The following is a 72,089-nucleotide window of genomic DNA, read 5'->3' as shown; positions in this document are numbered from 1 at the left end:
TGGAGTGGCCTCAAATTTGTGCTTCAGAAATAATACCCATGTGAAACGCAAGAAATCATCAACAATAACAAGAATATACTTGCTACCGCCAATGCTCTCTATTGATGATGGACCACACAAGTCGATGTGAAGAAACTCAAGTAGTTCAACAACTTTTGTGTTTATAATTGATGGGTGACTTTGACGACTTTGTTTCCCCATTTCGCATGCAGCGCACAAGTGTTCACGATCAAACTTGAGGAATGGAAGACCCCGAACATGACCTCCGGTGACAAGCTTGTTGATGTCTTTGAAGTTGAGATGAGAGAGCCTTCAGTGCCACAACCAGCTTTCGTCTGAATGAGCTTTGGACAAAATACATATGGCTGGATTCCCTTTGATCGGTCTGAGATTCAGAGGAAACATTTCTCCTTTTCGATCTGATTTGAGAATGACCTTGTTGGATTTCTTCTCTATAATTTCTGAGCCTTCGTCGTCGAATGAAACTTTGAGACCGGTACCTCCAACCAGTTGAGATACACTGATGAGGTTATGCTGCAATCCTTCTACGTATGCCACCTTTGTTATTGTGAAGTCTCCATTGGTTATCATCCCATAACCCTTTATTGTTCCATAGGAGTTATTACCAAACTTGACATTGCCACCATTTTGAAGCGATCGAAACTCCCTTAGCTCTTCCTTCCTTCCTGTCATGTGACGTGAGCAGCCACTGTCAATATACCATTATTCGTCAAACTGCTCGTCACTAATAACCTGCAAAAATTAAGCAGATTTAGGAACCCAAAGTTTCTTGGGTCCATGTGAGCCTTTCACAGGAACAGGAATAGTAAGAGAAACATCAACAAGATATGTTCGTTTTAATAAGGTTGTTTCATCTTTTCTTTTAATGGTAAACACTTTGATTTTATTAAGATTAGATGCAAGCTTTTTGGATTCAGATTCGGGGGTATGGACTTTAGTCTGCCTTCGGTCTTCCTTGGCAGAGGAAATCTTCCTTTTTCTGTTCAAGTTTTTTGATGATCTTGAATTTTGTGTAGGAGCAGATTTGGGTTTAAAAGGAGATTGAGAATGAGAGGAATTAGAGGAAAAGAAATTAGAATGAGATTCTTTCCTGACTTGGGTTTCAAAATGACCCTTTTGTTTGTGGTCATTAGAGGGACCGAACTTGGACCTTCGGTAGCCGCTTGGTGATGAGCCGAAGTTGGATTTTTGGTTGTTGTTGGCTGGTGGTCTGAAACTTGGTCTTTTATTATAAAAGCTTGATGGACTGAAATCAGGTCTTTGCCTGTTATTACTTGGCGGACCGAAACTAGCTTTTCGTTTGCTGTTGCTTTCGGGACCGAACCTATCCTTTCGGTTCTGTTCTTCGTGTGGCCCGAAAGTCTTTCTCTCTAACATAGAATCTTTATCATGGTAAGAGTAGTGAGGATTTTGAGAGCGCCAAAACTGCTTTCGCTCTGAGAGATTTTTCTTGTATCTAAGATTTCTCTACTGCTTTTGATTTTTCACCTGTTTCGGTTGTCTGTGGATATTAGCTTTTTGTTTCAGCTTCTTGGTAACCGGTTCACTCTTCATAGATGAGGTTTCGCTTGTAGAGGTGACTTTTTCTACAAGAATTTCTTTTGTGCCACTTGTACTTGGTGCGCCGAAGTTGGTAGGTTTATTCAGCGGCTCGGGGACATATCTACCTTTGGTCTTCCAGGATGTTCGCTCCGACAGACCAACCGTTTCGTCTTCATTGTCTATGGGTGCTGACCAGAAAAACTCATCACAACCATCTGCATTATCTTTGTTCACTATGGCAGTGAGTTCAGCTGTTTGATGTTCGGTTACTCCTGTGACCTTATACACCTGATTGGGAGTAGTTCTTGTTGGATAAGGTGTCTAAGTCCATAACTTATTTGGTACATACTTGACCCGACTCGACATGGTCCATTTGGGTTGCACTTCACCCGAACTATTTATGGATAATTTTATGAGAGTTATACACATATGTTTATTAATATATTATAAGTTATAATATATTAATATGAAGTCATGTTATTTAATTAGTCTTAGTCTTAAATTAATTATGAATTAATTTAGAGATTAAAAGGAAGACTAATTAGATTGTGGGCAATTGGTTTTATATAGTGTGGGCTAACACTCATTTGTTAATGGGCTAGGCTTGTATGGAAGTCCATGGATGATCCATGGAGCTTTTAACCCATGGATCCTTGGAAAAGGAAAGGTCATGGGTTATTAGGGTTTCACCCTAATCATGTACACTATATAAGCATGCTTATGTTGCATGAAATAGCCACTAGTGTGGTTTTGTGTGTGTGGCCGATTTTCTATGTGTGTATACACTCTCTCAAAGTTTTCCAAGTGTTTGTGGTGATTTTTGATTCCATTTGAGGCATTCACACTATTGGTGCTTGGCTCTCAAACTCCAAACAATCAACCATCATCAAAAGGTATGTATTTCTACTAGTACTTTTATGATTCATAATCCTTATGCTATGCTAGTTAGGAAGAAACCTTGGAAGTTATTATTTGCATGTATTTTAGAAGAAAACATAGATCCAAGGTTTATTAGGGTTGCATGCACACTTAGGAAGTGTTAGATTGCTCAAAACCCAACAGTGGTATCAGAGCCTAGGCTTGTTTTCTTGAATACTTGATGCATATTGCTGAAAATCGAAGTTTATGTCCTGTCTGCACAGCAGACTCGCCGAGTCCATGAAGGGACTCGACGAGTCCAAGACAAAATTCATCCAACTCGGCGAGTTGGTTCATGCACTCGACGAGTTGGACCCCCAGACAACATATCCACGAGTTTTGGTGCTGGAATTGGTCTAGAATCATTACCTTAAACTGTTTTGGACTCATAAAACCTGTTTTTGATGTGGTAATGATGATGGTGGACCAATTTCAAAGTTATAATCAAAATTTCAAGTTTATATGTGTTCATATGATTCTTGAAATTGTTGATGTGGATGTTCATGTTCATACGAGTTTTGTTAGATCATAGGAATTATTTGCAAAATTGTTTGTTAGTTAATTCTTGATCTTAATGTGTTTTAATGGAATTCATAATTTGTCCTCAAGTTATGGAATTCCAAAAGTTTTTTCTTTTAAATATTTTTTTTAAGAAGTCATAAGTTACACATTTGAAGAGTTTTTCTAATAAATGCTTTTATGGACTTCATAACTTGTCCTCAAGTTATGGATTTCCAAAAGACTCTTCACTAAAAGCTTTAAAACACTTAATTAAAACTCATAAGTTATGAATATCCAAAAGTTTATGAATTGTTCAAAACTTGCCCTCAAGTTTTGGAACTTGTAAAGTCTCACACAAACTTTATTTCCATACCCTAGAAGTTTTAAAAGTTAAAATTCTACCCTTATACTATTATAAGATTAATGGTTAATTATTATATATATGTATAAGAACAAGTCGTTTTACCGTTAGTAGGCCTCATTCACGAAGCCGGTCTATAAGGTGGGTATAAGGTTGTTGCCTATAAATTGGCAACTTAAAGGGTGTCCACTCTCACCCACCGCTTGTTTGACTGGTGGAGGGCCGTTAGCCGAACGGGTAGGACAATGACTTTAAATTCTCATTAAAAGTATAATGATTATTATAAAGTAACTAAATGTTTTATTTAATTCCCAATCTTAGTTACTTTAGGAAAAATGTGAATTTGGTGCTAGCCCATGGAATTCACACTTTGTACCTTACCAAGTCGTTGGTGGAGCGTGTGTGGTTAACCGGCACACTAACTTGGACTAGTAAGGATCACGAAGGGTGACTTAATGTTTGTCATAGATCAATGGAGCGTGTGTGGTTAACCGGCACATTGATTGGGTGATAATATTAAGGGTACCAAGTGAATTGGTAGGGTTATTCACACCTTGTTTTGTGATCCTCGGCATCCCAGTCACAAAATTTGAGAGGGCACACTCGAGATTGAAACATGCCATTGAAAAGTTCAATGAATCTCAAAAGATCTAGGAATTTCAAATCCAATTAAAACCTAATAAATTATTTCGTTTTTCATGGTGGAAATTGGTGAATCGTCATTCGCCTACCTTCAAATATTTTATAGCTTGGATTACGTCATCTCTCTTCCAAATTATAAAATATTGTGTTGGGTCCTAGCCTTAATATTTCATAGTGGGTGTTATATTAAGGACTTTGAATCAACTAACTTGATTTTCTCCCATTATAGATGTCTGGTTCAGACAACTATGATCTTCCCAAATCTCTTGAAGATGGTGTCCCTCAACATCATGCTTCACTTCCTCCACCTCCTCCAATTATTCTCCCTCACCCACAAGTTCTTGAAAGGTTTAAAGTCACTCAATCCCTATTGGCAGGCATAGTCTATGTGTGATCACATCTTGGAGATAAAGTCACATATTAACAAGCCAGGAGAGTTGGGTGTCAAAGTCTCGTGAAAGTTGGATGTTCAATCACTTTCTTAGTAACATAGTGAGTCTCTTTGGGACTACTATGAGACAGACTATGACATCACCCTTAATGATCTTATCTATTTGCTTGGTGTTATGGAATCAGTAATGATTTGGAACACCAGTAAAGTAAATTTGATTAAAAGAACAACTTCCCAAGTCTTAAATGGACATTGACAATGGTAGCATTGGATATCTAGAAAAGCATTTCTCTTCCCAATGGAAAGGGATCGGCCATAGTCAACTCGGTTGACCAAATGGTAGAGAGAAAGGCTAAGTCTGAGATAGTCTCATGTGCCATTACCAAAGGGTCTATATGTTTTATTGCCAAAGGGAGGGACACTAATTGCGAAGCTGCCATATTTACCTGAAAGATCTTAAGATTTATCAAGTCGAAAAGTTTGACTCGACTTCAGTTAAAGTCCACTGACTAACTCTATTAAGTTTCTATTTGGAGATTCTTATTACATAATGTGAATGGGTCACATGTTGATGTTTTTAAGAATCAAAGAAAAGATAGGAAGCTTAAAGTAAGTATATGTTGATTCTGATTGCGAAGGTGGGTTTCGATCGCAGGGTTCGGTAATCAGAATTTTGAGTTGTTGCTTAAGAGTTATAATATATTGCTTATGAATAGATAACAAGAAGGTTTTCATGTGGATTGTAAGGATAAGTTTTTCCGCAAAGTTTTAAAATAAAAGAAAAAAAGGGTTTTAATTTTATTTATTTTAAAAATATCCTTACAATGGCATCTGTGGAAAATTGTTGCTTATATGTTTCCAGTAATAGCAATATTGGAAAGTGGATTTGATTCTTTCATTTGTGGTAGTGTCTGAATTTACCGAATGAAGAAAGTTTTCATCACCCAAGTTTCAATTGGACAGAAACTTGGAATCATACAAGTTGTATTGTATGATGAATGAGAATTTGCATCTTTGAAAATTAAGACTAATTCTTTGATCACATGTATATGTGAGTCAATTGAAGTACTAAGGAATTATCACCCAAGTTTCAATTGGACAGAAACTTGGAATCATACAAGTTGTATTGTATGATGAATGAGAATTTGCATCTTTGAAAATTAAGACTAATTCTTTGATCACATGTATATGTGAGTCAATTGAAGTACTAAGGAATTAGGTACACTGGGTGTGCGCTGGTCAAGGTCCACCACAAAGATTGATTTGTCATGATTTACTAAAGATTATTAAATATGATTACACTTATGAGGTTAAGTATAATTTTGTAACATTGGAAAGGTTACAATGTATGGCAGAACAAATGAGAAGAATCAAATTAGGCAGAAAGATAAAAGTTTCTCAAATCTGAAAGGATGGGAGAGTACTTTAGTATCGCATTTCATGATCATCTTAATGATTATGAAACCATATCACAAATTCATACTCTAAGGACGTCTTAGTGCATTGTTATGGCTAAGAAGAGAGGTCATGAATTGTTGGATTGGTTAAAATCAAGAAGATGAGTCATACTTCGTTCCAAAACAATTCTTAGAGTCATACTCCAAGATTGTAACTTTGAGTGACATAAAGGAAGATTTATTAACACTAGTCAAATGTAAGAGTAAAATGTTTTCTACTCTTGTACATTTGAGATTGGTAAGTTGTGATGTCTTAGATGAGACAAAGACCAACTAAGACCAATTGTGTGAAGTGTTAGTCTTGATAAGAATCCGCATTGTCCCTTGAAGATTTGTTTTGTCAAGGAATGGTTCTTGACTGGGGAAACTTATATGTCAAGGGGACAGTGGGAGCCTTAAAGATCCTGAAAGAGTTTCAAGATTTAATCAAGAGTAAAACCTGTAATTTATCACTATCACACGACTTAAGGTTTGCAACCTATCGTGTTGACATAATTCTTATTTCTGTACCTAATTCAAATAAGTTGAATTTGCATGTGAGTTATCAGAGTTCAACTTGGAAGCATTGGTGGGCCTTCTGCTACCAAGGTGACAAGAAACTAAGATTGAACAAGTTTAATCCATGTAAGGCTGAATTTGTCACTAACCTTATCTTGTGATTATGGTTTTTACAAATTCACATGGATAGGAACTCATACACTATAAAATCTAAGTGTCATAAGGTTTCTCTCCGATTCATGAAAATGATGGTGAGGAAACGCTTTCACTAAGTAGATTTTACGTAGATATCAATTGTGTTATTTGCATTTTCAAAAGTCGTTAGTGGAGCGCGTGTGGTTAACAGGCACACTAACATGGACTTATGAGAAATGACAAATGCCTAAGCAATTGAGACTATGATTACGGAAATATGTCAGAGCTAGTGGGAGCATAAGTGTTATGCTGTTAATCATCATGTTAGTGGGAGCATGATTATTACATTTGGTGTTGCAAGTTAGCAATGTTAATTATAGAAAACAAAGTTTCAATTCGTGAAGTTGTAGGGGTTGAAAAGTTGTTTTGCTATAATTAAGGGAGAGGAAATTATACTTCGTGTTTCAATTCTAAAGCTTAGATTGAGATTTTAATCATCTTTAGTCAAGAATATATATATATATATATATATATATATATATATATATATATATATGAATTTTATGCTGGAATGGTTCAACTTGAAGATGTCTGGTTCATTTGGGTTGCACTTATTTGGTACATACTTGACCCGACCCGGCATGGTCCATTTAGGTTGCACTTCACCCGAACTATTTATGGATAATTTTATGAGAGTTATACACATATGTTTATTAATATATTATAAGTTATAATATATTAATATGAAGTCATGTTATTTAATTAGTCTTAGTCTTAAATTAATTATGAATTAATTTAGAGATTAAAAGGAAGACTAATTAGATTGTGGGCTATTGGTTTTATATAGTGTGGGCTAACACTCATTTGTTAATGGGCTAGGCTTGTATGGAAGTCCATGGATGATCCATGGAGCTTTTAACCCATGGATCCTTGGAAAAGGAAAGGTCATGGGTTATTAGGGTTTCACCCTAATCATGTACACTATATAAGCATGCTTATGTTGCATGAAATAGCCACTAGTGTGGTTTTGTGTGTGTGGCCGATTTTCTATGTGTGTATACACTCTCTCAAAGTTTTCCAAGTGTTTGTGGTGATTTGTGATTCCATTTGAGGCATTCACACTATTGGTGCTTGGCTCTCAAACTCCAAACAATTAACCATCATCAAAAGGTATGTATTTCTACCAGTACTTTTATGATTCATAATCCTTATGCTATGCTAGTTAGGAAGAAACCTTGGAAGTTATTATTTGCATGTATTTTAGAAGAAAACATAGATCCAAGGTTTATTAGGGTTGCATGCACACTTAGGAAGTGTTAGATTGCTCAAAACCCAACAATTCTAACCTTCTGAAACACAACAACTTTTTCTTTAAGGTTTAGGGACTTAGTTTTGGACAAACGAGTGAATTCCACATAATTTTCAGAAATTAGGTTTTTGTAGTTTTCGGGTTCGCTCTTGACAAACTCAGAACAATCGACTTCAACTTCTACATAAATTTCACTCATATCATCGTCCTCATTAAGTTCAGATGCGTTTTCAACATCAATTTTGTTTTCTGAACTTAAATTGGTACTCAATGAGTCGAATTTTTGTATGGTTTCGGTCTTGAGTTTCAGCTTATCGTTTTCATCCAATAGATTTTTAAGCATGTCCTTATGGTCTTTGGACTTTATAAAAGATTCTATTTTGTCCATACCATACATATAAGTAGGATTAACATCATCGGAAGATACAACACTTTCACAGTTGTATGCTTCGGCATCGATTTCATCCTCCTTAAACTCAAGGAAGGGAAGAATCATGCGATGTATCTTCTGCCCTATTTCACAATTTAGATGCAGTTGAGTAATGTTAGCATAAAGTCTTTTAGCAATCAAACAAAAAACATTCCTTTGTTTTAACAATTTCAAATTGTCTCTTTGCAAATAAATGTTTTCATCCCTAAACTTAATTAGCTCCGACTCCTTCTGTTCAATCCACATCCTTCGCTCCTCACTCTTGGATGACACCCTGCTTATTTGGTCAGTCAGATTAGAATTTGTGACCCGTGTTTGAGTTAAACAACTATCTAGATTTGAAAGTCTTGAATTCAAGTTATTTAATTCCTTTTCATGTGAGTTTTGTGGAATTTTAAACGAAACAAAAACAGATTGTACCTTCTTGATCAGTTCATCAAGTTCACTGATCTGCACACTGAGAGGTTTTGCTGTAAAGCATAAGTCCTCTCGCTCCTTGGTATCTTCATTTCCACCATCAGTATTGTATCCCTTCATCTGAGATACATCAGTCACCATCAGACATTTTCCACTGCTTTCACCACCTCTTGCGACATAAGCCTTTCCATGAGAAGGGTTTCTCACCTCATCATCTTCTGAGTCGGTCGACCACACCTGTACGCCACCGAACTTGTCATCTTCTACTGAACCCTGCACAATAAGAGCATTCATAGAGGGATTAGTAGCAGCTTTCTTCCTTTTAATCTCCTCCAGCTTTTTCATAAGAATTGCCTCTTCATCTTTCTCCTCATCTTTATCTGTCATTTTCATCAAAACACAATCTTTGGCGTAATGATTCTTTCCTCCACAGTAATAACAGCTGACACCAGAATCAGCTTCCACCTTCGCCTCTTTCTTTGGTTCTTCAGTATTCGGCTCCTCCTTCACCTTTTCAGAACTGTAGCTTCCCTGCTAATTTCGGTTCTTATTGGTAAGGAACTTCTTCTTGATGAACCTTTTGGGATTGGACACCATCATAGCATAATCTTCTGAAGTTAGATCGTAGTCCCCCAGGTTCAGATCTTCGTCTTCTACTGCATTCTTACTTTTGGAAAAAAGGGCCAAAGACCCCAAGTTTGAGACCACACTCTTCTCTTGCAACACTGTCTTTTCCTAGGATTTCAGAATTCCCACTAGTTTTGCCAGTGAATAAGATTTAAACTGTTCATGTGCTTTAACTGTTGATACGACCACCCGCCATTCAGATCTTAGGCCATTTAAAAAGGTAACCTTCTGTTCGATCAGCTTTCTTTCAGTGTCATGTTTGATCATCTTACTGAGAAGATGATTGAACCGATCGAATGTTTGTGTGTCTAACTCCTCTGGCTTTTGCTTGAACTCTCCAAATTCAGACAGAAGTAAGGTCTGAATTGGGTGCTCCATATCTTCATCTGTAGAGTACAGCTCTCGCAGCCGATCCCAGATTTCTTTAGCAGTACTACAAGAACTAACCAATCTAAACGTGTCAGATTGAAGAGCAAATCGAATCAGTCTCAATGCCTTGATGTTGCACTGAAACTTCTCCTTTTCGTCCTGAGCAACATCTTTCACATCCTTTAACAAATCATTATACTCCTTTTGAGTTTTAATAATTCTGAATGTTCCTGAATGAGCAAATGGTCCAGCCACAATAGCTTCCCATATCAAATACCCATTATCTTCAGATCCAATGACGTAGTCTTCAAAGTGATGCGTCCAAACCTCGTAATCTTGAGTGTAGAGAATTGGAATCTTGGTTGTAGATCCTATACTGTTTGAGATGTTGATAGGATTGGATTGAGAATCGTCCATGCTTGATCGTTCAACCTGTTGTAAGATCAAAATTGTAATACTTAATATTAGGGCAAGATGAATAATTACTGAGATACGTCAATTATGGAGTGACGGCTCAATAAATATCAGTAAATGCGGAATTAACCCTAATTACTTCTTTCACAGAAGAGATGTGTATGAATTACACAGTCTCCGGCTCTGATACCAATTGATGAGTTTAAGAAACTATTTGATCATTTAGATCTTATAACAGGTAAATCATAGAAGCGAAAAACAGCAATATAAAACACAAGAATGAATCTGAATATGTCGAATGATTCAATTGATTCAATCCTCAGCAGAGCTCGATCAAGAACATCCGCTGTAGAGGATATTAGGGTTACAAAAGATAAAGATCAAATCCTTGACAAAATAATTTCCAAATCTCTCGTACTAGGATGCGTGCAAGCACCTATAAATACAAAACCCTATAAAATAACTCACGGATGGACAAGCCCATACCGGAGACTAAATGGACTAAATAGCGAGCCCAAGACGCAACACCTTCTGGACCTAACATATATATATATATATATATATATATATATATATATATATATATATATATATATATATATATATATAAAATCACAGTTTAATGGGTGTCCACTCTCACGAAGCCGGTCTATAAGGGGGTATAAGGTTACTGCCTATAAAATCACAGTTTAATGGGTGTCCACTCTCACCCACCGCTTCCTTGACTGGTGGAGGGTCGTTAGCCGAAAGGGTAGGACAAGGACTAGAATTCTCCCATCATTATAAGTATAATGATAAATATACAGTGAATAAACCTTTTATAAATTCTCAATCTTAGTTACTTTAGGAAAATGTGAATTTGGTGCTAACCCATGAAATTACACTTTGAACTTTGCTTAAGTCGTTAGTGGAGCGTGTGTGGTTAACCGGCACATTAACCTGGATTTAAGAAGGTAGGCAAAGGGTAACTTAACTTTATCATAGTATCGGTGGAGCGCGTGTGATTAACCGACTCATCGATTAAGTGGTAAATATTAAGGGTACCAAGTATATTTGCATGGTTATTCACACCTTGTTTTGTGATCCTCGGCATCCCAGTCACAAAACTTGAGAGGGCACAATCGTGATTGAAACATGCCATTGAAAAGTTCAATGAATCTCAAAAGATCTAGGAGTTTCAAATCCAATTAAAACCTAATAGATTATTTCGTTTTTCATGGTGGAAATTGTTGAATCGTCATTCGCCTACATTCAAATATTTTATAGCTTGGATTACGACATCCCTCTTCAAAGTTATAAAATATTGTGTTGGGTCCTAGCCTTAATATTTCATATTGGGTGTTATATTAAGGACTTTAAATCAACTAACTTGAATTTCTCCCAGTATAGTTGTCTGATTTAGACAACTATAATCTTCCCAAATCTCATGGAACAAGCTTTCCTAATGAAGATGATGTCCCGTGGTTGGCTCATGGAAATCATACTTCACTTCCTCCACCTCCTCCAATTATTCTCCCTAACCCACAAGTTCTTGAATAATTCAAGGTCACTCAAGCCCTATTCGCAAGCAAAGTCTATGTGTGCTCACATCTTGGAGATAAAGTCACATATTGACAAGTCGAGAGAGTTGGGTGTCAAAGTCTTGAGAAAGTTGGTTGTTCAATTACTTTATAAGTCACATAGTGAGTTTCCTTTAGGACTACTCTGTAACAGACTATGACATGACCCTTAATGATCTTATGTATTTGCTTGGTGCTGCTGAATCAGAAATGATTTGGAGCACTGGTAACGCAAATTTGATTAAGAAGATCAACTTCCCAGACTTCCATGGACATTGACAATGGTAACATTGAATATCCAAAAAAGCTTTCTCTTCCCAATGGAAATGGGTCGACCATCGTCAACTCGGTTAACCAAATGTTAAAGAGAATGGCTAAGTCTTAGATAGTCCCATGCACCATTACAAAAGAGTCCATATGTTTCTATTGCCAAAAGGAAGGGGCATTGGTTGCAAAGCTGCCCTAAATACCTGAAAGACCTGAGAGAAGGTCAAGTCAAAAAGTTTGACTCTGCTTCAGGTAAATCTTCTATCTAACTCAATTAAGTTCCTATTTGGAGATTCTTAATACATTTTGATGTTGTAGGATCAAGCAAAGGGAAGGAAACTTAAAGAAGAGTATGTTGAATCTGATCGCGAAGATGGATTTCAATCGCATGGTTTGAAGATCGGATTCTTGAACTACTACTTAGGAGTTATGATAGATTGCTAGAAAATATGTAATAGCATAGTTTTCATTTAAGTTGCATTGTAAGGAAAAGGTTTTTCCACATTTTATAAATAATTGTTTTTTTATTTCACTATATCTCCTTGCAATGGCATTTATGAAAAATTGATGTTTGTATGTTTCTAGCAATAATGGAAAAAGGAATTTGATTCTTTCATTTTTGGTAATGTCTAAATTTACCAAATAAGGAAAGATTCTCATCACCAAAATTTTCAATTGGACCAAAAGATGGATCATGCAAGTTGTATAGTATGATGAATGAGAATTTTCATCTTTGGAAAATTAAGACTAATTCGTTGTTCACATGTATATGTGAGTCAAGTGAAGGACAAAGGGATTGAGTACACATTCATGTGCACTGGTCAAGTCCACCACAAAATATTGATACGACTATTCGTCATGATTTACTAAAGTTTAGTAAATATGGTTATACTCACAAGTTTAAGTATAATTCTGAAACATAGGAATAGTTTCAATGTATAGCAGAATGAATGAGAAGGATCAAATTAGGCAGAAAGATAAAAGTTTCTCAAACTGAAAAGATGGGAGAGTACTTTAGTATCATGTTTTGTGATCATCTTAATGATTAAGAAACCATATCACAATTGGTCCTGCAAGAACATCTTAGTACATCCTTATGGCTAAGAAGAGGAGTCATGAATTGTTGAAGTGGTCAAATCAAGAAAGATGAGTTATACTTCATTCCAAAACAAGTCTTAGAGTCATACCCAAGATTGTAATTTGAGTGACACATCTTAAAGAAGGTTTATTAACACTTGTCAAATGTAAGAGTAAAATGTGTCCTACTCTTGTACATTTGAAATTGGTAAGTTGTAATGTTTTGGATAAAACATAGACCAACTTAGGCCAATTGTGTGACGTGTTTGTCTTGATAAGAATCCACACTATCTCTTGAATATTTGGCAAGAGAGTCTTATATGTCAAGAGGACAGTGGGGGTCTTAAAGATCCTGAAAGAATTTCAAGATCTAATCAAGAGTAAAACCTGTACTTTATCACTAGCACACGACTTGAGTTTTATAACCTATCGTGCTGACATATTCCTATTTCTGTGCCCATTCCAGTTAAAGTTGGCTTTGGATATGAGTTCTAAGAGTTCTCAATTGGTTGCCTAACAACTTGGAAGCAATGGCAGGCCCTTGTGCTTCCAGGTGGAAAGAAGTTAAGACTGCACAAGTTCAATCCATATGAGTTTGGATTTGTCACTAACCTTGTCTTGTGATTATGGTTTCGACAAATTCACATGGATAGGAACACATACACTATAAAATCTAAGTGTCATAAGGTTTCTATCTGATTCATGAAAATGATGGTGAGGAAACGCTTTCGCTAAGTAGATTTTAAGTAGATTGCAATTGTGATATTTGCATTCTCAAAGTCGTTAGTGGAGCATGTGTGGTTAACTGACACACTAGTGAGGAATGGCACACGTCTAAACAATTGAGACTATGATTACAACATCCTTTTTCATAGTTTTGAAATTGTTTAGACACACATGTGTGCTATCTAAGGAAAGGTGTATGATTTTGATAAAGTTTTATCAAAGCATATCGTATCAGAAGTCTGAAATTTGGTAAGAAAGTCAAAAAAGTATTGATTTCTAGAAGTCCAGCTGATTTCTGAGTACATGTCAAAGCTATTGGGAGCATAAGTGTTATGCTAATAATCATCATGTTTGTGGGAGCATGATAATTATGATAAGTGTTGCAAGTTAGCAATGTTAATTATAGAAAACAAAAGTTTCAATTGGGAAAAAGTTGTTTTACTATAATTAAGGGAGAGGAAATTATACTTCATTTCAATTCTAAAAGCTTAGATTGAGGTTTTAATCATCTTTAGTCATGGATATATATATGAATTTTATGTTGGAATGGCTCAACGTAAGGAAATTCTATATATGGGTCCATTATTTGTGTTCTGTAATTCGATTACGATTACGGCATCCCTTTTCATAATCTGAATTATGAGCACTTGGCACATAGAAATAGAAATATTATAGCAAAAAGACTGGTCTAGTATCATGTCTTTATGTGAGACATCATGAATCGTGTCCCATATGCTTCAGATATAGGATCGATTGCATGTGCTATAATTTTCATTTGTTCTAAATTTTTCCAAATGCCTAGAGCATTAAGAGGGAAAAAGTACTAGAACTGGATATGAATAATTTGATTAAGTAATTATTGAGGACAATCTAAGGTTTACCAAAGATTGGTTGCTCAGGGACAGTTGGAAGTATAGTTTTAATTTTGGGAAGGACCATATTGACATATTCTGAAAAGAGGCAACTCTTGTTCAGAAGTGATAGTCAAAATGAGAATATGGAAATATTCCCATAGGTGGAAGTTATTCATTAAAGCCGTGTAAGATTAGGTAACTTAATGCAAGAAGGATGTTCAAAGCAATGTACTTTGAATTTGAGACTTCATTTCCATGGAATAATCTCCATTGGAATACTCTATAACGTCTGTTGACAAGTCTTTGTGACTTTGTGCATAATGATTACAAGAGGATCAATGCATATAAGTTTAGAATCTAATAGATTTAGGTAAATGGCAAGAATTTGGAATTCTTGCATTTGCGGTAAGGATTTGGGATTGTGAAATGAGAATCATTGGGATTATGTTCAATCGATCTATTTCACAGAGTAAAGATCATAGGAAAACTTAGTGTGCATACTTGGTGTATGGCATAACTAATGTTTAGACAAACATACTGTGCATACTTGGTGTATGGCATGACTAGTGCTTAGAAAACATAGTGTACATGCTTGGAGCATGTGACAACTATTGTTTTTAATTCAAGTATAAAGTTGATAGTTTGAAACAGTGTGCAAGGAATGATGTGTAATCAATATGGTGATAAATAAAAGATGTTCTATTTATATTCATAAGTTCTGAGACCATATTGGATTCGATTATTCTTGTGTTTCACTTTGCATGTTTTGACTTCAAGAACAACTAGGTCATTCTTCCCGAATGACTAAGTTATTCAAACCATCCACAATTGGTCATATCTTGGAAGTAGATATGAATCAAGACTGTCATGAAGTTGGCTTGTAGATATCTAAGATGTTGGACATAGCAAGAGTTGCTACAACACTCATGAGTGCTCATAAGTTCTGAGTATTGGATTCAACCCACGCTCATTTGAATCACTTCATGGATTTTATCACGAGTGATCATGAGATCATAATATCTTATATTCTTCAAACCTAGAGATATGAGGTGTTGACTATGAGTTGGTCATACATTGATTGTACAAAAACGCATTAGTAACTCGATGTTATAAAACGTGCCTTTGTGTATGATTCAACAAGTAGTAGAACAAGCATATGAGTCGAAGTTTATCCATTCATTTTACCCTTAAAGGGATAAAAGCGATATATGTGGGCCCCTCGATGATTTAGTGATGACACCCGAAGTGCTTGGCCAAGCCTGGACTGATTTGATATGTTCAACTAGTCGGTCATCATAAATTGGAAATCAAGAAACAACAAATGGACAGAGAGAATGATTATAATCCATGTCTCAGTCCATATGATATCTAGATTGGAGGAATATATGATCCCTTATCTAATGGACGCGTCATTGATTTGTTCAGCGTACGAAAACATCTTTTAAGAGCTACGATTGCTAGTCATGTTTTGAAGTCATACGTAATAATAGTTTTAGACTTATCCAAGTGGGAGACTATTGGATTAGTGTCTAAGTCCATAACTATAATTGGTATGTACTTGACCCGATTGGCATGGTCCATTTGGGTTGCATGGCATCGGAACAATTTGGATAGACTTTTGTGAGAAAAGGATAATTATGATTTGTTAATATATTATAAGTTCTAATATATTAATATGAAATCATATTATTTAATTAGTATTGATAAATAATTAATTTGGAATGAATTTTGTGATCAAAAGAAGACTAATTAAATATATGGGGATTGATTGTGTAAATCATTTATTCTTAGTATATGTGGGCGTATGATCCATATTACTCCAGTCAAAGTAAATAACATTCAATCCCCGACAACGGCGCCAATTTGTTAGGCGTGTCAAACCTAACAAATAAAGGGGTACAAAATGAATCCAAAACACTGTTACTTTGCACTAAAAATGCAATACAAGGTAAGCAGGGTCGATCCACAGAGACACCTAACAAATGTTTATACCTTTTTGCGTAAGGTACAAAAATGGTCACACAAATGGGGGATTGGTATGCAATGATTTAAACAAGAGGATAAAGCAATAAGTAAATGATCAATTAAATGAAACAAATTCAGGATTTGTGAGAACTCCAACTCTATGTAAGACAATTTAAAAGAGAAGTGATTCGTACACAACAATTTTTTGCCATACACAACAATTTACGCATTATAATGTTGTATAATACAAAATTTTAAAGCACCAATTGTTGTGTATGGATAAAAATTGTTGTGTACGAATCAGCTCCCAATTTAAAAATGTGATTCCAAGGATGAAATGATACTCAATTCCACCTAAGTTGGTACTTGAAAGTGTTAACAAATTCTAACACTTCCTATTCACCAAGTTGTCAAATTCAAAACAAGCTCTTTGAAAATAACCTAACCTTCTAATTTAAGTCTAAACAAGCTCTTAGATAGAAATCAAAAGGTTGCAATAAGATTTATGTGAATATTCCCAACAACACCCAATACTCATCACAAGCTCGGGAGTGTAAGAGTATGTGAATAAGATTTACACTAAATTCATTCAATGGAAATCAATTTAGTGTTTGTTACTTAGTCCAATACACAAAACAATTACAGATTTTGCAATTAGATAACTTGAATGACCTAACCCTAATTCAAATGGCCAATAAGAATCACAATTAGAATCAAACATTCCATTGAAACAAAATCAAATTCACTAGGTAGGAATTGGAAGCAAACATAAAATCACATGATTTAAATCACAACTAAAAAGTCAAGACATAATGTTGGAGTCTAGGGTTTTAGCCACTCATGACTAGAACAACATCACAAATCTAGAAAATGAAATTAAAGTTCTTAGAAAATGAAATCAAATGTTCCCAGGTGTTAATCAACTCCAAAATCCTCCAGAAAAGCTCCTTCTCTGCTCCAAAAATCAACTCTTGAACTCACAAAATTCACCCCCCTTTTTTCTGGAACCGGCTGGCCTTCTTTTACAAATGATAAAACTGTTTTAAAATTGGCGACATGTTTACACGACCTGTGTAAAATAACACTGACCATTTACACGGCCGTGTAAACTCCAAAAGTAAAATGCTCAAATTTGCCAGGCTTTCGAAGCACACTGTTGTTGAATATACGTTTACACGGCCCGTGTAAACTCAACCCTTTCATTTACACGTCTGTGTAAACTTCTTTAAAGCCAAAATATTCATTTTCTTCAAAACTTCCTCCTCGATGATCCAATTGTCTCGAAACTTAGTCCATATCTCATCTTCATCACCTCAACTAAGATTCTTCCTTCAAAAATCCCTGAAATATCATAAAAGTGTGTGAATGGAATTGCATCATGAAAAATCCTGAAAAAATATGCAAAATGCATGAGTTTAAACTTAAATCCAATGCACTTTTACGGATTAAAAGTATAGAATGAATGCATAAAATGCACCTAACAAATCTCCCCAGACTTGAACCTTTCTTGCCCTCAAGAAAAAACAAGAAAAATTTAAACTGGAGAAAATAAAATAAAATAAAAATAAAATAAAATAAAATCAAAGCTAAAACCTTTTGAAATCTAATATATGAAATTAAAACAAAAATGATAAAGATCCAACCCAATTAACCCTGTTTTCGTACTATAGTTGAGAATGTATCGGTCGTGCCTTGAGTCAACTTAGCTTTAGTCTCAAAATATTATATAACAATAGATATAAGACTTTAGCCACTCCCTAATACAACTCAACAGAATCAAAGATCACATCACTTGTTCCCTTTCAATATCAACATGTCAATTCATGGAACCAATTATAATCTTACTCTCGTAAAATTATATGTGACAAAACATGCTCAATCATCTTTGTTTCACAATATATATGAATGCCCGATTCCAGCTATTTGTTGGTCAACAACAATCTTTTTCTAAAAAATCTTTTCTAAAAATTCCCTAATATTTACCCAGATTGGTTACAAATTTCAAACCACTTACTCCAGTCAATGTAATTACTTTTTGTTGCGTAGAGTTGGAGTTCTTCATGTTGGGCTAAACCCATGGAGTAAGCCATGGATACTCCATGGAGGTTTTAACCCATGGATCATGAAGAATATGGAAAGACATGAGTTACATGGTGTAACTCTAATAGCCACAATATATAAGGATGTCATGGCTCAAGAAATTGGCACTAGTGTGTGTACACATGAGGGCTAGCCGATTTGAGCATAGGAACCTTTTCTCTTAAGTTATTCCAAGATGTTGGTGACGTTGTGTGAACCATTTGAGGTGTCACACTTGAGGCACTAGGCTCTTATGCTCCATGGAATCAAGCTACATGAAAAGTTATGTCTTCTAACTTGTTTATATTACCCAAGTATTAATGATTGTATGCTAGTTAGGGTAATATCTTGGAAAGTTCAAGTTTGCATGTATAATAGAGAAAACATAGATCCAAGGTATTTAAGGTTGTATGTACACCATAGGAGTGTTAGAATGCTCAAAATCCTTCAATAATAACTAGTTATACTCTCTTATAATTATTATTTTCACAAAAAAATAATTATTCCCTAATTAAAATACAAGAATTGATATTGTTTATTAATAATCACATTAATAATAAATATACAAAATGTGTCAACTTGATAAAGGTGTGACCCTATAGGATCATATATTATTAGCAATATTATTTCATAATTATTCTTGGGCATATAGATCCAACAATCTCCTACTTGCACAAGATTTACTGTAGACTGATATAGATAGTAGCTGACATCTAGCAACGAGCTACTACCCCTAACAACATATGAAAGGTGTCATCTCATCAACAACAAATTCCAGGAGCTCTAAGCTGCAATTGTTACTAAAGGTGTGGTATCAATTATTCCTTTGTCTCATACATCATGCCGAACATGAGATATGGATCGCGGTCAATCTCATTAACTGTTCAACTTTAACTAAGGCCTTAGATGTCATGCTACCAACGAATAAAATGGAAAAATCCCATCTTAAATACATACGCCCATCAATGTAGTTCATGTCATACCCAAAGATGGCCCTTATGACTACCTTTTATAAAACAACGTTAAACCATGTCAAAGCACAACAATTCCTACACCTCAAGTCCCAAATATGTATCTCAGGTCAAAGAATACAAAGATCATCTTGACTACATACGCCTATCAATGTAGTTCATGACATACCCAACGATGGCCCTTACGACTGCTTTTTAGGAAATAGCATTAAACCATGTCCAAGCACAAAAATACCTACACTTCAAGTCCCAGATATGTATCTCAGGTCTAATATTACAAAGATATAACCTTGATCAAAACATCACTCTTGACTACGATCCATAAAGTGGTTTTGATGCGGATCAAGTCCAATACTTATTCTCCCAATCAAGTATCTATGAAGTTGGTAGCAGCTCTTTGCCATTCTCATCTCCATCAGAATCCACCAATCCACTCATATTAGTCTTACCTCATAGATGCTCCCACAACTATGAACGATTATGGACATTTAGAATAACCTAGTTATTCAAGGATTTAAACATGCTAATAAAGAACACAACAAATATTTAATGAAAGAATCATATCCAATATATCATTCATTACAATATATGTTGCTTGTACTGTTTCAATATCCAAATACTAAAATTTCAATCAATACATCTACTTATATCGACAAGGCCCTATAGCACCAGCTTGACTTTCATGCTTTAGATAATGATGGAGCTTTGTCAAGTATATTTGTCAAACTTGATTTATGTAAACTTTGCGAATACAATCATTTTCAGTTTTATATATAAAAAACTATTGAGAATGTATTAAATGCTTAAATATGACTTAGATACCAATACTCGTGAATTGGGATTACTCATAGTCATAATGAACTATACATTAAGCATCTTTGTACGTGGGTCTCCAAACCACGAGGTACTTTAACTCTGATGTGTAACAGTAATTAAAATCTATATGGAACCATTATCAATGTAACTATCTCTTCATTCATAATGAGGGCGCGCAGGATTGTGACTGAGAGTCATCTCAATATATATGAAAATTTAGCAAATGTGTAACAACTTTAAACATAGCTTTCTTTCAAATACTTCGCAGATTAGGAATATTTCTTTAGTTCTTGAAAGTACTTTATAATGTTCCTATAAGTCATACAATGACTTGTTCTTGGATTATATTGGTATCATTCGACATGCTCTAAGCATACGACGCATTTGGACTTTATGCATAATCATGACACATATGATTAATCTAATTGCATCAGCATACGGAATACAATCATATTATCCAGTTCAAAAAAGTTTGCACTAGGATTTTTCTCAAAATCATGTCATGTGGTTTTGACAAGATAACTCTCTCAGAGTCCTTTATCTTAAGCTCTTTAAGATCCTTGACAATTAATGCAGTTTTACTTAATCCTTTAAGTTGCCAAGATCTATCTATATGGATCCTTATTCCATGAATTAATATGTTGACTACATATAACATTAGGAATGTTACTGTGGTCTCACTAGCTTTGTAGAAAAACACAAGAGTTATCTTGATTTATAATCAAATCACACTATGTAATTATCTTATAAGAAAGAAGATTCTTACTTTGAGATGTTAGCTTAAATCTGAGAAGATTTTCAATCATGTATGTTTTCTCCCTTGAAAACTCACTTACTCTTTATAGTTAAACTATATCGAGGAAGATTAATCAAGCCCATACTTGATAATCATACATGAATGCATCTCAATGTGTTTTATTAGTTTCTAACCAACTATTGAGCAGATTCAACAACAGCTGAAAACTTGCTAGTTCCAAAATATGATACATTTAGCTTATGGATCTTTAGCTCTTAAAACTCCAAATTGCTCCCACTTAGAAAAAGCACTTTCTAATCACTTGTCTTATGGAATGAAAACTACTGGGATTAGTAGAAAATTCATCCTAAACAATCATTTAGGATATTGTACATAAATGCAGTTAGTAGATGCTAGAGTGGTTAAACTTATTGTCTAACATAAGCTCTATAATTCTATACCTTTTAGATAAGGATAAACCATTTCATCCTCAGTTAAATATAAGTATCTAATTCACTTGTTTGGTTGAAAATATATATTCAATATATATTTGTTGCAGTGAGCATAATTCCAAAAGATTTATAAAGTAAATATGTCACAACTAGCATTTTAGGGCTAGAAATTTATATCCATATACAACTAGCATCCTTTGACTAACTATGTAACACTATGTTCAGTATAAGTTACTTTTAATACAATACGAATTTATACATACAGAACTTTGTTTCAAGTCGAAACCTTCCCGTATAAGCCCAAAAATCTAATCTAATAAGTTATGTGCATTCAACTTTGGGCCTTAACTCAAACCTCTCTTATTGGGCGGGTAACTCCTCAACTTGGTTCTTTTTGGCCGTAAACCTCCTAATGGGCCTTATTAGGCAATGAGGAATGATTTTAAGACCTAATTGGGATAATTCCCTTCATGGATCATTTATTGGGCCGAGAACCCATTTATTTTGGGCTTTTAAAACAGAAAACTCCCTAATGGGCCTAGGTATTCTCGGTTACACTTAAAACCCAAGCCCAAAAACTTTGTTTCCTTCTCCCCTATCTTATTCTCGGTTTCTAATAAAAAAAGAAAGGAGATATAATGAATATGTATGCTTGTGACACCTCATTATTGTATCTCATACAACAAAGAAATTGTATTGCATACTTCCATGCACAAAATTTAAACCTCCATGCAAAAATGACTTTATCTCCTCTCTCCTCTCCTTATCTCGACCAAGTACCCACCACCCTCATTCTCACTTCACTCTTATTTTTCTAAATTTCATTTTATCATATTTCTCTCTCAAGAACCCAAGAAAACTCTCTCTTCTTCCCTAAAAATTGTGAGTGTTAGTGTATGCTTAAGAGTTCCTCACCAAAGATCCTAACTTGGTAATCTTCAAACAAACTTAAGGTGTCCCATTTACATTTTATACTAAGATTACTCCTTAAAACCCACTCTCTTTTCGTGATATGCTTCTAGAAACCATCTTGGGTTCGAAAACCCTCTTCAAGAAGCTATCTAGGGCCGAAACTCACCCCATTCTTCCTCTTCACAACCGAGAAAACTCAAGGTGAGCTTCATACCCCTTTGTTTTCGTGATTTTCCATCTTTAGGGGGGATACAAGTTTGGTTTTGTGTAAAATCTTTGTATTTATGCTTGCATGTGTGTATTTTCATGATATGTTGTGTGATATGTTATGAAACTATGTTAAACACTCATACACTCGAATATATTCCAAGATTTGAAAATCTTAGGAAACAAGCTACTTTAAGTAACCCAATATGATGCTTGGAAAGATTAAACATGGTAAAAATTACTAGAAAACCAAAGAAAGTATACAAAGGGGCCATACTTGACAATAAAGATAAACAAAATGAGTTTTATTGGACATTCATGGTTTTATGGGCCAAAAGTGTCATTTTCATTAAAATGGGCTTTTATTGGACATTCACGGTTTTATGGGCCAAAAGTGTTATTTTTCATTAAAATGGGCTTTTATTAGACATTCATGGTTTTATGGGCCAAAAGTGTCATTTTCATTACAATGGGCTTTTATTGGACATTCACGGTAATTATAGGCCAAAAATGTCATTTTTCATAAAAATGGGTTTTTATTGTTATTCTCGGTATTATTGGGCCAAAAATGTCATTTTTTTCATAAAAATAGGCTTTATTCGACATATACGGTTTTATTGGACCAAAAATGTCGTTTTTAATTAGAAGTGAGATTTTTATGACATTTCATTTACAATGGGCCAAAAACGAACTATTTAACAAACTTGGGCCAAAAATGACTTTTTATATAAAATGGCGAAAAATTGGATCACTTAGTAAAATGGGCCACCTATAACAATTTGGACCAAAAATTGGGCCTTATATGGCCCTTCTACCCTAATTGGGCCTTATATGTCACCTTTGATGTTAATTGGGACTTAGTGTCAGTTTTATATAAATTGGGCCTCCTGCGAACATATCGTTAACAATCGACTATTTTTATAGCAACGATGAAACCAGAGTCTCCTGGAGGGAGAATGGTAATATGTGTATAGATCTATATGGGGTTGACACCCCACACATGAGCTGCTCGCTACAACTAGATAGACCAGTATAGGGTGACAAATGTCTTCTACGAAACCGACGCCTGAAGAACGTCAAGACAGGCACTCTGTCATATTAGTATGGTTATAACGACTCACATAGAGAATAACAAAACTATTATAAGTTTTACGCTAAATATACAAACCACTCAGTTTTGCAAAGTATAAACACCGTGTTGATTATTTGTATTATCCACCCACCCCGGTCTTTGGGTTTAAGACCACATATTTCTCATGACACAAAAAATACAAGATTTTCTGGGAATCAATCTCTATACATTTTACAAACAAGATATAACAAGGATACACATGCTATAATACTAGATTTGAAACAAAACTCACAAACTATTTTTACAGGAAATATCGGATTTTCTGGTGTTTACAAATCAAATACAAAGTTTTCATTTAAACATGCTTATGAACTCACCAACATTTTAAATGTTGACGCTTTTCAAAATAAATTGTATTCTCGGGAACTCACTAGGCAGGTTGGTAGCTTTGGACTTTTGGGATGTTGTTGTAGTTTGTTTTCAACATGCACTTTATTTTTGGGATGTAACTTTATCAACAAACACAATGATGTAAACTATGTATGTTGTTATATTTAATGCATGGTGATGATGATGTCTGTGTTTTATTTATACAAACTTGCTAAGATATTACAAGATGAAGTCATTCGCCCCCGCACATTTCCGCCGTTTCCGGTTCGGGGGTGTAACAAAATAGTTCTTTTAATAAACATCGTGTGATAGACTAAAATGTCTATTTTTATCCTATTCAAAACCTTGTACTATCGACATTCGGCTAGTGGCTAGGTGACCCTATCCCACTAGAGAATTTGAAGGCTACCTCGAATATCAAAAGATAGATTCAAGTGACCAGGTGATCCTGTGCCACAAAAAACATATTAATGACAAGTGAGTGTTTTTGTGGGAATGAGTTGTGAATCAATTCCACAACTCCTAAGATGTTCCAAGAAGACTTGGTTTTATAAAAACTCGTTTTCTTTATCACAATGAAAGGTTAATGATGGTCTCATTAAGTCATATTTCACTCTTCACTATGAAACAATTTGAGAAAATCAAAGGTTTCAACAATAACGAATAAAAGTCGTCAGTGAAATTGATTAAGTATCTATTACCAAATCTATTCATGAATTGAAATGATTACATACATCACTTATGTATTAACTCTTTGTCAAGCCTTTTGTTCTTTAACTACTAATAGATAAAGACACTTGTGAATGATCTTTCCATATAAATAGGATTTACATATATCAGATGAATCAAGCTCATTTGCCTTTAAAAATTCTATCATTTTGAAGTTGGTATATATATTTCTTATTTATATTGTCATGATGATTATCACATAGATAAGTTCCAATCAAATATCATTTGTTCATATAGGTGTTATGATCAGAACTATTAATTCAATAAAAGATTATAGATTTACTTCATAAATGTGACAACCCGAAATTTTCGTTCGGTCAAACCCTAAAGTCAATCACTTAAAGTTATAGGTCAATTTCATTTTTATTTGTTTTTAGCAAATTTGAAGTTCGTTTGATTATTTTAATAATTATTCTTTAAACGAACGGGTGAAAGAAAGTGCCATCTCGAGTCTTGAAATTCCAAAACAGTACCACGTAGTTAAGGAATTCTCGGCCAAACTTTTATGTTTGGGCCGGAAATTATTCCAAAACCGTAAACTCATGCCTTAAGCATGAGTTTACTCCCCAAAGTGCCTCATTTCTTTCTTGCAATCTCAAGAGTAAACTCCAAACACTCTCAACTACCATCCCGTCTTTCACCCGATTTCCCGAAAACGTAAGTACTTCTTGGCTTGATTTGTTGTTAAATCATAACAACTAGTGATTATACATCTTTTAATCCATCAAATTTCCTGTTTTGATTAGATTTCCAAAACACCAAGAACACACACTAGTGTTCTTGGACTTTTAGCTCATTTCAAGCTTCCAACTAGTAAGTATTCCTACCCTAGTGTATTGTAAGGCTTGTTATACATCATTACATCAAGGAAATGTCCCAAGAACACCAAGAACAAGGTGTTCACGGTTTTGGGAAGCTCCCAAAACCGTAAACACCAAGTAAGGTGCTAAAGGGTGCCTTAGGGTGCCTTAGTCCTTCACAATGCCTTAGGGACTTGTCTAGATCCTTCCTTGATGTGTTTATCATAAGAAAAGCACAAAAATCCCCCATATATATGTGTTTACGGTTTGGGGAGCTCCCAAAACCGTAAACACCTCAAAGTGAGTATAAGTGGCCCTTATTTCTTCCTTATGCCTAGAATCTAACCTAGACTATTACCTTGAAGTGCTTAGGACTTGAAACCGTCATAAAACCATGTTCCATAGGAGTTTACGGCAGTAAACTCATGGAGAAATGGTCCATGGGCCGGAAACTCCATTTAGGAGTGTATTGATGCCACAAAACACTTCCTAAGGCTTAAACATGAAGTAGGAATGCTTGGATTGGCTTAGAAGGCTTCAAACAACAAATGGTCAAAAAGAGTGTGAGCTTACGACCATAAACTCAAGGGTTTACGACTGTAAACTCTTTTGGTTATGACCATAAACCCGTAAACTCCCTAATGGAGTTTCCTTGAACCCTACACTCACTAGCTATGCCCTACAACACTTGGTTGCAACCCTTGGGATCTTTAACACTTGAAACAAAGTGTTCCCATGTTCTAGAGTGTCTAAACTTAATTTATTAGAGATAAAGTGACTAATTAGTTATATATATATATATATATATATATATATATATATATATATATATATATATATTGATTATATGATAACTAGGCTCGCTGTGTGTGTACAAGTCTCCACTTGTCACCTAGCATCGTATCCGACACTTCAATCCAATCTACTCACTACAGGTGAGTGCATACCCCCTTGAATTAACCTTTTAAACGTTTCTAAATGTTTTTAAATGCTTTATAGGGAGGGGGAATACAAGTAAAGTTACTATAGTTATTATCTCAATCGCATGTGATTAATAACTATCAACAAGTGAATCTCTTACTTTCAAACTGCTTTACTAAACTGTTTTACTTCAAACTATCTTAAAAATTCTTTTACATATCAAATGCTTTTACAAAACTTCTTTTATACTTTTATATTGTCAATTGCATGTCTAGATATGTATAGTTATATAAGTAATGCTTGAAGGACTTAGGAAGGCTAACCCGCCTTATTTCCTTTTCCCCGTTGGGATGTGGTCTGGTAGGATATCGGGTATCCGTCCGAAGGTCGTTTAACTATTAGTTATGTATCATGTGTACATATATAGTCATAAAGGTTCTTCTAGTCAATTCAATACCCTGGGTAGCAGGGGTATACTCCCATGTTCATACTTACAAGTTATATTACTAGTAAACTACAATAGGCGTAGTTTAGGGTTTTAATAATACTAATACTAGAACAATGAATCATACAAAGAGTCAGTTCATACATGAGTCATAATACATAGTGATGAGAAACAAACATAACACATAATGATGAGAAACAAACCTAATACATAGTAATGAGAAACAAACATAATACATAGTGATGAGAAACAAACATATAGGCTAGACAGAGGAAGAACACACAATACAGCTAGCACATACATTACATATACATTACATTTAGTTATGTAATCCATTAAGCGGGTCATGGCACTACCTGCCATGACCGTTTTTGTATCCAGAATCTCCTTAATTGGGGAGCGTATGAGTTTGCGTATAGATCTATACTGGATTGACTATCCTACACCTTGTTGCTCGCTACAGTGGGACTTGCAAGTCTACGGGTGCCAAATGTCATTTCTTACGGCGTCTTACATCGTCGTTTTACTATTGAGTCGGTAGCATGGTACAGGCCGATCACATTGTACTTTAAATAACAATTGGTTTAAGGTAGTTAGTACAGCAGTAGTTACTTAATACAACACTACATTACTATAATATTTTTCCCATTACATTCACTTCGTGAACATTCACACGATGCACGGTAATGTAAAAACTATATTTTTGGTTAATGATAGTCAGATTTGGGAAAATACACACTCTTACAAGAGACACACATAGTTACTAGATGCCTTGGTAGAAGGCTACTTTTAGTAGGAAACATAGGGTTTCTAGGAGTGTTCAAACAAATACAAACTTTACAAAACTTATACATTACATCTTTATACATTACATCTTACAAACATTTTTACAGATGCTTTCATACAAACATAGACATTTATATACTTATGATCTCACCAGCTTTAAAGCTGATACTCGCTTTCAAAATAACTTGTATTCTCAGGTCACCAGTAGACAGGTACAGGTGCCAGATTTTTGAGAAGATGGAGTTCGTTCAAGACTCGTCTTTTATTTTGATGTACTTTTTGGTGTCTATTTAACATGACAGAACACACTTGTATGAAATTATATTATTAATGCAATGGATGATGTTGTTGCATGTTTACTACTTTGCATTGTTGTGATACTATACATGATGTCCTCCACCCCCGAACGATTCCGCCGTTCAGGTTTTGAGGTGTGACAATAAATAACATTATGAGAAAATTATTCTTTAACACAGAATACATCGTTTCAGAACATGAATATGAACCTCTATTAAACGATAAGTAAATCTAAATGTGAGTGGCACTTTACTTGGAAATTAATATATATATATATATATATATATATATATATATATATATATATATATATATATATATATATACATATATATATATATATATATATATATATATATATATATATATATATATATTAATTTCCAAGTAAAGTGCCACTCACAGAATTACTATTCATTAGCTTCTACTACTCTCAATCCAAAACACACTAAGTCGAGATCAAGATACAAGGTTTACAAAATATAATATAAGTTGTGAAATATGCATTTTCTTGAAAATAGCAAGTTTGATTATGCTAATAAAAAAAATCTCATATTTACATTTTCTCCCCTAAATAAATTTTGATGAAACAGTTTTTACCTTTCATAATTCTAAAGTTAAATTATAGATGTTTTTATGTTATGATTTTCCTTTACTATATTTTTAAATTACATTTTTGGTCCCTTGCATGATTGTTTTTATAGTTTTCATTTTTATTACTATTACATTTTTATTTAAACGATATAAACTTTTATGGTATTTACTGTGGTATCACCTTATAAAATTAATACGTTCAAGATACACTTTTAAACTTTATTTTGTCTGTCTCTTCCAATATAATTGTTTGGTTCGAAATCTTATTTTATATTTCTATGGTCCGTTTTATGCATAACTCATTTGCTAAGTGAAACACAAAAATATAAAAATAAAATTATGGTCAAAACACGCTTGAAGGTTTAAACTAGGTTGAAAGTTGTCTAAAAATTTTTCCCACGAAACCTTATCCATGTTATGTTACGTTTTTCAACTATCAGGTTTTCACAACATCGTGCAGAGGGTTCAAACTCTTGTATATATTAATTACCAAATATGGTTTATGAGGGAGAATTACTATTCATTAACTATTGCTTTTTCAAAAGCCAAAACTACTAAATTTAAATCATATTATAATTGTTAAAAACATTTGATACAAAATGCAAATAAGCTTCTATTTGGAAATATAATTTTTTATTCTTCTTATAACAAACTTTTATATTTACACTTTTTCCCCTGAACTAAATTTGAATTAATTTTTTTCATCCTAATTTTTATGAAGTTATATTATTGGTATTTTGTAAGTTGGGATTCCGGTCCCTTATTATATTTTAAAGTTACATTTTTCGTCCTTACATAATTTGTTTTTATAGGTTTCATTTTGATTAATATTAATTTTTATTAATTATTTTTTTTATTAATTGTTATTTGTAGTATTGTACCAAATATGATATACTTTCAAATTTTATCCATACATAATTATTAAGATATAAACTTTATTTTTATACTTTTGTGGTCCACTTTGTAGAGGGTTACCTTGGGACCTCTAATTTTTTCAACACCTTGTTTATGTTTTTATTTCTTGAAGATGATAAAAGATCAACAAACGTTTGAATTAACTACAGTTGTTCTGTTGCTTGATTTTATATGATCCAGATATGTAGGCTCAAGATCATCACTAAAAAACTGTATAAATTAACATCATTGTGGCAGAAGATAACATTGTAGTTTGCAATTTTGGGCTATGGTTGAAAGTAACTATGTTGAAAGTTGTCTCAAGATAGCATTATAGTCTACAATTTTGGGCTATGGTTGAAAGTATCTATGTTGAAAGTTGTCTCCAAATTTCTCCCACAAACCATATCCATGTCAAGGTGCGTTTTTCAATATATCAAGCTTCTGCAGCATCGCGCGGACGGTCCAAACCCTAGTTTATTCATAAATTACAGCTATTACATGTCCCTATAAGGATAAGTACAAAACATTTATTGTTTAAATAAAATATTATAACAACACTTGTTATATCTTCAACATGAAATACCATTCATTTGTAATCAGTTGATTATTTCTTCCAATCATCAACACATAATATCAATTATTAGTGTCACTTGAAGTATAACATACTCAAGTGAATGATGGAAAAATAAATAGTTCTATCATATAGATATTTGAAGTCTTGTCCAAGTCAGAATTCTTTAGCTTGACGAGATGAGAGGAGCAAATCCTCTTTTAGTGTCCAGTTTCTTCCACAATAGAAACAACACTAATCATTTGGTCCTTTCTTGATTTCTTGGTTTATGTTGTATTTTCCTTAACTGAACTATAAGTCTATATGAGTGCACAATCTCTTAGACTTCCTTTTATTCAATGCTTGAACAGACTTGAAGTTATTTCTAGTGTTCTGGTTGAATATTTGTTTTACTTGATGAGACATCTAGGGGGTGTTTGGGAAAACTTTTTAAGCCTAAAAGATCTTTTTGTAAAAGTTCTTTTTATAAAAGTTCTTTTGAGGAAACAAAAGTCAAAAGTGGGTTTTAAAAAGTGTTTGGGTGGTATTTTTTGACTTTTGAGTGTGATTTAGCTTTAAAAGTCCAAAAGTTACAAAAAGTCACACTTTCTTGACTTTTGAAAACTCACCATTTTCTTCTTTACAAAAAGTTATTTTGAAAAGAACTTTTGCATCATCCAAACATCTTTATATCTTTTTAGAAAAGTTAAAAGACAAAAGTCATTTAAAAAGTTTTTCCAAACACCCTCCTAATATGTTTCATAATTATCCAAGACTTTCTGCAAGTCATGGTTAATTTCTTCAGTATGATGTGAGACACATTATCATCATCACAATAATACTTCCATCAAAGTATCATGATCAAACTAACTGGTTGCAGAGGTTTTTCAGGTATGAGATCTTTCAGTATATATAATTTCTATTTATCTTAAAGGTAACACCTCAAGATATTATACCAGTTATAGAAATTATAACCATCAAATGTTATTATCTCTTGAAACTCAACAAGAGAGAGGTTTTGTAGGGCGTAAAATTATTAACAGTTATCAACAAAATTTAACAAAGTTTCATTTAGTATTTTCAATATTTAGTCTTAGAAAATTAATACCTTATATCGTTTCTTAAAACATTAATTTATTAAAGTCTAGGATCCAAGTAACAAAACAAGTAAATGCTTAGGTGACCTTTATCCCATAAACTTAATCAAACTCGGTAGATAGCGATTACCAATTGCATACGATATGTAACTCCTAGATTATGTGATCCTAAACAAATATTGTTTAGCATGGCATGTTTATCCTATCTATGCATCAAACTCTTATGCTTAAGTGACCTTTATCACATAATAAATTGATCAAATCATCCATTTAAAAAACATATGAGTTATATTTCACAAATGGTTAGGTGACCTTTATCCCATAAGCAAATACAAAAACACCTTGAATATTTTTCACAACTCAAATGAATAAGGTGACCCTAAAATCCATATGAACTGCACAAAAATCCCAAGTAAATTTTAAATGGATTTCATAGATTCGAAGTTTTGTAAATAAGGGTTATATATGTTTTACAATTATAGTTTATAAAAACATGGTCTCATAAATATTGCATGCATCCAATAATTCATGTACTCTTTTGTAAAATTCATATCACTTGTTATGAGGTTCTTTAGGTTCCAAATAAAATTTCATTTTATTTTCCATTAACCGTGATCAATTATAAACTAAAATACGGTATTTTAAAGTTTAGTCGTAGATCGATTTTAAGAACCGGTAACAGTCTTAATAAAACTTTATTTTATGCTTTAACTTGGAGTTTTGGATGAGTTATAAAATCATTATTTTAAATATTCTTTTAACAATCAAAACCTTATGACTTCATGAATTTATAGAATAAACTCATTTCATTTTATAAACTCAATTTTATGCATCTTATGATAAAAGTCATATTTTAATGAACCAAAACTTGGGTGATGATACTTATGTTTTAAATCTCATTTAACATGCATAAAACATAATATCAACATGTTGCGTCAAATAAGGACTAAAGGAAACAACTCAAGAGCTCTTCTAAACACCAAAGTAAAGCACCAAACTTCAAAGGTTTGGAGCTTCTTCATACTCACGGTTTTAGAGAGAAGAAGAAGGGAAGAGTGAAGAACAAAAACTTGCACATTTATCATTCATAAGACATTCTTATATAGTCCATGAAAGGTAAGGCCTAACCATTAAAATAATCTAAAGTAATGGTAGCCTCTAGAATCATGGGAGACAAAAGGTGGAAGATTGACAAGCAACCTCCCACACCATCATCATGTTTCAGCCATGCTTATTTTTATAAGAAAGATTCTTTTATTTTTATAAACTCCAAGTTTATAAAATATAAACTTTGTCTTTAGGTAAAAGACAAAAGAATCCAACTCGTCCAAAATGTTGTGCATGATTTATTGATTCATAACATATGAAATAATAACTAGTAATACTCTCTTATAATTATTATTTTCACAAAAACAATAACTATTCCCAAATTAAAATACATAAAACTCTAAAAGGAGAAGTTAATTAAGTTGACCAATCTTAACTAAATTCATAGTTTGAGAATAGTTCTCAAGAAAGAACAGAAAAGTTGTGCCTAGATAAAGCTCTTCATGAGGTTCATCCAGCAAGTACATCTTTAGCTATACGAAGGAGCAAGTGCCAAATGTACATTGCACATTGACTAATAAAGCGACATGGAATTCCATTAAGTTAGGAGTTGATTATGATTATCATGACCAACTAGCTAACATGTACATATAATTAGTTTACTATATGAACGATCGGGAAAGATCCACCATGGAGTTGCAAGGAACATTGAGGGTTTCTAAGACTAACATGGCCATGCATAGAAACTCCAACTTCAATGCTCCTGTATTTGATATCATGAATTGAAGTGTCAAGAAGCAGAAAGCCAATTGTATTTGGGTAAACGACAGTTAGAGTTGGTATACCTAATGCCAACCCCAACACTAAGGATAAGAGGAAGCCTAACTCTAAGGCATTATCTGATAGTCATTTTGTTTCCAAAGAAAGAAAAGAGTAAGAAATCATAGATGCACATTATATATAAAAGAGCTGAAAAGCTACAAGCCAAATAGTATGTCACAATTATATATATATATATATATATATATATATATATATATATATATATATATATATATATATATATATATGAATTCCTAACATCATTGGAGTATTACTTCTAACCCTTGAGTATTTTACTAAGGATAAGGTACTAACATTTGTAATAATGTGTAGCGACAAAAAGAAAGTATGAGATTGAAATATATAAAAGAGAACTTGATCATAGATACTGAGCACTTCCTACTATCCATAGGATAAAATGCCAACTTGTTCTCCTAAATCTTTAGCCTATATGGTTGATATCGCCATTTATATTCATACATTTTATGTGGTATCTTTGAACTTTTAGATACATATTGGTTTTAATTGATGATATTTTATACTTATTATGTCTAAATATTGTTTTGTAGATTTGAAGATATTCTCAGAATAAACGGAGTTGAATTGATGTGTTAGAAACATGACTGCAAGAACAGATCAACAAAGAGCAAAATAATGACAAATTCTAAAGACCACACTGCGACATAATAACATTAATGACATAGAGTTGATGACATGAATGATATATGTATTGGATATCTACAAAATGGATTACTTGGAGGGTACGCAAAGAATACTAAGAATCACTTAAAATCAAAGGATTAGTAATCTAATCACAAATACTAGTCAATTAAGGAATTGGTAAATAATTTTTTTAACTAATTGCACTTATAGATATATCAAACGTAGTCAAGAGGTGAATGGAATCCAGATGGAAGTACCTTTTATATTTTTCTTACAATCATAATATGCTCTGTTCTGCTTAGTTTAATTATTTGGTGGTTATTAGTTTCTTTTAAATTGATGTTTGAAGTTTTTGAACTTGAAAATCAGAAAACCCCCTTTTTAGTATTATTTTCTAGTTTAATTAGTAGTGAAAAATCCGTATTGAAATCCGTTGCCCAAGTTTTCGACATCTTGGTCTTACCATCACTATCCTGCTATATGAATAGGTACACTTGCCTAATTTTTTAACATGCCTTAGTTATGATTAAGTCCTTTTTATAAATATAAAACTAGTATATAAAATACACATCAATGGTATTATGATTGAAAATGTTTATACAACGTTTCATGAGATGGTTATGACTTATGTAAATAAAAGACGTTCTATATGTTTTCTATTTTAAAAAGCGAGTAATGAAATCTACAAAACTAGTATAGTAACAATAGTTCAATTTCAATTAAAATACATCCAAAAGTTAGGTAAAATGTATTTTTGGAATCATCTTCTTGGAGATATAAATAACAAATGCATTACCAAATATCCAGTTAGATAGGATTTTGGAAATCAATTGACTACAAGTTTAATGATAAATGCAAACATTATTTATCAAGATAGATGAAGAATGCATCACTTGGGATGAAATATCTATTGGAGTTAGTTCACACTAATGGACCGTTCAGATTAACCACAATAAGTTCAATTTCATTACATTTAAAGGGTACGATCATGCTTATTTGAATAAATATAATCCTGGAATCTTTAAAGAGTTTATAGCTTCTATTAATTGAACTTAAGGATCAATTGGGAAAAAGGATGAGATATTTAGATCCAATACGGATAGTGAGCATCTCTATCAAACTTTTAATGATCATATAAGCAATTCTGAAACAGTTTTGCAAACTATCTCTATCTAGAGCATTGTCGTAAATAATGTAGTTGGATAGAGAAACCAAGCATTGTTTAATTTGGTAGATGATGAGTCATACTATGCTTACAAACAATTCATTTTGAAAGATGGTTCCTACCTTCACAACTAGTTGGTAATATTACTATTAATGGTAGTGTCCTTTTCGGTTTTATGAAAGAGAAAATATGTATAACATTGGTCAAAGAATAAAAATAGGGATTTGATTTGTTAATTAATTAAGTCTTTAATTAATTAAATGAAACGTGTAGATCTAGAAGGTCCTAAGTGTAATAACATGATATTGAGATAATTACCAATGATAAGGATAATTACTTACTAACGAAGTAGTTATCCCTTAGGGCTTAAATCTTTCCCATATAAATAGAGACACCTAGAACTGGATTTGAGATTTTATTCAATTGTGAGAAACCTTTAGAAATATGGCGGTGCTCTCATTCTCAAAACCATATAGTTCTTGATAATCATACCGCAAAGATCTTCTCTACATGCAACGAAGATCCGACAGAAATCCTAATCGTTTATGGTTTGTTCTATTATTCGTGGTGGTTCTAGTGTTGATGTTTGTGTCTTTGTAGTGATCACAAAAGAGGGATTCTACTTTGAATCCTCCCATCGGTCAGCTAGCTAAGACAAAGAAATCAAAGGCTACAAAGGTATGATCTCTTAACTCTTCTGTGGTTGTTATTTTGTTGCTTGGATAGGTTTAACATGGATATGCTTTTGGGTTCATGAGCTACTGTTTTATTGTGTATGCTTCCATAGTGTGACTTTGTGGCTAAAGATCCTCATAACCCAACAATGGTATCAAAGCCACTTGTTTACCTCTAATGCACTTTTTTTGTTTTGTTTTTTTTTGTTTAATCGAATTTTCATGTTCAACAATAGATGACATCTTATTACTGGTTTTAGATTGCTTTAAAAGGTTTTAGTTATAAATGGAAATCTATTAGGGTTTTACTATTTTCATGAAGTTCACGGTGTGAAGGATAACTCTACACGACACAAAGGCTTTTGAAACAAGAAACCCTAAATTTTGTAAATTGCGACTGTGTTAGTGGATCGTGGCGCTTAGATCCATCCTATGCAGTGCGAAGTCAATGTTCACAGTTTCCTTTGTTTTTTTATTCAAGTATGATGGTCACTTATACATATGACTCGATATTAAACTCATGCAAATATGTCCATTTATAGGTTTGGGATTCCCTTGATTATTGTTTTATTTATTTAATGATATTTAATCAAAAGTCGATAATTGATGTTTTATTGCTTTCATAATTTCTTGCATGTGAAGTCATTGAGTCAATTGTAAGTCTACTTGCTTTCAATTTTATGAGTATAATTTAATCTAAAAATTACAATCCAAGTGTGAATAATTGTCTGTTTGAATTGTATGGATCCGACACACTACAGCTTGAGTTAACTTATGTGTTTCTTGTTATGGTTCTACTTTTGGTCATTGTGACCTTCATTGTTTTCTAGTTCTGTAATTAGAAATCCTTTTAATTATTAAAGTTTAGTTAGGATTTTATAATTTAGAATAGAAAGATGTAATGTTCTGAAGATCGAAGAACAAGTGAAGGACATTAGAGTTTGGAGTTCCATGAAGTTCGAGATGGCATCAAGCTTTGATGGTTGTTTGACATGCGGATTTGAAGAGTACCTTTTGTCCTTAGTATGACTAGTCTTTGCTTTGATGGATCATAGGGGATCCATATAGAATCAAGGCTGATGGTGTTGTTACTTGCACTTATTGTGTATTTTATTGTATGTTTCTTATTTTAATGGTTATATGAATTTGAAATCATTACTTTTAAAAGTTAAAATATTTTAACCGAAATAAAACAAAAACTTGTTTTAAATAAAATGTAAATCTCATGTTACCTATAAAACCACAAATTTCCTTGTAATCTGCTTATGCAGGTTAGTGCTTGGAGCCAACACATTATTTTGATTATAGAAAGGGCGATGTGATACTTGCGATTCTCAAGCGTTACTTAAGCCGAGGATCATGTGTGTTTTTCATGGTTGAATTACCATTTAGATTCATGATCCTCAACTAATCCAGTCATGAATGATAAATCAGAATGGAAAACATTAACTTGTTTTTGACATAAGTCAATAAATCTCGACATATATAGGAGTTTCATAGAGATTAAAACTGACAAACAATCTGCCTACCTAAATAACTTCATGGTGTGATTTTGGCTAATCCATTTTACATAATAAAGTGAAATATGGGTCTTAGACATTTTTTTTTAAATAATTTGGTAATTTTGTAATTAGTTTAAAATGGATTTAATCAAACTAACCTCTAACTTTGTTTTTATAGATGTCTACTAGTACAAGTGTGATTGTTCCCCCCCTCACCTACCTCATTGTCTAACTTCTCACTACTCCAACTCATCTTTAGGGATAAACTCACTGGCCTAAACTATCTCGATTAGATTCATTCGCTAAGGATTACCCTTAGGTATGAGAAGAAAGATTATGTTTTGGATGAAGACATCCCTTAGGAGCCTTATGTAGATGCTATAACTGAAGAGTTTGATGATTACGATAAAAAATCATAATTACTCGACTAAATTCACATGTCTTATGTTAGCGACCATGGTTCCTAAGCTCCAAAATCTCTTCAGGAACCTTGGGGAATACAAAATGAATGAGCATCTCAAGGAAAATTTCCAAGAGCAAGTTGGACATTAGAGATTTAAAGTTATGAAATCTCTTCTAAGGTGTAAGCTTTACTATAGAGGATCTATTAGTATCTATGTTGTAAAACTGAAGGGGTACATTGATATACTTAAGCATCTAGGGTCTCCATTTCCTCAAGAGTTGGATATTGAATAATGCTTAACTCGTTAACTAGTTCGTATCATTAATTCATCATGAACTTCGATATAAATAACATGTTAAAGTCCTTGATGGAGCTACATGGTATGTTGAAAAATACCAGGGGGAGTATGATCCATCTTCATAGCACCAGCTCTGCCACTCCCATTCTAGCCAATAGGGAAGGTGGTGTCACGAGAAAGAAGACCTTTCGTCCCAAAGGTAAGGGAAAAGGAAAAATCAGAAGGTGCAACCCAAAGCCAAAGAAGATCGATTCTGAAATAGCACCGGTTAGTAAACCTCATGAGGCCATGTTCTTCTACTACCAATAAAAGGGACACTAAAAATGTAGCTACCTAAAATACCTAGAATAAATCAAAAAGAATAAGGCCAATGGCATTGGCACCTTATGTATAATTATGATTCAAACCAATTCAAATTCAACTTTTGATTCTTGGATCCTTGACACAGGATGTGTACTCACATTTGCTCTGATATGCAGGGACTAAAGTGAAGTACGAAGCTAAGGCGAGACGAGCTTGACTTGATCATGGGAAACTAGAGCAAGGTTGTTATTACTATGATTAGGAATTACGAGCTTAGTTTTCTAGTGGTTTTTCAATTAGTTTGATAGATTTTTGATAATCACCTTATAGTGGTTTTTCAATTAGTTTGATAGAGGTTGAGAGTATCTTAGTGATGAATTCTACGACCATCTTAGAAATTTGGAATTGTTTCACAACTGGATCCTCCAAGAACGTCATAACACAATGACATCTTTGAAAGGAGAAATCAAACTATACTTGATATGGTTCGATATACGATGAGTCGTGTTACACTTTTGATTAGTTTCTGGGGTTAATCCTTAGCGAAATCCGCATATGTACTAAATCTTGTACCAACTAAGAAGGTAACTAAAATACATTTTGAAATATAGAAATGGACTCATCCATATCTTCAATGTATCAAAGTATAGGATTGTGAGGCTTTTCGTTTATCATGAAGCGCTCGGCAAATTAGAACCTAGATCTTAAAGGTGTTACTTCATTGGTTATCCCAAAGACTCCTTTGGTTGTTTGTTTTACAAATATTTTGAGAACAAAGTGCATGTTTCTCAAAGGGCAGTCTTCTGAGAAAGGGAGCTAATATCTCAAGGAACTAGGGAGCCAAATTGATCTTGATGAGATTCAAGAGTCAACCAATGAAGAAACTAAAATAGACACTAGCTATCAACCAGAGGTTGACATACTTGTTAAGGAATCTATCATCTCACTATCTCCTCTTCATAGATATAATAGATAACACCGCCAACATGAGTTGTATGGTTTCCATATCACTAAGGAGGATGAAAATCTACATGGTAATGATGAGTGGTGTAGCTATCAGGAAGCGATGGCAAGCCTAGAGGCTATAAAATGGCAACATACAATGAAGAATGAGATTCAATCGATGTATGATAACCAAGTTTGGAATTTGGTTGATCCTACACATATCCTTAAAACTAATGGGTGTAAATGGGTCTTTAAGAAGAAAACCAACATGGATGAGAATATATAAACATTCAAAGCTCACACTTGTTGTGAAAGGTTACACTCAAACTCAAGGAATTAATTATAAGGATTCTTTTTCGCCAGTGGAAATGGTCAACTCTGTTAGGATATTGTTTTTCATAACTACATTTCATGATTATGAAATATGGTAAATAGATGTAAATGCCAAGTATCCAAATAGAGTGTGAAAGCTTGAGAGGTCCATTTATGGACTCAAATAAGAATCTTGTAGATAGAACGTATGTTTCAAAGAAAAGATCAAAGAGTTCGGTTTCTTGAGAAATGAAGATGACCAATACATATATGTTAGAGTTAGTAGGAGTGTTATAGTCTTCGTAGTATTATATGTTGATAAAATACTACTCATAGGAAACAATATCCTAACATTGCAAAGTGTCAAAGATTAGCTTACGAAATCTTTCGCTATGAAGGACAAGGGAGATGCCACATGGCACATACATATTTGGTGTAAAGATATATATGGAGAAGTCTAATCTATTAATTGGATTAAGCCATAGTATATAGTTAAATAAGATCTTGAAGAAATTCAAGATGCAAGATTCTAAGAGAGGCCTCGTGCCTATACAACATGGTATCATTTTGAGTAAGAAACAATGTTGTAACATCTAGTATGTAAGAATTCTTTTCTTAAGTTATTCATTTTAAAAGTTGGAATTTTGTATGGCCACGATGTGGCATTGGGTGGTCCATAACATGACATTGGATGAGGAAGAATGTGTATCTGCGCAACACCACAACGTGACATATAACTGGCCACGACGTGGAGGCTGTTTTGGGCCAAAACCCTAATTTCGGGATTGGGGCCCTATTTAAGGGCATTAACTCCAAGGGTTTCTCATTTTTGTAGCTCCACTCTCTAAGATTGAATTCCCTCTAAATCCTAGACTCCATGTGTATGTTTTGAGTGTGTGAAGCCATTCTTGTGAGGGATAAAGAAAGAAAGAGCTTATTTTGGTGTTTGGTTGCTTGGTTCTAGCATAGATCTTGCATCTTCACATCGTTCCTGACCTTTGGGAGGTATAAAGTCTCTACCTTTTTCATAAAAGCATTCTAGATCTAGGTTTTTGCCCACCTTTCTTCATGTTGGGTTGAGTAGAATGCTTGAAATTCATAAAGTTAGCAACTTTATGGATTATTAAGGTCTCTTAGTGGACATATGTTTAAAATTTAAAGTTTGTTGCTATTTTGGGCTTCATGCATGTGATCTTTGGTGGTATTTTTCCATTTTGACCTAAGTTTGAGTATTAGACATGCATCGGACATGTAAGACTGAAAATCACTGATCTTTGTGAAATATTAGGCCTTAGGAAGGGTTCTAGAGAGTTTGAAGGAAGGGCTTAACAAGTTAAGATCCAAATATGTTATGTTGCTGGAACCCAGTTCTCACGATAAGGAATTTGGAGGCCACGAAGTGGTGACTGGGGAGGGATCCCGACTGTTTAGTCTTTTAGTGCCCACGACGTTGCCTATGGGTGGCCATGACATGGAGTCCTGTTGAGGTTGACTTTGACCTTGACCGTTGACTTTGACCATGTTTGACTATTGGTCAATTTTGGGGCTTTAGGGTGTAGACAAGAGAGGGTACTTCTTTGTTGCTGTTAGGTGTCTCATTGTACCTATCTACCTAGTGTGCGAGTTTTTGGGTGTTAGCTGCTATTTGCAAGGTGAGTCTTCTCACTATACTTGCCTATGTGGTAGTGTATGTTGACTAATCGGGTCTTATCTGTTGATTATTGTTATATGTGAACTGAGTTGCTGATAACTCCTAGACTGTTGTGAGTCCATGGGACTGCTGATAATCTCTACGGTTGCTAATAACCCATGAGGTGTGTTGTTAATCCATAAGGCTTGATGTTAGCCCACTAGGATTACAGATAGTCCCTAGGGTTGTTGTAAACCCATAGTTGATTATATTGTGTGTTGTATATGACATTCGAGATTGTTGATAGTTCCAAGGCTGCTGTTAGAACATATCTCATTATTATGTTGTGTTGTATGTGATATTTTGGGGAGAACTCACTAAGCTATGTGCTTATAATTGTGGACTAAATAGTTTGCATGTACTTATTAGATTGTGAAGGCGGGACTGTACACACACATCGAAAGATTTATAATTTGAGTTTCGGCATTGCCTTCTTTATAACTTTGATTCCTGAATAATGGTTTATGAACAAATGTCTTGACTGAACGTAATTTGTTAAATTAGATGTTTTATTATCTTAAAAATGAAAAATATTACCTAGGATTTTGGGAAGTTACAAATGTCCCAATACTAGTGAAGAACTGGATAGGATGAGTCGATTCATATATGCTTATGTTATAGGATCGATCATACATGTCATGATATGTACTAGGCCTGATGTATTATGTACCTTGAGCATGATGAGTCGTTATCAGGCTAACCCAAGCGAATGTCATTGGATCACAAAGAAGAACATTTTAAAGTATCTTAAGAGGACTAAAGATATATTCTTGATCTATGGTGGTAAAAAAGTGCTAATCATAAAGGTTTATGTAGATGCAAGTTTCCAAAATGATAGAGACAAAATCCTAATATTAGTCGGGATTTGTGTTCTTGATGAATGGAGGAACGATGACTTGAAGAAGTTCTAAACAAGAGACCGTAGCCAATTTGATGATAAAGTTAGAGTATATTGTACTTAATGAAGCTACAAAGGCGGCAACATGGTTGAAGAAGTTCATCATCGATCTAGGAGTTGTTCCCGACATAACTAATCGTGTCGAGATGCAATCACGAGGGTGCAGTCGTTTTGGCTAAATAACCTCGAGGTCACAAGCGCTTAAGACACATACTCATAAATTTCCACTACATCAGGAAGCTCGTAGAAGAGGGAGGCATTATAGTGAGTCATGTATCATCTGAAGAAAACCATTTTGATTCGTTCACCAAACCATTTTCATGGATGGTCATACTAGATTAATAGGCATTAGATTTATTAGTGAGTTGGTTTGATTACTTACTTTATAGTTTGATATTTTAAAACTGATATAGTTTATATATTCTATATGATTTGATGATTATTTGTGGAGACTTAATTATAAGGTATTGTACCATTTACATCAATATATTTTTGTGTTCCATTTTGAGAGTTTTACCCCTCGATGATTTGATGGTGATAATCAAATGTTTGGCCGAGACGAGACCGAGTTGGTAAGATCAGTGGTCTGTCTAATATGATCATTACAAACCTCTATCAAGAAACATAATATTGAACATCGAGATTGACTCATTATCCATGACACTTACAACTATTTAGTAATATTAATATTAATGACAATGTGTTTCTGGGTTACATGCAAGAGCAAATATATATATATATATATATATATATATATATATATATATATATATATATATATATATATAACATTAGTCAAAGAATATTAACAGTTAATTAATTAAGTATTTAGATAATTAAATGAAACTTGTAGATGTAGAAAGGTCTAATATTGAGATAATGATCAAAGATAAGAACTTACCAAGGAAATAATTATCCCTTAGATTTTAAATCCTTCCCTTAAAAATAGAGACACCTACAATCGGATTTGAACTTAGTGTAACCGTTATAAGTCATTATTCTCGGATGAAATGAAGCCTAGTTAGATTCTAGAAGTTCAAAACCTCAGGCATGTTACGTGGACACCCGTCCTCCACTATATGATAATGTTTCCTTTGAAATGCATATCAAAGCAACCCAAAAAGAAATTTAAAAGTAGGGGTGTTCGTGTGGATGAATCGGTTTGATCCGATCCAATCAAGTGAATTCAAATTGATTTCGGTTTTCAAAGCATGGATCCGAATAGTCCAAACTAAATTTAAATCCAATCCGATCCGATCCAATTACAATTCGGTTGGATCGGTTTTAATAATTCGGTTTTCAAAAACCGAAACATTTTAAAACGACAAATAATTATAATATTATTAAACTTTACACAAAAAGCAAAAACAAATTACTTAGTTGTGATTTGAAATTTATAAGCAACTAATAAGAAGATATATATTATAGTTAAATATTTTATAGATAGAAAACTTTTGAGTCAAAATGTATATTAATGTTTTTTTATCGGGTGAAACGTTCCTATTTTGAAAATAAATTACAAAATTAATAAATAATTATAGATATATTATAGATAGATAAATAATAAATGTTTATTCGGTTTTTTTGGACTATTCGTTTCTTATTTTAAAAACCAAAACCAATCCGAAATTCAAACTAATAATTCGGTTTTGTTGAAAACCAATCCAAAAATCCGAATATCCGAACCAAATAGTCCAATCCGAATTGTCCAATTGGATAATTCGGTTTTATCCGAATAGTGAACAGTCCTATTTAAAAGGTAGACATGATGAACCGGATGCAAACCAAATCAAAATGAGAAAACTTTTTGAAGAAATAGAAGATGTGGGTGTTTCAGTGTTCTAACATATTTTATCTAAATATGTATTTATGTTGTTAACTAAAAGCTATTGAAAGTTCTTTGTATGATCTATATTCTATATTAATATATATTTTTTTATTGTTGTTAGTTACATAATAGATTTTTTTTTCTCTAAAAAGGCCGACCAAAAGGGGTATCTTCACTTGGTTTGCTCATTTATACCTCCCAAGCTTTAATGTTACATCCACCATTTTGCTTAAGGGTTACGTAAGAGATCTCTCAAGATTAGTTGATACTTAACAAATATTGTTTTTAAATCGGCAATAACAAGATCCAAAGTGTTCTATAACAAAATTGAAAACCACTGAAAAACCCAGAGATTTCATTTAAAAACAACCACGAGTGTGACAAACTGTTCATTGTTTCGAATTATACATACATTTGATCGTTTTTGTTACATTCAAAAAAACACATATATAATATGTATACCATCCATACACTTTCATTTACGGGATATCATTCTCAAAAGTAAATCGCTACAAACCTCCCGCCCACATGCTTTCATTTCCCATCCTAAAACAAACTAAACCATAGCAAAATCCTGTTCACTATAACTCACACACCATAAAACACATCACCACCAATTCAACTCCATCCGCCACCCACTCAAGGCTTCCATGGTGCTGGTGGTGGTGGTGGAGTTGGAAACATTGGCGGCACCGCGGAAAAGATAGTGTTTTTATCGATCTTCTTTGTTGTCCGGTCACCGGAAAGTGCCACTAAAGCAGCAACTAAACCGGCATTTCCGGCGATGGTTGGCTCTGTGTAATTGTAATTTGACCGGACGTCGTGAAAACCGTCATGCCTATCGGGCCCCGCAACCATAGCACCGATAATGGTGTTTGGATTAGCTTTTTTGGATTTTTCCCACTTAATTCCTCCGGTACAGCTGTACTTGACTCTGTTCTTGGGGATTGATGCACCTCTGTGGTGGACTTGCTTCGGGTAGTGGGTCCCGTAACCCACAAGATAACTCATTTTTCTTGGGTTGTCCCCGAGGATATAGTTGATCTATGAGATTAACACGAAAGTATGTTAATAGGTTATAGAAGTGACATTAATAATAAAAGAATGTTAACTCATTTTTCTTGGGTACCTGTTTCTCTGCGAACTTGCGTAGTACATCAGTGGAATAGAAATTTGGGCCACAATACCAGCCAGGGGTATCTGCAGCATCAAGATAGTCACTGAAGAGGGTAGCTAAGAAGGCTGCATTCACCACATACTGAAGTGGCTGAGGTCTCCCATGGTTCAATTGGATTAATCCACCTGAAATGGAAGATGATCATCATTGCTCATATAAAATATCTATTCACTTAATATTATAGACAAAAAGGGGAAATCGTTGGTTTACCTTTTGTTCTGTTGAAACTTGAAAAGTAGGGTAGGTAAGAACACATGACTATGCTTGTTTGGTTGTGAAACGTTTGCAATGTTTCTTCGTATGGGTAACCGGGGCTTAGAAATAATCTCAATCGTGTCAATAGCACCTAAAATTTGTAACAATTTGCATCATCAATAAGCAATTAACCAATTTTGATAACGATTAAGTTATAGTAAACTAGTGTTCCTTAAGCTCTTGTATGTTACTTAATGACAAAACAGAAAAGGATGTATTGCTTTTGACATACATTGGACTGGAAACTATTACAAATTTCAAAATTTCCTCCACCCAAACAAAATGGGACAAACAAATTTCAAAATTTCCCCCACCCAAACAAGATGGGATGGGACTCGCCCTTGATATCTCGTGCGTACAAATGGCTTGAATGTTATTTTCTTATTATTATAATTGAAAATAACCCTAATAAGTTTGTCAAGTCCAGTCATGTCATGTCGTATCTTATCATGTGTTGCACGACAAACACTGAAGTGAACCTGATAATACTGGGCAAACTTTCTAAGGCTATTTTCAGCGATGAGGATGAAAAAGGTATTCACGTCTTTTGTAAACAAGAGAGATCGAGAGTGAGTCCGTCGCCCACCTTGTTTGGATGGGGAAAAAATTGAAGCTTTTGTATCTGTTAGCTAAACACAGTGCAACCTGTTTTGTTGAATTATCAAACGATAGATTATTATAGTTTGAGAACTTACTTGAGCTCCGGTAAGCTTGTTGTCCCAGCTAAAAACACCATAATCGGGCCCACCCCAAAAAGCACCAGCATGCTTAGCAAGTTTGGGGTGACTAGCAAGGTAAAGATATGATTGATTCCCAGTAGCATAATACATCCAAGTTCCACCCCAAACAAACTCATCCCAATACATACTCGAATTATAAAAAGTTGCAGCATCAGCTCCACCTGCACTATAACTCCCACGTTGATCTCTCGCAAACTTCCAAAGCGTCGCAGCACCATGAACAAGTTTCTTCGAGTACGCTTTGTTGTCCTTGAACACAATCGACGCAGAAGCCAGAGCCGCCGCCATCTCCGCCGCTAGGTCAGAGCAACTCGAGCACTCCGTCACCGGTCGCTCGTAGTCGATGTCTTCCGGTCGCATCCAGCAACTATGATCGTTAGGGTCATCTGGCCCAGCCGATGTATCCCCTTTCCCGACCTAAAATTGGAAGCAAGTTTAGCAATTGGATCACACCATGAACAAGTAAGACGATTTTAGGTATGAAAAATCACCTGAGCGACGATTTGACTGATGGTATCGGCGGAAGAATTGAAGGTTTTGAGAAAGTAATCGGTGCCCCATTTGATGATATCTTTAACGTGATTGAGCTCTCCAGCAGCTTCGTATTTCGCGCTGTATTCGATTACACTCCAACTCAACATAGTCATGGCGAATGCTTTCGGGAAATGGAACTTTATCGCATCTCCGGCGTCGTAATACCCGCCGACGAGATCTTTTAAAACGGCGCCGGATTTATCAGCTTTCCCGTCGTTTAAACATGAATTACCCCTCCATGAAACGTTATTATGCTTTGGGAGTTTTCCGGCTGCAGTTATAAAAAAAAAAAAAAAAACAATAACATAAGCTTTTTGAGATGGATCAACCTCATTCCATGATAAAGATTTAATCTTTCATTATGTTTTACAAAATTAATGCATTTAAATTACATCTTTGTAGTACGTTACGTATATCGATGCATTTTTTTTTAGCAATTTTGATCCTTTTTTATAACTGTTAGATTTCAGTCATTAAAAGTTGCAGAATTTGGTAAATAAGTGTCAGAAAGCTCAAGTAAAACTGTTAAAAACTTCAATAAAAAATTGATCCACCGACACTTTTCTGTATATTTTTATCGTAAAGATGAGACCATTTGACTTGTTAAGTCAAAGTGTAACCTACAAATAAGGATCTTTTATCAAATAGTTGCAGAATTTATTAAATAATTCACATATAGCTCGAGTAAAACTGTTGAATTTGATTCATTATTAGCAAAAATTGATCCACCGACACCTTGATGTTTATAAAAAGATACCATCAAATCAGAGATGAATTCATATGGATGATTAACATCAAGTAATAGATCAAAATCTGGGTAAAATTGGAACTGAACTTACATTTTTGGGCATTGAAGAACATGAGAGCTTTTTGAAGTGCAATAGTGTAATTATCAGGAGGAGGTGGGTGTTTGTGATGCCTAGGAACAGTTTTGACGATCAACGTGACGAATCCGGCGATGAAACCGGCTGCTAGAATCAATCCAACCGTCCAAACGAAGATCTTACGGCTGACAATGATACAACCCAGATCTACATACTTCTTCTTCTTCTGTTCTCCGGGACCCAACAACCAGCTCTGTTGCGTCTCATCTAACGGCCGTGACAGCGCCGCCCTATCAAAGTCGTTTAAGTTCCTGCTCCGATCATCGTCCGTCGCCGAATCCGCGTTGTGTATCTCCAATGGCCCACCCCATGGATCTCTCCCGTACATATTTGTAAATTGAATTCGATTCAATCAAAACACGAAAACAGAGCTTTGAATCTTGATCTGATTTGGAATTTGAGGTTCGATTGATAACGAGATTCAAAACCCAGATGAAATCAAGCTTGTGGAAATGTGGATTTATGTGGGGGTTGCTTGAAATCGCAAAAGGTTGCTCTGTTTCCGTAGAAGTGAGTGGGGTTTTGGAGTTTATGATGAAGTGAAGGAGAGAGGAGAGGATTAAAGTAATGCTGTTGGTGGATTTGTTTGTTTGGTTTTCTGTGATTTATGAATAAAATTTTCATAATAATTAAATGATTGTCTTCATGAAGAATAGAAAATTGGGTGGCAAATGACTGTCGAGTCCACAAAGCAACAAAGACAGTCTGTCTAACACTCTTGCTCTTTCGTAAGAAAATTCAATGGCGACATTAAATCTAAAAGGATTTTTTTATTTCACCCCTGTATTATTCAGGAATAGCTGAAAAGGTCCCTGGATTTTAAGTTTATAACACTTCTGTTTAGTTTATTACTGATGAAATAGAAGAATGTGTGCCTAAAAGCATCAATAAGACAATAACTGTTATAAATCCTTTCAAGCATCTTGAGATGGAATTTGTTAAGTTTTGATGGGATTAAATCATTAAAATAGTGCTTAGAAGTATTTTTTGCCTGATTAATGTTGAAATTGCAAGTGATTTTGACAACTTTAAATAGGTTTTTCTCTATTTGATTTCTTTGTTGTTTTTAATTGTAACAAGTACATGTATCACTTCATAAATAACAATCATTTTCAAGTTAGGTGACTGTTTTTTAGAGAAAATACTTGTTAATTGTAAGTGCATAAAAATTTGGGTAGCAATAACTTTAACAACATTCTAAGACATGAGTTTATAACATTTATATCCATATTTTAAAATGACATTTGGGTCCCTACTAATTTAAGTGTATGCCAAAGAATTTGAGAAAACAATTATATGATAATAATGAGAAGTTTTCATTCGCCCATGTTTATCCTTGCGATAAAAAGAGAATCTATGACGACCTCTTTTCGACTTTTAGAATTAAGTGTGGTCACTTGTATCAGTTATTTATCATTTGTATATTGACTTGATTTATACGTAGATAGCAGATACAATATTTTTTTTCCAACTTATATGTTTCTTATTCATACACTCAATGGAAAAAGTTGTATTGAAAAAAAATGAGATTCGCTTAAGTAGAGAAGCAAGAGAATACAAAAAAAATGGTCTGTCTTGTGCACTGTGTACATGATCCTTTTGATGAAGTGTCATTAAGTTATGTAAAGGATTTTTAAAATTACAAACTAGTTGTCTAGGAAAGACAGGAAAGATAAGGATATCAAGACAGATATATGGACCAAACTTGCATATCCAGGAATACATGAAGGATTAATTTTGTAATTTAGTCTATATATTTGGTGGCAGGTGGCAGGTACGAGTGATTGCTTCCTTGCACCGACTTTTGCTTCGAGTGCACTGCATTGCATTCTGTGCCAACATGTACCAAAGTGTCACAAAACTAGTTGTTCCTCATTGTGTTTTTAAAAAATTTAATTATATATATTAATAATATAAAAAAAAGAGTAAATTACAAGAATGGTTAACGTGGTTGCTCATTAATTTTAGTTTAATTATTCTTTTTATCAATAGTTTTGTTCTTAAAATGGAATATTTTTAGTTTTTAGTCGTCTTACTTTTTTATCTACGGATATGACCTAAAATAACAATCTTGCGTAATATGATTTTATAATTTATTTATATTTATATTATAAAAAATAAATAAATACCATCTTACAATTTCTTCCTATTTATTTTGTTATTCATATAAAATTATCATTTTACAATATATTTCTTATATTATTATTACAAATAAATGATGAGCCACAACCCGACCATTCTTCTTCTCCGTCTTCCATTGATAACTTCACTTTCATCATGTCCTTCGTATATCCAAATCATCACGATCTTCGTATAACCAAATAATCATCATCTCTTTTGAATCAGAATTAATATCTGATACTTAGATCAACCAGAAAAATAAATTATCACTGCATATTTTTAATCAAATCTAACACACAAGGAAAAATGTCATTAGAAATAAATAAGAAAGAAATGACGATCGACAGTTCAAATCGATTGCTTCTTTTGCGTTTTAAAATAAAAGTGATCTATTTTTGTGCTTCGAGATGGAAAGGGTGATGTTATAGTCAAATTGACAATGATTTCATAAATTAAAAAAACAATAATATATGTGATTTATGAATCATGGATTAAAAATATAGAAAATTATAAATTTAGCCATTTTTCTTAATCTCTTTGCAAAAAATAACCAATAAAACTCAACATTACAAAAACAACCATAAAAATCGCATATGGATTAGAGCCATTTGCGATTTTGATTGTTGATTTGCGAAGGTACAACATTGTAAAGCATGGTCATGCATTGTTGACTTGTATGTTCGCAATTAAATTTTTTTTTTTCTGGTCTTTTCGGGTATAAATACCCCTCCCTTCCACACACGTTCGCAGATGAAGTGAGTTCATCTGCGATTTTCTCTGACTTTATCTGTGATTTTGTGGTGGTAATGTTATATATATATATATATATATATATATATATATATATATATATATATATATATATATATATATATATATATATATATATATATATATATATATATATATATATATATATATATATAGGTTCAGGTTCATTTGAGACCATTCTAATTTTGTGAGACCGTGAGACCAAATCTAAAAATAATTTTAAAATGCAAAATAAAAGGAAAAATCCAATTTTTTTTTAAAATATTATTTCGGAACTTGAATTAACTAAAAAAAATAAAAAAAATCCCGTTTTTTTAAATACGTGAAATATTCTAATAGAATATTACACTGTACATATTCTAAAAAATAATTTTAAAATACAAAATAAATGGAAAAATCTAAAAATTCTTTTTTTAAATATTATTTTCGGAACTTGAATTAACTAAAAAAAATAAAAAAGAATCCTGTTTTTTTTTTTTTGAAAAATACGTGAAATATTCTAATAGAATACTCCCTCCGTCCCAATATTATAGTCCATCTTTCGTTTTTGGTTTGTCCTAAAATAATAGTCTACTTCTAAAAATAAATAATATTTTTACCAAAATACCTCCTCATTATTACTTAACCAACTAAACATTTAATTGAACATTAAATGCAAAGTAAGGACAAAACTGTCATTTTATTATATAAAATTAGTGGTAATTAATGATTTTCTTATTCTGTGTGTTTTTTGTCTGTGGACAATAATATTGGGACAGAGGGAGTATTACACTGTACATATTCTAAAAAATAATTTTAAAATGCAAAATAAATGAAAAAATCCAATTTTTTTAAATATTATTTTCGGAACTTGAATTAACTAAAAAAAATAAAAAGAATAAAAAAATACGTCTCACGGTCTCACAAAATATAGGTGGTCTCAAATGAACCTAACCCTATATATATATATATATATATATATATATATATATATATATATATATATATATATATATATATATATATTAAATTTTGATGACGAAAATGATATGTTTGGCGAATCTATTAGATAGTTAGTTGTGGGAGTTCACCTTCGATGATCTTCAGGAGACTCGGAATAAAATAAATATGTCACACAATTGTATTAATATGATTTATGTTATAAAAATGATTTCTGATGTATCTTCAGGTTGTATAAGTATATTTCATAGTAGTTTTTTTTTGTATAGTTAGCACATGATTTGTGATGCATAGCTTCCTCTGAAAGGCTTGAGAAAGTTTTCCTAAAGAAAAAAAATGAGGGTTCCAAATTTTTTTTAGGAATTTATATTATGAAAAAGCCTAAATCACAGGTGGTCGTAGATGGACCCGGTCCATCTCCGAACATACAACAGATAATGCACAAACACGCTTTAAACATTTGTATCTTCGCAGATCAACACTCAAAATCGCAAATGGATCTAATCAATCTGCAATTTTGATGACTATTTTTGTAATGTTGAGTTTTTTGGCTATTTTTTGCAAAGACATTAAGGAAAATGACTAAAGTTGTAATTTTCTCTTAAGAATACACATATTTCCTGGTCATCATAATCTTTTAGGCCTTGGAATCAAAATAGGTGATGCAAATATTGCTAGAAATTAACTATTCCAAAAGCAATTTTAAGCAATCCAATAAACAACGAAATCACATATAAAGTTTAAAGTTATTCCCAATAACTAATCTAAATGGATTTTGTATGATCAAACCAAAAACACAACATGGGAGTAAACAGTTTTACCTTGAATGTGGGGATATTCTTTGGTGTAGAAACAATGATATGATCTAACCACCTCTATCATTATCTATACGAGCAATGCAAAATATTTCTAAACATAAACCATTATATAATACCTAACTTTTAACATAGAGTACACCAAAAAAAAATCATCTACTGTACATTTATGTCAAACAGCTAGATACAAGTAGTTATCAAAATTATCATACTAATTATAACAATACAAGGATCCAAGTTAGGCGCTACCAACTTCATATTTTTCTATCGAGTCTACCTCAACTTGAAAGGAACACAACAACAAAAGTAAGCTACAAAGATCTTAGTGAGTAACCCTAATGACATTGTTCATAATAATCAGAACATTAATTATATAAATAATTCAACACCCGTTTAATTAAAATTTCCCCATGCCTTTCACCCAACTCTGTATACACCCGATCATGTATAATCACACAATTACATTAACCACCGAATGCCCTACCACATATATATATATATATATATATATATATATATATGTATATATATATATATATATATATATATATATATATATATATATATATATATATATATATCACCCAACATTCCACATCACACCTAAGAGATATTAAATTTATGACATCATTTACATCCTCACATCACCCATTTAGATATACACAATCTAAAATTACATCTTGTCTCACTTTTCACCTAAGCGATTCAAAACCTATATAACATCGGATATGCAAGTGCTATAATAAAACATTGTATTTCTTTGGATGTACACCACCCTAAGTTCTCTTATCTCACACTGCACCTATTTGGATACACATTGTGGAAGATTATATATTGATATTATCTTATGAGACCAATAAGACTTATTAATAATCACTAATGTTTTTAACACTCCCTTTTGGATATACACCATCCAAACAACAATGATATATATGCACCTATTCTAAGGGTCTATTAGAGCCTTATAACCTTCATCTAAAAAGGCATTAATAGGGTCATATCTCTTAGTTGCCAAACGATGGAATGTATGAAGGCAATGTTGTCATCGATTTCGTTTTAGGAGAGAAACACAAGTTACAAGTAAAGGTCAACCCGTATCTCATTTCCTGTCCGGAAATGTCAGGCTGCGTCACATTCATTATTTTCGGGTAAGCATCAGGAACAACAAGCTAGCAACAACAACAACATCAAGAACAACTTTTTCTAAGCACTCTTTCATGTAAGCCATTAGCTTCTCACTGCTAATTCGAGCTATTAAGCCGGGTTGCTCTTTAGTTAGAATCACCAAGGGATCTGCTGCCTACCCCCTAGCACCCCGCTAAACATCAAAGTAATATATATATATATATATATATATATATATATATATATATATATATATATATATATATATATATATTCCCAAGAGTCACTATAGAATGCTATTTGCTAATGACGTATGATTCTACAGGGTCACACCTTATAATAAGTTACTACTTATTGATTATTATTAGAGTAATTTGATTATTAATAAATATAATCAAGACTTTAATTTATTGGAAAATTATTATTTTATGAAAATAATATTTTAACAACTAATTAGGAAATTATTATTTTTATGAAATTATAATAGAAGAGAATAAAAAATAGTTATATTCATATGATATGTATATATAAGTCATGTACAATTAAATGGACACTTTGAGTAAACATTTAGTTGGAACATGTAACTACTAGTTAATAAGATGGAGTGTGACACACTCTTGGTCTCTGAATTTCATGCCAAAATCGTCAACCTCGAAGGAGGTTAGAGGTTGAGTATGGTCTTGTTTCTTACATCCCATACTAATTATAAGATGGGCCATACTTTGACTTCTTGAGGTATGTTGCTTAAGTTCATATGTAGTAGTCTATAAAGAAGAAAGAGTGACAAAAACTAGCTAGTTCTTCATTTTCTCTTTTTAGGGTGCCAAAACCAAGAGTAAAGTGCTCTATATCCTTTCTATTTGTCTTGCAATTTGGTGCATGATTTAAGGGTTTTTAAGTTGCTTCTCCTTAAGACTACTTTGGTATTAGTTATTAAGTCTTAAGAACAACTTAATAGAATACTAGAATCTTGAAGTGGTTTAATCTTTCTTGGTGAATACCTCTAGAGAGCTTCTACTTTGGAGCTTATTACTATCTTCATCAACTTCCAATCTCCCATGAGAATCAAAGTCTTCAAAGCTGTAACACTTTTTCCTTCTATGGTTGATATAATCTTTCCATGCTTTGAAAAATGATCCTTTGTGTGTAAAAATGATTTCAAGTTTATTCAAATCTTAAAATACTTTCGTTCCTAATCATATAGTTTTGACAATATATTTAGACTAGTTTTGAATAAAACCCAACAATATATATATATATATATATATATATATATATATATATATATATATATATATATATCATCGTATTGGGCATTGTCATCCACAAATAAATATATGTTTCAACATGCATAAAACATCTCCCCAATGACCATCTATATTTTCAAAATTTCTATAGGACAATTATTACTATCTATTGTACTACTAGCTGTTAGTATTTATAGTCTATTAAGCTGTAGTCTTTTAAAACACAACCATCTACTACTCATATGTTAGCCAAACACAACTAGCTTCTACACTAAGTTAGTAAATAACTGCAAACTCTACAAGTCATTCCGTTTAACACACCCTATAGATATCAACTTACAACACACCACAAGTCACACTACTTAACACCCCCAAAAGAGCGTTACATTATAAAAACCCTTAGGATTCACTAATAATCACCAATAGATTGACACTCTCCAAAGGTTCACTAGTAAGTACCAATTAATTATGGATTTACATTATCTAACGGTTCACCAATATAACACCTAAGTGGATAATATGTATCACACTATAAAAACATTATATCCAATCTCTTTTACACCTTATGCATAGATAATACTAGGAAGACCATATGGTATATTACACCTTTTTGGATATACCCTATCTAAAGTTAATACATATCTAAAATATACATTACTCCCCATGTAGTTTTACATTTAATTATAATATTACACTAACACAAAAATCACCACATAACAATATATCAATAATCTAAAAAAGGAGTATGGGTACTCACCTTACTATTTAGTGAAGACTGACTTCTTCTTTGATCTTAAATTTTGCATTGCCTCTCTGCTTGGCACCTTCTCAATACATGTTTACATAAAATACCAAGTTCCTTAGAACTTGTCCCAACAAAAATTGGATTTTATTCAATACCTCCACCATATTGATCAGTCACCTAAACATTAACTAATCATAATAAGAATTTGTTACCAAACTAGCCATGCTCTTAAATACAAAAACTAGACGAATTAACTCTGTAAGTCTAAATTTCAAATATTTGATAGTTTATGTAAACTACAAGTTATAGCCCTCACCATACAAGCTAAGAATTTCACTATGACATTCATTTACTAAACTTCCCATCAAGTTCAAAATATCACTATATTACGAACACCTGTAACATAGTCAGTGTCTAACAACCCATTATATAATTATGCTATAGAACACGATAACATAATAATGGTGCGAAAAAACTACCTAAGATTTGTCAATTGCTTGTATCAACATTAATATTTTGGTCTAAAACATTAGGAACAACCCCTAAATTTCTCTCATGAATTCTCTCTGAGTTCCTACAAGAAAATTATCGAACTCAACTATATATACATATTCCATCTGTCGTGGAGATGCATCACATCATCTCTAGAAGCACATCGCGTCAATGTGTACAACATAGACATGGCCACATGTCGTTCTCCTTCCGCCACATATCTTGATGGGTTTATTAGGTTACAACAAAATTAATCAATACGGAAAATCACTTAACAATTAACAAGAGGGCACATGCAACCTAAAAGGATCTATGTCTTTCACATTAAGGCAACATACTTTGAAAAACAAAACTTAAAGACACCCTAACAATTTCGAAATTAAGAAATCATGGTTAAGGGTTTACATACATTTGAATCGTTGTAGAAAAAAAATCACTTCAATCCTTCCTTTGAAGAGCTTGGAAAGCTAGCACCAAAATGATGATGCATCTAATGGCTCACACCCAAACCCTAGAACTAGAAGACAATTAAGGAGAGAGGATGAGAGGTATAAATTTCGTTCATATGATCCTTAGCAAGAGTAACCCCTAAATTTGATGCACAAGAGGTCATATTTATAGTTTATGTAACTTAAGGATAAAGCAAGATTTGAATAATTAAATAATGGATTTAATTTCAATTCAAATCATTTTTTTATTAGCATCCAGGAGGCTTCTGGAAACCCTAGAAGAGCTCCCAAAACCGTCCACCGTTGGAAAGTTTTAGAAATGCCTCTTTTGTTCAACTATTGAACAATTACAATTCACCCCTTGTACCTTTAATTAATTCCAATTAATCCTAAATTAATTCCAAATTAATTCTGATTACTAATTAATCAATTCTAATTGATGTCATATTAACTTATCAATCATATAAATTAACAAATCAACTTTCTATTCCGAATTAATATGGTAATCATATAATATATTAATAAATCATTTCCTCATATTTTTCAATTAGTTTATTAATCATATAATAATCTAATAAATCATCATCTCTCCACAAATGTCATTCTAATCAAGTTCTAGTTATGAGGGCTACCTAAAAAGGACTTCGCTTCCAATTACAAAAATATACCAATTTAGTTATGAGCTTAGACACCTTAATCCAATTGTCTCCCACTTGGATAAGTCTATAACTACAATTGTTAGTATAACATTGAACCGAACAACAAAGTGTGCTTCCTAAGCCACTGCTGAACTCTGATTCAAATCAAATGTTGTCCCTAAGATAAGTGATCAACTATTACTTCGTCCTACAAGATATCATATGGACAGAGTCATGGATTAAATGATCATCCTCATCTTCATTTATTTGTTTCTCGATTTGTGATTAATTAAGACTACAAAGTTGAACACATCAATTTAGTCTGGAGCAGGCGCCTATTTTTCATAAATCAACAGGGGCGGGGGGGGGGGGGGGGGGGGGGAAGATATCACTTTTCTTGATAAGGTAAAAGGAACAAATAAACTTTCACTATATAAATGTAACCTTTACTCACTAAATCATACATGACACTATGTTTTATATGATCATGTTACTGATGCGTTTGTGAAATACAAATGCACAACCGACTTTTAAATTACAATTTACATATCCCGATTTGAAGAATAGAAGATATTATCATCTTAGAATTACTCGTGATTAGATCCATGAAGTAATCTCTAGGCATGAGGTTATCCGATACTTAAAATATCCATTTTCTAAGTACTCATGAATATTATAACAATCCGTATGCAATGTCCAATCTCTATGGGCAATCTACAATCGATCATGACAATCTTAATTCATTACTTACTTCCATAAATATGAACAATTGTGGAATTTCGAATAATAAAATTATCCAGGAAATAAACATGTAGAGTGAAACATAATAATAAACTAATTGACTATGGTATCAAACCTTTTGAATATAAATAAATCTCTATTATTTAATCACGATAAAAATTACGAATTTATTCATTGTATAATGTTTCGAGTAATCAACTAACCAATTGAATTAGACAACATCAGTCATGCCATGTTATAAATATGCATACTATGCCTCTCAATGGTTTTCTATTTTTGAATAGATCGACTAGAAATTACTTCAATGATGTTCATTTCACAATTCCATATACTTGTATTTATTTAGGATGTATTGGAATTTCATCTTTACATGCACTAACCTTCTGTGATGTCGAGGTTCTAAATTCATAGAATCTGAGCATTCGATATTATAGAATGCTCCACTGGAACTTGTTGCCTGAAACAACTCCATGGTTATGAAGTCTCAAATTCAAGGTACACTCCTTGAACACTTCTTTTGCCTTAAAGTTTCCAACTCACATGTAGATTTTATAACCAATTCTTATTATTGTAACATATCCATATACCTATATCTTGTTATGGAATAATTACCATATTCCCATATGACCATCAATTATGACCACGAATCATCTCAATCCAAAACGTGTCACTATGGTTCTTCCCAACAATATCACACTTCCAACTATCTACAAGCAACCAATCTTTGGTAAACCTTTAAATGTTCTTGACAATATGTTTAATAACTTTACTTACTTAAAATTCTAGTCCTTTTCTCATAATGCTTAAAGCATTTGAAAAAATTAGAATAAGCAAATATTCTAGCATATATAATTGATCCTATATATTTGTGAATTTCTACCGCTTTGGTTTATATCCAGAATAAAGAAATTCAGACTCCCGTCCATGATATCCCATTGGAAGGAATGTTGCAAAGAGCTCACCGACTCCACCTTACCCTCAAGGAAGTTGTACGCCTCCGCCCTTATATTCGTATATAGCGAAAGTTCCATGATATGATAAATCTTTTGCTCACCAAACATAAGATCGAAGAGCCTATCTTGCAATAGACCCTTTCTTTTTAATACTGTGAGTTCAAAATATTCTCTATCAAGTATGGCCCTATAATGGGCACATCAATAGCTATCTTACATAAGGATTTAATATATGTTCAATCTTTTGCTATAATATTTCCATATATAGAATATCCAATGTCGAAACATTTCAACATGATATATATATATATATATATATATATATATATATATATATATATATATATATATATTGACTAAGTTCTAGTAAGCAATACAATCTAAACCTTTAGATTTGTAATGAAGTATGAGTGCCCTCTCCTTTAAATCTACTATAGCGAAACTGTTCCCAAGCTTTTCAACTTTTTCAAAAACAAAGACATTGTTTCCTACGAACATTATTTTCAACATGCAATACCAACATAACAATTATGTTGCCACTATCTTTGACGTGTAATTAGAAATCTAATGGACTTTTAGAAATCAGAACCCTTTGAATTTCTCATGGAAGTGCAAATTCCTATTTTCGCGCCGCTTCGTCAAGACTCTAATTAGGCTTCTTAAGCTTATGCACTCTATCTGGATAGTGTATGTGTTCAAAACCTTTCAAGATGTGATAAACATATGTCCTGAACGTTTAAACAATTCCTTTCCATTCCTCACAATCCGAAATATGAAGAGGGATGTTGTAATCATATTATGAGTTTGGGAATGCAATTAATACAACCATTATCCGTATTGATCTTTATCAGATCCTTAAACCTACTAGCAAAAGTGTTTCCTCATATTCATTTTCATGAATTAGAGCGAAACCCTTTTCCACCTAGATTTGAAGGTGCATATGTTCCCATCCATATGGATCTTTCATTTCCAACCCACAGTCATAAGACAAGGTTTAGGATAAAGCAAATCCAAATTCAATTTCCTTCATGGACTGAACTTCGCTATTAAATTTCTTGCCTTCTAGCAACACAAGAGCCCACCAATGCTTCCATGTTAGCAGCTCACCCATATTGATCAGTGTTTGTTCACCGATCAATGTGATTTGCTTTTGCGGTTAAATGAAGAAAATAGAACTCATAAGCATTGCCAACATAATTGGGAGTGCACGAAAATAAGAATATGTCAATTAGAACACAACAAGTTATCAGCCTCAGGTCATGTGCTAGTGATAACTAAAAGGATCATTTCTGGTTGACTCTTGCAAGATCAAGATCAACATGAATCTCACTGACTTCTTGACATATGATTTTTCTCTCTAGGAACATTCCTTGACGAGCTAAGACAAATATTTAAAAGTTTGTGCTGATTTTCGACAAGAAAACACTTCATAGAATATGACTCAGTTTATCTTTTGTTTCTCTATCAACAAAAATATCAAAACTCCAAATCTAAATGTGTTAGAGTAAGGAAAGCATTTATTTCTCCACATATTTTGAGGTGTTACCATCCTTCTTAGTGATGGTTATTCTCCATTGGTTAAGCTAAGGGCTAAAATGCAACAATTCTCATATCAAGGATTAAAAGGTAAATACTTGGAAATCATGACGTTACAACTCTCCCCCACTTGAACTAGACTTCGTCCTCGAAGTCCCCTGCCACAAACAACACCGAATAAAGAATCCTTGATCCATTCGCTTAACCAATGGAGAATAACCATCACTACTCTTCCTGATACCTGGATATCCAATACTTTTCCTGACCTCCAGACACGTAAAACCATCATGGAACATGGTCAATACGACATCAGTTTGCAACCTGAAATATACGAAACCCTTTCGACCCGAATTTCCTTGCTCATACCACTTAGTAAATGGAATATCCAACCATTCGCTATTGTTGAACCTTCCATTTGAAAACAAGGCGACACCCAACACGTGCCTCAGCTAAATAACCGTTGTAGAGTAATACGATCAATGTCAACATATTCCACAAACTTCATCGAACCATTTCGAAATTAGGGCGTCTTATAAGGACAACTCGAGAGACCACACAAAAACCCATAGTTTCCAACAACAACCCACTAACTTGGAAATCCCAACCGAAATAACTACCTTTCTCTCACTAACTAGATGACCTAATTTCCAAAGAAAGCCACTCAATCCATGAACTCTTAGACTTGAGACCGACAATCATCCAATTGTTGAACCAACCCTTGACTTCCTGATAAGACACTCGAGATATCTACAATGAACTCCATGACTTGGGATTCCAGCACCGATACCCAACAACCTTTATCTACCCCCTATGATCCAAATCAACCGGTCATTGAGTCTCCCGGCTCCCACAATGCACTAACACCTAGACATGCCAAGAGGACTAACGATCCGAGACCAAAAAGTCTCAACCAAAGGACTACTATATCCTACCCATTAAATTCATTGAGCTACTGGTTCATGATACATTGAGACACCCTCCAACCATTGAGAGGAGAAGCTCATGGTTCCTCACCATTCGTGCTAAATCTCGGTCTCAACCATGAAAATTCCTGACCAGCGTCCAATGGGCCTATAGATACACGACCATCATCACACCGACCTATAGGAATTTAAACAACATCTCACTTAACACTTACCAAAACCATTGGGTCCATACCATACTGCAATACACAATCCTCCCACATTCTCGCAACCATTCTTGGTACAATCTAACCTATCCCATTACTAACCTGAAGATTCATGACAAGCACTATAGGTGCCTAAAGGTACTCAACCATCCGTTTATCGACTTGCAGAAACCCAAATAGTATCCCTCTCAGCACTAACCACACCCACACGAGTCATACCCTTCTATAACACACAATTCCTTTCATAATGCAGGCTGCTACCAATGCAACCTCAGACAAAAGCATGGTTGCACACTACCAGAGAATAAGATAGGCAATCATACTCTTGTTCCAATTCAAATAATATAACCCAAATAAGAACCATGCATATAACTTGAACCAAGTGCTCGATTGCTATCTTATCCAGACCACATACGTCCCTGTAACATCCCAAAAATACGGTCCAAAAATTTCATTTTTAATTTAAATAATTATAAAATAGATTATGGGAAACATCATTAAATTATCTTATGTCATAAAAACCCATATGTCATATATCTAAAAACAAGTCATAACAATGTCAGAGCACAAATCCCAAGAACATCATAGTGCGGAAATCCTGGTGTGATGCGCTACTATCGTACCGACTCCTTTCCCTTCGAAAAAGAAGGACCTGTAACAAAAACTGAAAGTCGTAAGCACAAATCTTAGTGAGTTCCCCTATCATACTACATACCATATAATCACATAACGCCTAGCATACCTGGGTGCTAGCCTCCCCTTTGGTCTCTTTTAACCAGTAACTGCCTTGGATATATGAGTGCTGGCCTCCCCTTCGGTCTCTTTCAACCGGTACCACATAATCACATAGAAAACTAGCACATAAAGCATAAAAAATAGTGGCATACCAGACAATTATCACAAATACAATCATATTAAATATAATAATTACTAGTGGGCCGACATTGGTGCCTTCAACCCACTCCTACTGAAAGGTAACTCACCTCGAGTGTCGTGTAGTAGCTGAACTATCCTTGGCTCTGGGGTCAACTCCTCTCGAACTAAAACACATAATAATCTTATTTAATTACCCTTTCATACTCATAACCCCTTTATGGGTCAACTATGGTCAATGTTCAAAGTCAAAGTCAACATCCTAGTCAAAGTCAACATCCCGGTTGAATCCACTCGCCGAGTTGGTCCATCAACTTTTTGAGTTCCATGATCCATAAAACCCAGGAATCTCAATCCTACTCGTCAAGTTCCTCCTCATATAGAGTCAGGACATTTCGTGCACAACTCGACGAGTTCCTCCTTAAACTCGTCGAGTTCTTCAATCTTCAAACCCAAAAACTATGTCCAATTCGCTGAGTCATCTCCTAGACTCAACGAGTTTGCCCAGTAACAGAAAAGGTTGGGGAACCACGACCCAAATCGCCGAGTTGCATGAACAACTCGTCGAGCCCCTATAGTCTAAACCCGTTCAGTCATTTCCAGTTGGGTTCAATGCTTAATTCCAAACCTTAGATGTGGTCCCCTAGGACTAAGTTACCACGTCAAGTTGCTAACTTTACGTCCATTCATGGTGTCATGAAGCTAGAAACACCAAAACAAAGCTATATAAGAGATCTAGGGCATGGGGAGAGGCCAAGGCTTGATAAAGCTGGCAACTTTAAGCCTCATAAGCTCATGAGTACCTAGATATGAAGTCAAAACCCCAGGAGGCACTCAAATCCCGAAAATGGCTTCAATGTGGCCCAAAGCAACAAAATACAACCCTAAATGAAGATCTAAGCAATGGAAAGCCAATGTATCAACTTTATACATCAAGTGAGTCAGAAATGCAGCTCAACTTCCGGATCTACTGGCTTCCTCTTGAATCTTCAAGCTTCTCGTTCCTTCTCAAGCTTCAAAATCACCAAGAACACACAACAATGGCTCAAAAAACTCAAAGGTGGATTAGGGTTTCATGGCTAGGGTTTGGCATGATGGAGGCCGCAAATGAGGCCACCCTTTAGAGATTAAGGTGCTTAAATAAGGTGCAAACCCAGAAAATTAGGGTTTCACTCTGCCAGCCCTACTCGTCGAGTTGAGGCTCTCAACTCGTCAAGTAGGATTCAAGTCCCATCTCCAAATTCCATTCCTACTCGGCGAGTTTGGGGCCTCCAACTCGTCGAGTCCCTTTGCAAAAATGAATAATTTGTTTTAAAATACATACCAGAATCTGGGCGTTACAAATCTCCCCCACTTATTTTAAATAATCATAAAACCGATTATTGAAAATGATATTAAATTATCTTATGTCATAAAAACCCATATGTCACATGTCTCAAAACAAGTCATAATAATGTCAAAGTACAAATCCCAAGAACATCATAGTGTGGAAATCCTGGTGTGATGCGGTGCTATCGTGCTGGTTCCTTTCCTTTCGAAGAAGAAGGACCTGAAACAAAAACTAAAAACTGTAAGCACAAAGCTTATTGAGTTCTTCCATCATACCACATACCATATAATCACATAACGCCTAGCATATCTGGGTGCTGGCCTCACCTTTGGTATCTTTCAACCAGTAACTGCGTAGCATATCTGGGTGCTGGCCTCCCCTTCGATCTCTTTCAACCGGTAACAGGGGACTATTTCATCCCTACCACTACCACAAAATAACCAAGCATAAACATATAAATCATATATAGCCTAGCATATCTGGGTGCTGGCCTCCCTTTCGATCTCTTTCAACCGGTAAACGGGGACTATTTCACCCCTACCACTATCACATAATTACATAGCATACTAGCACATAAAGCATAACAGATAGTGGCATACCATACATTTATCACAAAGACAATCATGTTAACTATAATCAATACTAGTGGGCTGACATTGGTGCCATTGACCCACTCCTATTGGAAGGTAACTCACCTCGAGTGTCGTGTAGCAGCTGAACTGTCCTCGGCTCTGGGGTCAACTCCTCTAAAACTCCTACACATAATAATCTCCTTTAATAACCCATTCATACTCATAAGCCGTTAAAGGATCAACTCTGGTCAATCGTCAAAGTCAAAGTCAACATCCTGGTCAAATTCAACATCATGGTTGACTCAACTCGCCGAATTGGTCCATCAACGCGTCGAGTTACATGATCCATAAAACCTTGGAATCTTGATCCTACTCCTCGAGTTCTTTCATGAACTCGTTGAATTATTCCTCATATAGAGTCGGGACATTTAGCTCACAACTCGCCGAGTTCCTCCTTGAACTCGTTGAGTTCTTCCATCTTCAAACCCAAAAACTATGTCCAACTCGCTGAGTCATCTCCTAGACTCGACGAGTTTGCCCAATAACAGAAAAGGTTGGGGAACCACAACCCAACTCGTTGAGTTGCATGAACAGCTCGTTGAGTCCCCCATAGTCTAAACCCATTCCGTCATTTCCAGTTGGATTCAATGCTTCCAAACCATAGATCTGGTCCCTTAGGACTAATTTACCACGTAAAGTTGCTAACTTTATGTCCATGCATGGTGTCATCAAGCTAGAAACACCAAACTAAGCTATATAAGAGATCTAGGGCATTGGGAGAGGCCAAGGCTTGATAAAGCGGGAAACTTTAAGCCTCATATGATCATGAGTGCCTAGATTTGAAGTCAAAACCCCATGAGGCACTCAAATCTCGAAAATGACTTCAATATGGTCCATAAAAAACAAAATACAACCCTAAATGAAGATCTAAGCAATGGAAAGCCAAGGTATCAACTTTATACGTCAAGTAAGTCAGAAATGTAGCTTAACTTCCGGATCTACTGACTTCCTCTTGAATCTTCAAGCTTCTCCTTCCTTCTCATGCTTCAAAATCACTAAGAACACACAACAATGGCTCAAAACACTCAAAGGTGGATTAGGGTTTCGTGGATAGGGTTTGGGGTGATGGAGGCTGCAAATGAGGCCACCCTTTGGAGATAAAGGTGCTTAAATAAGGTGCAAACCCTAAGAATTAGGGTTTCACTCTGGCAACCCTACTCTTCGAGTTGAGGCTCTCAACTCGTCGAGTAGACTTCAAGTCCTACGTCCAAATGCCATTCCTACTCAATGAGTTTGGGGCCTCCAACACATCGAGTCCCTTTGCAAAAATGATTAATTTGTTTTAAAATACATACCAGAATCCGGGTGTTTCAAATCCCCCCACTTATTTTAGACATTGTCCTTGAAGTCTGTTGCGTCTGGGAAAAGCTCTGGGTAGTGCTCTCTCGTCTCGTCCTCCGGCTCCCAAGTCCATTCCGAGCCCTTGCTGTGTTGGAATTGCACATTCACTAACTCAACCTCTTATTCCTCAGATTCTTCGTCTTCCTGTCGAGGATGGCTACCAGCCGCTCGATGTACTTCGGCGTGTCTTCCTCCGTAATATCCTCTAGAGGCACCACAGGAGAGTCATCTACCAAGCACTTCCACAGCTGGGAGACATGAAATGTGTTGTGGATCTGACTAAGCTCGGCTGGCAGGTCCAACCTATACGTCACCTTGCCCATCCGGGCTATAACCCTGAAAGGAACAATGTATCTACGACCCAACTTGCCCTGCTTCCTAAACCGGATGACATCTTTCCATGGTGACACCTTCAGGAGGACCATATGTCCTACCTGAAACTCCAGGTCTGATTGTCGTCTGTCAACGTAGCTCTTCTGCTGACTCTGGGCCGTCTAGAGTTTACTACGGACGGGTTGGATCCTCTCTGTCATCTCGAGTACCACTTCTGTATTCCCCATGAACCTCTGCCCAACATCACCCCAACATATCGGTGTTCTACACTTCTTCCCATATAACATCTCGAAGGGAGGACGATCGATGTTGGCATGGTAGCTATTATTGTAGGAAAACTCTACCAAGGAAGGAAGGTATCCCAGCTACAACCGAAGTCCAATACGCACGCCCGCAGTATGTGCTCCAAGGTCTGGGTGGTTCGCTCGCTCTAACCATCCGTCTGGAGATGAAAGGCAGTGCTAAAGTGCAGAAAAGTACCCTACTCATCATGAAATTTCTTCCAGAATCTGGAAGTGAACCGTACATCCCGATCAGAAATCACAGAAACTTGCACTACGTGTCGGGATAAAACCTCTCAGATGTGGATGTAGGCTAACTTCTCGGCTGAAATGCTCTCCTAGATCAAAATGAAGTAGGCACTCTTGGTCAGGTGATCCAAGATGAACCAAATCGAATCCACTCCCCGTGCGGTCCTGGGAAGTTTCGTGATAACATCCATAGTAGTGTCTTCCCATTTCCACACAGGGATATCCAACGGCTGCGTCTTGTTGCGAGGCCTCTGGTGCTCTGCCTTGACCTTCCTACAGGTCAAGAATCTCTCAACGTACCAGGCTACATCCCACTTCATGCAGGTCCACCAGTAATCAGGACGAATATCTCTGTACATCTTCGTCGCCCCGGGATGGATGGAAAATCTAGACTTGTGCGCCTCCTCCATCAGTATCTGGCACACTCTGCCTGTGTATGGAACCCACACTCTGCAGTGAAGTGTCAACAACCCGCGGCTATCATAGTCGAAGGAGGAAATCTGGCCCACTATACGCTCCCTCTCCCGGTGTTGCTCCTTCATAGCCTCCTACTGGGCCTCCCGAATCTTCTCCAGAGGAGGAATCACTACTTTCATCCTCAGACATATGTCTCTGATTGGGGCTGCGAATGCCTTGTGGCTAAGTGCATCGGCCACTACATTGGCCTTACCCAGGTGGTAGAGGATCTCACAGTCGTAATCCTTCGCCACATCTAACCACTGACGCTGCCTCATGTTCAGATTCGGCTGATCCATGAGGTACCTCAAGCTCTTGTGGTCCATGTAAATGGTACAACGGAACCCATAGAGGTACTGTCACCAAATCTTGTGGATGAAAACAACCGCCCCCAACTCTAGATCGTGCATCGGGTAGTTCGCCTCGTGAGGCTTCAGCTGCCTCGAGGCGTAGGCGATAACGTGCCCTCTCTGCACCAATACTGCGCCCAAACCCGAGATCGACGCATCGTAGTATACTACAAAATCCTCAATGCCCTCTGGCAGGGTTAAGATCGGAGCCTCGTACAATCTCTACCTCAAAGTCTCGAACGTTGCCTGCTGCTTAGGCCCCCAACGAAACACAACATCCTTCTTCGTCAGCCGGGTCATGGGTACCGCTATCTTGGAGAAATCATGAATGAATCTTCGATAATAGCCTGTTATCCCGAGGAAAATCCGAATCTCAGATGGAGACTTTGGAACCTCCCATCTCATCACGGACTCCACGTTGGCCGGGTTGACCAAAATACTGTTTTGCTTGACAAGGTGTCCCAGAAACTGAACCTCACGCAACCAGAACTTGCACTTGGAGAACTTAGCATACAAGCTCTCCCTCCTAAGGGTATCCAAGACCTCTCACAAGTGCTCTTCGTGTTGTTCCTGTGTTTAGGAGTAAGCCAAGATGTCATCAATAAATATTACCATAGATCGATCCAACATTGGTCTGCATTCGCGGTTCATGAGGTCCATGAATGCGGCAGGGACATTGGTGAGCCCAAAGGGCATCACCACGAACTCTTAGTGGTCATAGAGAGTCCGAAAAGCAGTCTTCTGTATATCCACATCTCTGACTCGCATATGGTGGTAGCCTGAATGTAAATCTATCTTTGAAAACTAGGATGCCCCATGTAGCTGGTCGAAGAGATCATCAATCCTCGGGAGTGGGTAATGGTTCTTCACTGTTACCTTGTTCAACTCCTGGAAATGTATACACATCCGGTGTGACTCGTCCTTCTTCTTTATAAATAAGATCAGGGCTCCCCAAGGCGAACTGCTCGACCTAATGAATCCCTTTTCTAACAGCTCCTATAGCTGTGTAGACAAGTCCTGCATCTCGAGAGGAGCCAACCGATATAGTGCCTTGGCTATCGGAGCCGCACCAGGGACTAGGTCGATCTTAAACTCCACCTGTCTCTTCGGAGGTATCCCAGGCAACTCCTCTGGAAAGACGTCCAGGTAATCTCACACCACTGGCACATCACTCACGGTCTCCTTACTCGCCTCCCGGGTATCCATAATGTAGGTGACATACCATGCGCAACCCTGCTGAAGGTAGTGCTAAACCCTCGCTGCCGAGCGCAAAGCTGGTCCACGCTGCGACCACTCGCCCTGAATCACCAACTCTCCCCCACTTGGGGTCCTAACACATACCAACTGCTACGCACAATCGATCACCGCTCCATTAGGGCTCATCCAATCCATGTCGATGATGACCTTGTTCACACTCAACAGAATGGGAACCAAACCCACGAGGTAACGCTCGTCATACATCCTCAAAACACAATCCCTACAAACCTCCGATCCCCGGACAGATCAGTCGTCAACAATCTCGACCTCTAAAGGATAATCCAACATGCCTGAAGACTCAAAAAACCTCTAGCTAAGACCAAGAGAGACAAATGATCGGGTAGACCCGAGTCAGATAGCACCTATAATAGGATGTCGTTCACATGGAATAATCCTAAAGAAAACACATAAACATAGCACATAAATATCATAACCGACATGTAATAAGAGTTAGGGAGAAGAAAACATACCCGTCACCACATCTGGTGCGGCACGTTCCTCCTCGGTGGTCAGTTGGAAGGCTCGGCTCCTCACCACTGCAACCTCTGTCTTGCCCTGTCGGCCATCTGTGATCCATAGGGTCGCTGGAGCTGGTGCTGCCACTGGCGCTCATGATGTCAGTTGTTAGGGTGCAAAGTCATACATAATCTCAAGAGGTCTCACACACTCTAGAAGTTCTATGGTTCTATCTCAGCCCTCCATGACTCGAGTACGAATCCTCTGCTTTCAGTATTATGGGCCCATACTACCTTCCACATCTATCCGTACTTTCCTTAAGGATTGCCTTGACTTCACGATGTCCCTTTCACTACTACCGCTCACTGCACTAATCTCATCCTAGGCTTACCCCGGGTAACCTCCAAACCACTCTCCGCCATTAGCTGCATACGAAGTCCATGCTACATCTCCCTAACTAGCTCGTGAATACCATTACATATCACTAAGAACAGATAATTCTTCGAATGAGTGGTCTCTCCGTACAACGGTTAGACTCAAACCAGAGCTGCGAAATATGGCTAAACCTAACCTTCTGAAATAGGTTAGTCATCGTAATATGTAACTTAACGTATTCGTTTACTAGTTAGTTAAAGATAATTAGAACTCCTATAAGCACAAAGCAAGCAACATTCGGTCATTGAGTAACTGAAACCAAGAATATCCTAATCAGGCTATCATATCATTATCTAATCAGTATTATCATGCAGCTCAATAAGCACATAAAGCAGGCACATAAGGAATCTTCCTAGATCCTTAGCTCTAATCTAGCATTCAGTTCTCATACACATACAGTAGGCATATAAGGCATCCTTCCTAGATCTTTAGCCCTAATCTAGCACGCAGTTCTCATACTCATATTAGACATCATAGCAAACTTATATGGGTATCTTGGGGATAACTTACTTAAGCACGACCGATTGCACGCATCACACACCTTGTTATTTCTCAAAACTCTTTATTTAAAATTTTAGAAAAATTATTTTATTGTAAAAATCTTTCAAACCCTTGATTTAAGTCCACACACCCCCGAAGGTGTATCTGAATCCCTCTAACCAAGGCTCTGATACCAACATGTAACATCCTAAAAATACGGTCCAAAAATTTCATTTTAATTTAGTTAATCATAAAACAAATTATTGAAAACATCATTAAATAATCTTATGTCATAAAAACCCATATGTCACATATCTCAAAAGAAAGTCATAATAATGTTAGAGTACAAATCCCAAGAACATCATAGTGCGGAAATCCTGGTGTGATGCGCTGCTATCGTGCCGACTCCTTTCCCTTCGAAGAAGAAGGACGTGAAACAAAAACTGGAAACCGTAAGCACAAAACTTAATGAGTTCCCCCATCATACTACATACCGTATATCACATAACGCCTAGCATATCTGGGTGCTGGCCTCCCCTTCGGTCTCTTTCAACCGATAACTGCCTATCATATTTGGGTGCTTGCCTCCCCTTCGGTCTCTTTCAACCGGTAGCTGCCTAACATATCTGGATGTTGGCATCCCCTTCGGTCTCTTTCAACCGGTAACAAGGGACTATTTCACCTCCTACCACTACCACATAATACCCTAGCATAAACATATAAATCATATACAGCTTAGCATATCTGGGTGCTAGCCTCCCTTTCGGTCTCTTTCAACTGGTAATCGGGAACTATTTCACCCATACCACTATCATATAATAACATAGCATACTAGCACATAAAGCATAACAGATAGTGGCATACCATACATTTATCATAAAGACAATCATGTTAACTCTAATCAATACTAGTGGGCTGACATTTGTGCCTTCTACCCATTCCTCCTAGAAGGTAACTCACCTTGAGTGTCGTGTAGCAGCTGAACTGTCCTTGGCTCTGGGGTCAACTCCTCTCAAACTCCTACATATAATCTCCTTTAATTACACTTTCGTACTCATAACCCCTTTAAGGGTCAATTTTGGTCAATGGTCAAAGTCAAAGTCAACATCCTGGTCAAATTCATCATCCTGGTTGACTCAACTCGCCGAGTTGGTCCATCAACTCGTCGAGTTCTTCCTCATATAGAGTCGAGACATTTTGCTCACAACTCGCTGAGTTCCTCCGTGAACTCATCGAGTTCTTTAATCTTCAAACCCAAAACTATGTCCAACTCGCTTAGTCATCTCCTAGACTAGACGAGTATGATCAGTAATAGAAAAGGTTGGGGAACCACGACCCAACTCGCTGAGTTGCATGAACAACTCGTTCAGTCCCCCATAGTCCCTTTCAGTCATTTCCAGTTGGATTCAATGATTCAAAACAATAGATCTGGTCCCTTAGGACTAATTTACCACATAAAGTTGCTAATTTTACGTCCATGCATGGTGTCATGAAGCTAGAAACACCAAAACTAAGCTATATAAGAGATCTAGGGCATGGGGAGAGGCCAAGGCTTGATAAAGCTGGGAACTTTAAGCCTCATAAGCTCATGAGTGCCTAGATCTGAAGTCAAAACCCCATGAGGCACTCAAATCCCGAAAATGACTTCAATATGGCCCAAAAGCAACAAAATACAACCCTAAATGAAGATCCAAGCAATGGAAAGACAAGGTATCCACTTTCTACCTCAAGTGAGTCAGAAAAGCAGCTCAACTTCCAGATTTACTGGCTTCCTCTTGAATCTTCAAGATTCTCCTTCCTTTTGAAGCTTCAAAATCACCAAGAACACACAACAATGGCTCAAAACACTCAAAGTTGGATTAGGGTTTTGTGGTTAGGGTTTGGGGTGATGGAGGCTGCAAATAAGGCCAACCTTTGGAGATTAAGGTGCTTAAATAGGGTGCAAACCCTGAAAATTAGGGTTTCACTCTAGCAGCCCTACTCGTCGAGTTGAGGCTCTCAACTAGTCGAGTAGACTTCAAGTACCGCATCCTAATTCCATTCCTACTCGACAAGTTTGGGGGCTCCAACTCGTTGAGTCCCTTTGCAAAAATGAATAATTTGTTTTAAAATACATATCAGAATCTGAGCATTACAAATCTCCCCCACTTATTTTAAATAATCATAATACAGATTATTGAAAACATCATTAAATTATCTTATGTCATAAATACCCATATGTCACATGTATGAAAACAAGTCATAATAATGTAGAGTACAAATCCCAAGAACATTATAGTACGGAAATCCAGGTGTGATGCGCTGCTATCATGCCGACTCCTTTCCCTTTGAAGAAGAAGGACCTGAAACAAAAACTGGAAACCGTAAGCACAAAGCTTAGTGAGTTCCCCCATCATACCACATACCATATAATCACATAACGCCTAGCATATCTGGGTGTTGGCCTCCCCTTCGGTCTCCTTCAACTGGTAATTGCCTGGCATATGTAGGTGCTGGCCTCCCCTTCTGTCTCTTTCAACTGGTAGTGCCTAACATATATAGGTG

The 72,089-nt window shown here is 35.0% G+C and overlaps 1 protein-coding gene across 1 annotated transcript; it reads right to left on the bottom strand.

Annotated features, from left to right (window-relative positions):
- Nucleotides 1–44,119: 44,119 nt before the first annotated feature.
- Nucleotides 44,120–48,072, bottom strand: LOC111911793 (endoglucanase 25). Its single transcript, XM_023907533.3, has 6 exons — nucleotides 47,327–48,072; nucleotides 46,445–46,758; nucleotides 45,909–46,370; nucleotides 45,169–45,304; nucleotides 44,911–45,083; nucleotides 44,120–44,825 (listed from the first exon to the last, which is right to left on the bottom strand). Exons 1-6 carry the CDS (start codon nucleotides 47,697–47,699, stop codon nucleotides 44,421–44,423), a joined length of 1,863 nt encoding a protein of 620 aa, XP_023763301.1. The 5' UTR covers nucleotides 47,700–48,072; the 3' UTR covers nucleotides 44,120–44,420.
- Nucleotides 48,073–72,089: the final 24,017 nt, after the last annotated feature.

Source organism: Lactuca sativa, chromosome 9, assembly GCF_002870075.4.
Source record: "Lactuca sativa cultivar Salinas chromosome 9, Lsat_Salinas_v11, whole genome shotgun sequence".
NCBI classification, from domain to species: Eukaryota; Viridiplantae; Streptophyta; class Magnoliopsida; order Asterales; family Asteraceae; genus Lactuca; species Lactuca sativa.
This window is presented reverse-complemented; position numbering and strand designations above follow the sequence as displayed.

Coding starts and splice junctions, on each gene's coding strand:
- LOC111911793 (XM_023907533.3), bottom strand. CDS start 47,699: ATGTACGGGAGAGATCCATGGGGTGGGCCATTGGAGATACACAACGCG. Junction 46,759..47,326: donor GTTCTTCAATGCCCAAAAAT/GTAAGTTCAGTT, acceptor TTATAACTGCAG/CCGGAAAACTCCCAAAGCAT. Junction 45,084..45,168: donor AAGTTTCAACAGAACAAAAG/GTAAACCAACGA, acceptor CTTCCATTTCAG/GTGGATTAATCCAATTGAAC.